Raw genomic sequence first — 61,019 nt, 5'->3', positions numbered from 1 at the left:
TTATTATGAACTAATTTTATTCTCTAGGGCTAAGATGTAGCACAATCTCTTAATTATGTATTGATCTTTGATTGTTAATGTTTATTAAGAATTCTTCCTAAGTTTTACTATTATTCCTAATAAAAGTAGTATATACAAAAACTTATACACAAGGGACAGTGGTGCCTTTCTCTCCGCTCCGTGACATCCATCCGACCGTTGCTTACCTATTTCCTGCAAAACATGGAAAAACAACGGGATGAGCACAAAAAGGCTCAGTAAGTAAATCTTCTACTACTTATCCCCGCAACTTATTCTTGGTTCTTTCCTTACTCAAATCTTACTCTTCTTCATTCTTTCTGTTCTTTTTTCTTTTCTTCCTCGGTTTCTAGTTCTCACTGTTCTTTTATTTCTTTCTAATTCTTTCTACTCTTTCTTGCTATTCTTTCTACTCTTACTCACCATGATGAACATCATGGTAATACGCATGAATGCACTGCACTCGCAATAATGCATAGAAATATGTATATTCTTTCTTTCTTTTCTATTCTTTTCTTTCTTGCTCAAGCTCTTCATTTCTTTTCTTTTCTTGTATGCTTGAGTTTTCTCATTCTTATTCTTATTCTTGCTTATTCTTATTCTCATTGGACTCGGTTGATGCATGGATTCAGAACTCTAGCCATGTGAGTGAGTATAGTCCTCATCTACATGCACTCTTACGGACTGTACAAATTCTTTCTTATTCTTGTGCCACTCAATTAAGGTGACGTGCATGTAGGACTTTCTTCTTGGTACAACCCTCATCCACATACACTCTTACGGGTCGTACAATTTCTTTCTTCTTCTTATGCCACTCAATTAAGGTGGCATGTATGTGGGACTTTCTTCTTATCACTCACGAGTTCCCCCATCACAACAACCTATTCTTTTCTTTTCTCTAGCACTTTCTTTCTTTAATTCTTTAGTGCTATTTCTTTCGTTCTCTTTATTCTTAGCATTCTTTACTCTTTCTTAAGCTCTCATGCATATGCATAGATATACATGTGGATGGTATATGCTTATGTTTCTTTCTTTAGTGAAATCATATAATGCAAATATGCAATGTTGCACAAAAATAAGTTCTTTACTCATGCATATGCTTCTCTCAAGCATTTCATCAAACAATAAGTATGCATAATTAAATTCTACTTTAACTATAGTTCTATTTCTTTCTTGTACCATCCATTTTGGAGTAAAACTCCTCCATAATAATTCTAAACTTGTCAAGGAAAGGCACTTCAAACTTCTCTACTCAAATTCTTCTCAAATTCAGCCAAACTTCCATTGGCCATCCCAACCTTGACTCTACTTCTCATGGCTCAAAAACCATTCATCAACCCATCAACTCAACAACAATTACAATCCTAGCAATCAATCTCACAATTATAAGTATATAAAAATACATATCAAATCATTTGATTGCTTAAATCTTACTTGGGTTGGATTTACTTACCTTTTTCCTTGAGTTCTTCCACAAAAGCTCTCTAACTTGTTGGACTTGCTTCTTCTCTTAATTCCTAAGCATAAACTTAATAAGAACTCAACACTTACTCAACTTAAATTTATACTAGAGCATGAATCCTTACCTCTTGATGTTTAGGAACAATTCTTTATCAAGATCCAAACAAAAGCCCTAAAAAATACTTGGAAGATTGAGTGAAGAGTTGAGAGGAAATGGAGAGTGGAAGAGGCGGTGGAATAAGGAAAATGAAGGGATTTAGAAGGCTAACCCTTAATATCTCATAAACTAAGCCTTCCTTCCCATTTTACCCTTACACTTTCTTGAAAATTTCATCCTTATCCTTTAATTCTTTACACATTCACCCCCATTCTAAAACATTCTCCATGAATTGTCCTTGCAATTCACTCCCCACTTTGCTTGCTAATTAGGGGTAGAATGGTCACTTTACCCTTATGGAAATTTTTCTTGAAACTTCACTAGAAAAATCTACCGGTTCTTCGCCCTGGCGAAGAAATCCAGGGCATACGTCGCCGTGACGAAGTCTTCACTTCCAAAACTCCGCAAGACTTCACCAAATTCAGGGCATCCAGACCATTCTAACAACTTAAATAACATGTCCATTAACTTAGGCCAATAAATAACATTTACAAGCAAATGAACATGAGTCAAAGATGTACCTCAAAGTGGATGTTACAAGGTTTTGGTAAACTGCATAGAGCGTAATGATCTCCAATTGCTTAAATCTGATTAGAGATAATTTGGGTTAGTAATTAGGGGTTAATTTGATAATTGTTCAAGAGAAAGTTATTGGAAATTTAGAGAGTTTGACCTGTAGGAAGAGCTTAATAAAATTAGTATAAGAGATCGATATATATGAATAAGAGTTGGTGTGAAGTCTATGCCCTAGGTCTAGTCATCTTGTTTTTACCCAAAGGTTTATTTTAATTGTTCTCTGTTCAGTTTTCCTTTTAATTTCAATTGTTAATTTTATTTAATTTAGATTCTTCTTTCATAAAATTTGGATTGATCAAATAGTAATAGGATAGTTTAATTGGTAATTGATAATAGTAATTCCCTTGGGTTCGATATCCGTATTTATACACTTTATTACTTGTACGATTTCGTACACTTACGAAAATCAACAACAATTGGGTTTTAGTCCCATAAAAGAATGAATGAACTTGGGTTTTGAAGCCTTATTGGGTTGTAAAAGGATAATGAGGCCCAGTTATTGTTTAGGGTTTGTATTGGTGGGCTGACTTATTGTTAATGATAAGGTCCAATATATTAATTTGTTGGGAATTGAATTTGTCTATGTTAGTGGGCTGGTTTATTAATAATGATGAGGCCAATTATATTATTTTGTTGGGTTTAGGCTTTGATGATAATTAGTGGGGAGGATATTATGGGAAAAGAAAATTTTGTGAGGCATTGTGTTCTCGGTTATGGGTGTGTAACTGTCAAGGTCGAAAGTCAGTTTGGGGTTTGACTGCAAAGATTAAAAGTTTTGGGATTTTAGTGAAATTGATGATAAATATAGGGTGTAAATAGAATTTTACATGCTTTTGTATTTTGTCATGCTGATCATTGCATTCATGATTACATGCCTTTTTATTGAAATTTTATATCATATTATACTTTATATATGCATAAGGCATGCATGATGCATATTTGGAATGAAATTGTGGATGCATGATTATTATTATGTTTGACTCCCGGATTGGAAATCGTACCCATCCCCCTCCAGACATCAGCTAGTATTTGATATTTATCCTCATGCGCGTATTGAGATGGTCCGTCATACCGAACGATTGGGATATCCTACTAGGACAAGACGGACGCCTGACGAGCTCTGGGCGGGATTACACCAGGCGGTTATTGGCCAATGTGGGATTTTGGACACCCCGAGGGTAGACCATGGGCGAGATTATATTTGATACCATATCATGATGCCCAGAGGGTAGACTGTGGGTCGAGCATGATTATCCAGTGATGTTCGTATCATCCCGAGGTTAGAATGCGGATGGTGCCACCCCGAGGGTAGATTGCGGGTGGTGCAGCTTCATGTCTGAGTTAGGGAGTAGTTCGGATAGTTATGATCCAGGTCCCTAAGTGCTAGTAGGGTGGTGATAATTGATTTATTTTATATGATAATGGTGTGTGATTTCATGGCATCCGAGAATAATATACATTGTTTGTTGCCTTATCATGTAAGTGCATTAGTGTTGTGTGGCATGCAACTGGATTATTCATGCATGTTTTCAAAGTTAAAGTTATTTTCGTATGAAATATATTATCCGCTTACTGGGCTTCCCAGCTTACTGTTTTATGTTTCCTCCCCCAGGATCGTAGATCAGGTTCGTGTGGAGCATACTATATGCTCTAGGTTGGCCTTAGCGCATGATGATCTGCATCTTTTACAAACTTTAGTGGACTCTATACTACGTTCTTTGTACTGGATTTCAATTCTCGCATTTAGAAAATTTTTTGTGTATTTCTGCCTTCTAAACCTTAAACATGCAAATGCACTACTTTTCACTTTCGTCTATAAACAGAATTATATTTATATATAATTATATATTATATAGGATATATATATATATAGAGAGAGAGAGAGAGAGAGAGAGAGAGAGAGAGAGAGTATTCACCTTTCTTTCGGGATCCTGAGTCTCCTGGAGAGCACGGATCCGGTGGGATAAAGATACTCGGGAGGGGGCATGACAACCAGACCTAATTTTTCATGTGCTATATCATTATTAAGTAGGTTTATGTCAAATCCAGGAATAGAACATTGGGTTGCATTGAAATGGCTACTTAGGTACATTAATAGTAAAATGCATATTGGATTAAATTTTTGCAAGAAAAGCACTACATTTGATCTTGTTGGGTATGTAGACTCTGATTTTGCAGGTGATCGAGACTTAAGGAAGTCCACTACAGCCTACTACTTCACCTTAGAAGGCAATTGCATCAATTGGAAATCACAATTGCAATCATTAGTTGTGATGTCCACAACAGAAGCTGAGTATGTGGCAATGGCTGATGCTGTTAAGGAGGCCATATGGTTTCAAGGGATCTTGAAAGAAGCAAGTTTGATGGATGGACTTGTGACTGTGCATTCTGACAGTCAAAGTGTCATTCACCTAAGCAAGAACCCCATTTACCATGAGAGAACAAAGCACGTGGACGTGAAGTATCATTTTGTGCGAGACCACATCTCAAAAAGGTAGTTGAACCTACTGAAAATACCAACTGAAGAAAATCCAACTGATATACGGACAAAAGTGGTGACTCCTGCAAAGTTCAAGCATTGCTTGAACTTATTGCACATCAACTGATCCAAGTAGAGCTGAGAAGGAGTATGTGAGAAGCTTGCTGCACTGATGGTTTGTTGTTTGAAGTAACGGCTTCAAGGTGGAGATTGTTAATGTGTGAAACTGTTAAAATTGTGTCGTATTGTGCTTTATTAATGTTTTGTCGTTTCAAGCTGTTTAAGTTCAGTCTTGGCCCTTGATCTCTGTCAAATCCAATGGCTAAAATCTTCTCTGGTGGTCAACATATAAAAGTAGAAAGTTTGCACAGTGGGATGCTGGGAAAATTCGCGATCAAATGCTCTTTGTTGTGGTTCTTAATCTCAATATATTCTCTTGTGTAAATTGGGTTGTAATCCATCCAAAAGTTGTGTTTCTTTTGTGAGTAGAGAATCAGGAATAGGCTTCTCTAGAGGATTGTAGATTTACGGTAACAATAGTTGAAAGGTTAAGGTTCTTGAAAGTGAGTGTTTGAGCTAGAGTTTGAGTGTGTTCTTGAGGTTTGTACTAAGTGATTCTATGATAATAATAGTGCAGCGAGCCTTCATATTCTGGAGCTCAACGTGGACATAGCTTGTTCAATCTTGAACAAGTGAACCACGGTAAAAGATCGTGAGTTGTTCTTTCTTGTTTTTTATCTTTGTTTGGTTGGTTAGAATCTTGATTTTTGGTTAGGTAGACTCGGTTTTATAATAGGGTGTATTACTCGAGAGGTCCTGAGTTCGAGTCTTGGTTCAGTTGCTAATAAGGGGTAGCCACTAAAACTCTTTTCAAGACCCTGAGGGGTTAGTTGAGGTACGCTTAAATTGCCTGAACACCACTGGTCATAAAAAAAAATGAAAGTATGTATATAAAATGAAAGCTTCTAATCTCCAAGCAGCTTCTGATTGAAGCTGGTGAAAGTAAAAAATGACTTGAATTACTTCCTCATCAAACAGCTTCTAATGAAAGCTTTTTCCGAAATTTCTCTAATATCAATCCATGCACTTAAAACATCCCACCAGCAAAGAAAGCAAAATACTCTTCAAACTCAGCTTTCAATTGTTCATATCGAGATCATTCAATATGTTTTTTCTATCAAAAGCATGCCTTTAACAACCTCAGTTCTCTCAGCATACACTGCCTTCACAGCATCAGCAATGCTGGTTCGTACTGTGATTAACGAAGTTCAGAATGTAACCAACCAGATATTACCCAAGCAACTCCAAGCTATGATGTTGTCCAAACTTGGAGGCCTTTCCGGAAATCCTTCTTCTCAAAGAGACTCTCATAATTGGTGAGTGTAATGGGTACTCAATCAACCAATTGTACGAATTAGCTTCTGTCTACTTGCGCACAAAAATCACTGCGTCCCTGGAGAGACTTAAGGTGTCCAAAACACCAAAAGATAAGAAGCTCTCAGTGACAATCAACAAAGGTGAAAAGATCATTGACATATTCGAAGGTAATCCACCTCGTGTGGGAAATGGCTTGTAAGGAAACAAAAGAGGCATCTCGAGATGGAAGGTTGGAAAAGCGAGTAGTGGAGCTCAGTTTTCATAAGTACATGGAGAAGGTATTGAGCATTTACTTGCCATATGTAATGGAGAGATCAAATAATATAAAAGAAGAAAACAAAGTGGTGAAGTTCTATCCATGAGGACATTTCGGTGGGGACAACGATGGAGGAGCATGGGATTCAACCAATCTTGACCATCCAGCCACTTCTGACAAGATTGCAATGGACCCACCACTCAAGAAGGAACTGGTAGATGACTTGGACAGATTTGTGAGAAGAAGAAACCTCTATAAAAGAGTCGGAAGGCATGGAAACGTGGATACTTATTGTATGGCCCTTCTGGTACTGGTAAGTCAAGTTTGACCACGGCCATAGCCAACTACTTAAAATTAAATATCTATATTTGGAGCTTGGAAGTATTTACAATAATTCGGAACTTATAAGATTTCTGCTGTCAACCTCAAACCGTTCAATACTAGTGATTGAAGATATTGATTGCAGCTTTGAGTTGCAAGATAGAGAAGCCGGAGAATGTGAAGAGATTGGCAGCCATAGTCCGGGTTGCTTAATTATTTCATTGACTGTGGTCAAGCTGCGGTGATGAGAGAATAATTATATTTACCAGCAACCACAAAGATAGACTAGACCATGCACTGATAAGGCCAGGCCGGTTGGCGTGCACATCAACATGCCCTACTGCAGTCCAAGTGGGTTCAGGATTTTAGTTTCGAACTACTTGGGCATCACTAGTCACAGTTCGTTTCCTGAAATTGATGAATTGATAACGGAAGTGGAACTGTGGAAGTAACACCGGCAGAGATTGCAGAAGACCTCATGAGAAGTGAAGATGTTGATGTTGCTCTTGAAGGAGTAGTCAAGTTTCTCCAAATGAAGAAGATACAAGTTGGTGCAAGAGGAAGCCAAGAGGGGAAGCTGAGATAAAGGTGAATATGTTCTTGATAATAATTGAAGGGCAAAAATGATGAGAAGGCGAAAAATAAGGCCGGCTGGTCGTGCAAGGGAGAACAAGTTGAAATTTAGCAAAGGATTTAAGTGCTTCAAACCATGAACCACCAGTGCAAAGTTATGCTAATGTCTATGCCTTGATTCTTGAAGTCCCATACCCAATAAATCATGTCATTACAAACAGTATGATTCTGAATAAAATTTCATTGATCATGCAATAATGTATTTACCTCCATACCGTGCGATTTAGTCCTCCTGTCTGATACCAAAATGGCAAAAAAAAAAAAGGCCATTTTTTTTGTGGAGAAAAAATTACGCCCACCGTGGGGCTCGAACCCACGACCACAAGGTTAAGAGCCTTGCGCTCTACCAACTGAGCTAGACGGGCGAATTGAACAATGTAAAATACAATTAATAATCAAGATTTTCAAAAGACAATCTCAAAGTTCCCTCTAACAACTGAGTTAGACGGGGAATTTTGAATTCAAAATACAGGTAAATAAATAACGTTTTACATTCTTGATCATATCCGAAAACAACTATAATTGTTATATAATATTAGCTTCTAAGACATTAATAAATTTCCATGAATTTTCACTTAGTAGAATCAACCAGCTTAGCGTGTATGAGATGTGAATCTAAAGGCTTCCGTTATGAAATACATGATACTATGTATTCCCCACCCAGAAGAGGAAGGCCAAGAAAAGAAACCAAAATCCATTGATTACGAAGGCTGTACATCTCCTCTACGAAACCAAAAGAAAAATTATGCCCCTTGGAAAGGGACAAAAAGAACTAGAAAAGAAGATACAAGAAAAATTTACAACAGGAGCACCTTAACATTGAGAAAGTGAGTAGCTCTTGCTCTTCCAGAAAAAGCTAAAGCCTCTCCCCATCTTTTTTCTTGAGACCGATTTACATAGTGGTTTTGATTCAGGAGAAGGATCAGGTGCGGCAGCAAGTGTTGGTGTGGTCTTTTCGCTATCATCAACCTGTTGTCTAATGTCAACAGGAGGATGATCTCGTTGCCGTTGCTCCCGGAACAGCATCAAAAGTTTTTGTGCTTTATCTCGCCCTCTTGTGGTCCCATTCACCGAAATTGACACCAGTGCAGGTATGACACCCTCTTGTAAGACCATTTGACAGCACTTCTCACTCCCATTACACAAAATGAAAAGGCATGCAACAGCTTGCTCCTGTTCAATGGCTTCTCCAGTGTCTAACACCGTTGCAAGTCCAGCAATTAGGCCAGGGGCTGAAAGCATCTCGTTTTTTCCTGCTTGACTTGAAGCCAAATTTAGCAAAACAGCCAAGGATTTTTCTGTCCACATGCGGTCACCAGCAATAGCTAGAGATTGGAGGCCACAAATAATACCAGCAGAAAGAAGGTTTGGAATATTGGAGGGGACAGTGGAAAGGTTGAAAAGGGCATGAAGGGCATCAAGCTTGCATTGTACTTCAGTTTTACCTTTACAAAGCTGAACTAAAAATTGGACAGCCTGACTAGAGCCAATTATGGACTTGGCATCTTCAAAGCAGGAGAGATTCAGATAGACAGCTGTTGCTGATCCATGAGAGTTGGGGTTGGAGATCATTTTCTCCAGCAATTGAATTATTCCTGTTGCTAACATCAATTCCTTGTTCCTGAAATCACATAATAAATAAATAAGCAAACAAGAAAAGAGTAGTGACATCAAATTATCTACATGGTTCATAAATAAATAAAGATATGGCTATGTTCTCTCCACTAACGATGTATTTGGTCTCTCCATACAAGGTAAAAAACATTGAATGACAGGCTATCATGACAGCAAAAAGCAAAGAACATTCTGTTACAATTCCAAGGAAGAGGACTCTGTAATATCTTCTTTATATTGAGTCTAACACTTCAAAAAAATAAAAATAGAGGTTTGCGTGAATCTAAAAATATATCTGAACTCTCATCATTCAAAACAAAGTTGACAATAAGAGAAGAGAAACAAGGCAAAAGACCAAAACTATCTAGAATGCCAGACAGGAGAACATAGAGTAAAACAGGATCAAGCTTATCACAGAAGTGAAGTGCAAGCAGCTTAGCTGAATAATAATTGCAAGAAACATCTAAAACACATCGTAATCTAGGGAATTTCTTCATTCTTCTGTACTGTTCTTTTATTCCTACATGTCTTATGTCAGCTACAGGCCACATTCATTACTACCAATTCGGCAACCAAGGCAGGTAATTAACGCTTTAAATCTAGGGAAACATTAGACAAGAGCACAAACCTGTTATTGTTGACAGCAAGGTTAAAAAGAGCCATTGCTCCAATTTCTTGAGCATAAGAATCTCTCTGATGCACAGCTGACTCTAGAAACCTCAACAGTGCTTCAACAAACCCATTTGCCCCCACGAAAATTCTGGCCTCTTCATCATCCTTCAGCAAGAGCCGTATTTGTTCTACAACATTGCATTTCTTTCTCAAGTCTTCTTCTCCATTCAAGACATTCAGGAAATCCTGATATCTTTCAAGCATATTAACTTCAGACTCTTCCTCCTGGACATATGCATTTTCAAGTTCACAGTATTCCGACTCCTCGATAGTTCCACTCTCCTCCACTGGGACAACCTTCACCTCCTTCAACTTATAAGAACGGGCACTTCCAATTGATCTCGAATTAGTGGAGTCAGACTCAGACAAAGCCAGTCTCCAATAGTTAAGATCAAGAGATTCAGGGGGCCCATCAGGAACAGAAACTCCATTCTGTTCACACCAGCTGGCAATCAGACCTTTAACACAGTAATTAGGGGTCAAACAAAGATGAGGCAGGTTCTGTCGAGTCTTTGGACAGGTGTTGTGCCCATCACTGAACCATTTTTCAATGCATATCCTTTCATACGTTTGTCCAGAAGCAATTATCACTGGATCATACATAAGCTGCAAAGATATTGGACACCTCAATTCTTCTGGCGCAAGAGGCATCTGCCCCGATTTTCTATTGTTTGACCTAAAATTGAAAGAACTAAGTTTTGACAGTTGACGGTCAAAGGCATGCCCTCCTTCCTCAAAAGAACTCTGCACAGTTGGCGAACAAGGTGTTGAACCTTGCGAATCATTGTCATCCATTACCTCACTTCTAAATAACTTAGAGTATTTCCTCATAAGGTGCAAAAGATATGCCACAATTGATTCTTTCCGCTTGTCTTCCTCCGAACGAGCTCTTTCAATAAGTTTCTTGAGAGCCCTTCTTTCTGTAAGAGATGCTCTGGAAGAAGTAATACCAAGTCTAGTAGCAGCTTGGTGAAACAATTCAAGTTCATTATTGTCATTAGAGTCGTTGAATTTTCTACCCTGCTGGAGTAATGCAATTATATCATCCCCAACTTGCTTCTCTGAAGCATCTAGAGAAAAAACAATGCCCTCAAGTTCATTCACAACTTCCAAAATCTGAAAGTGGTTTAATCAAAAATAGGGTTAGTGATACTTGTAAGCAAAGTAGACAAAAATAACATCTAATGAAAACCACTAAAGTCACAATCAAGAAAGGACATTATCCATGATAAACTACAATAATCTAAATGAAGGCAATACATTGCAAGAAAACACCTCTTTACAGGTCGTGTAAGAAGTACTTGAATTACTTATGAAATAATCCAACATGAAAGCAACAATTGTTATCTAAAGTAAACTTCTGAAAGCACTCCTTTTGTCCAACTTTCACATTTTCAGTCTTCATTTTAAATTTCCCTTCTCTGTTTTGCTACCCATTACATTCAAAGGAGAAGTTTTGTTCAATGAACTATAATAATATAGGACTGCAAGAAAATTACCTGAGACCCAATAGATTGTGGAACAATATCTTCAACACGCCTAAGACTCTCAACAAGAGCACCACGTGCCTTCTCAAATTTTAGAAGCACAGAATCCCCAGTTATAGCCTACATGATAAAAAAAGGTACCATTAGTACACTTGTTACAACAGAATTCCCTTCTCTTATTACAACATCAATATTTGAAAAATGGGGGTGAAATCCTAAACATTGACGTCCAAATAACTAAAAAAAACGATAATAATGCACTAAATGTTCATACCAAGTAAAGTTTACTACATTCCGAGCAGTGTTGAAGAATATTCTTGGCCTTCTCAAGTGCTATGTGCAATGAACATAAGGCCTGAATACCAGATTTGCTCCTAGGCCGTGAAGCTTCCAAAGAAGGAAAAATTGACAAGATTTTGCAGTAGATTGCTGACAGTTTCTTGCACATTTCCCCATGTAACTGCATCAGAAACCATTATCAGCAGCAGCAAGAAAAACTGTGAAACTCTAGAGAACTTTAGCCAACACTAATGATTTTGTATAAATAAGTCAAGGTTAACTGGATGTTTAAACGAGCGACTTGATTTATTTAACAATATATAGCACTATAGTTTCAATGTTCATTGACTTTAATCAATAATCGAACTTCCATTAAAAGCTTGAAAGTCTTTCTTGATTTGAGTTAAAATATCTCTTGATTTGGAATTATGAATTACATTTTCTTATTTAATAACCAATTAAGTTAACCAACCCCAAGTACATGGTATTAACCTTTCTCAAGTTGAATAATTTAAAAAAATAACAAAGTCAGTAAGCCCGCAATACAAACTTAATCAGTCTAAAGTTATCGCATTCATACCTTGGCATCACTAGCCGCAAACAGACTTTCTTCAACCTCAGCTATATCCATAATTCACTGTCACCGCCGAAAGCTAAAAAGCAAATTTATATAGTCTGAAATGGAAGGGAAGTAAAACAGAATTAGCACAAACAAAAAGTGTTGCTGATTTTTGTTGAATTACTTTCTTGCAATAACCAGAAAAGCAAATTAATAACTACACTCTCAATCATTTTCACCCGATAATCAACCATAAATTTCTATAAGCTTAGCTAAAACATCTTCTTCTGTTTTATCTTTCTTAGTTTTAAATTGGCCAGTTTCCCATTTTTCTTGGAAACCAAACAGGAAAATAAAACTAAAATGAAGTAAAGAACTTAAAATTACTATTTCATCAGAATAAATCTCAGAATTGCAATTGATCTAGACATGAGAGGAACATGAAAACAAACTAAAAACGCAAGATTTGATTTAGACATTTCATCAAATATCAAATTCCGAAAACATTTTTTCTCGAAAACAAACAGCCAAAAATGATTTAGACATCTCATCAAGCAGATAATACTCATTCCAAAAAAAAAAAATCCACCCAAAAAAATAATTAAAGGAATCGAATAAAATGATCTTTTTTATCGAAAATGACCTCCTAGGTTGAGATCTTAACCGAGAAACGACACAAAAATCACAATCAGCTGCTACCGATAGCCTCGAAAGAGAATAATAAATCCCTAGACTCGAAGTTATGGGAAACAATAAAAACAAATAAAGAACTGCCAACTAAACCGCAGTCAAATTCCCAACGCAATGCCATTTTACACATTAAACCCGAAAAACAAAGAGTAACTGAATATCTCCAGAAATTAGAAAATCAAAAGAGAAAACTGAAAAATGAAGCCGAATCGTACCGGAAAAATTGGAACGGACCAAGGAGGCTTCATAAAAGAGCATTTACGAAGAATTTGAGAAAAACGAATCGCGTGAATTAAGACTTAGATGATCTGTAATTTACAGTTGGGTTTTGGTTTCAAATTAGTTGTCGATAAAGGAGGAATTTCAAGCAAGAGTGAGAGAGGGTCACAAGGAGAATTGGCTTTTGCCTTTTGGTTTTCGGTTTCGGTTTGTTATTATTGAAAGATGGTGTAAATGTAGTGTAGAGGGGGATTATGGAAATACATTTAAAATTTGTGGGAAAATAAAATAACTGAGAGTGGGAGTGGGGACTGGGGAGTGTTATTTTGTTAATATTTTAATTAATTGTTTATTTAGAGAATAATTTAATGTTTTTGAATTTAGAGGGTTTGCAATTTTCGCCGCTCTTGTCACCCCGGTTCACCGGCCGACATTTGCCGACCTCCTCGTTTGTCGGTACACAGATCTGTCATGATCTTGTGCAACTACAGAATTGACCTTCTAGATTGATAGTGAAAACCTAAACTGCTTGAAACACTTGAACATATAATTGTAATTTTAAATTGGAGATATTTCATTGATACTTTTGTTCAACAATAATTTATTAATAAAAATTCAAGGATTATATTTCTATTTAAGATAATATAATTATATGTAAAATTATCAGTTTAAGTGCAACATTAAAACTCTTAAATATCATGTTTCCTACATTAATAGAACTTAAATTAGAATAATACTACACATACATCATTTTTATATAATATTTCTCATATAACATTACGTAGTAAGATATGATTGGATAAAAGTTTAATTTTAATTTTAAATTAACCAATCATATCTTGTTACATAATATTGTATGAAAAATATTATATAAAAATAATGTATATGTAGTATTATTTCTTAAATTATTGCGATATTGACTGTTGAATACAATATTCAATTAATTTTTAACTTTTTTCTTTTTAATATTAGTAAAAATAATAAAGTTAAAATAGTTTTCTTTGAAAGCTACTCTATAAAAAATAAAGAGGGCATTTTCGTCAGGGGAGCAAAAAGCTGATTTCAAAGGTTGCGGATGTCCCCATGCACAAGTACGAAGGCAGGAATTCCCGATTCTGTTTGATTATAAAAATGCGAGTTCGCCACCAATCCACGTGGTCATGCTTTTCACCACAAATTTTAACTGTCGACGATTCTCAAATAGTTACTGACCACTCAGATCCGTTATTCACGGAAATGTTCGTAGCTTTCCCCCCAATCAACGGCTTAAAACACATCCATCATGCAGACATAAATAAACAAAACAAAACACCACGCGCAATCAGCATAAAAGTACAGTACTGAAACCTAATCCATCGCATGATGTCACTTAACTTATACGAAGCGTCATTTAACGCGCTGAGTGATAGAGTGATTAAAAAACTTTTATCCTTTTCTTAACTTTTTGCCCGTCATGTAAACAGTAACTCTGCACTCTGTAGTACATACAGATACAGGCACGCATCAACATAAAAAATTAGCGTGATACACGTGGCGGAAATTTGCTGGGTTGTTCTGTTTGCTTGCTGTGTAGAAGATATTTATTTTTTAGGCGGTAAAGAGACCGTTTGGTTTCTATTTTCTAAATAGTGGAGGAGAGAATAGTACTTTGGGTTCATTGATTTTATCAAATAAATACAAAGTCATTGATTTGTGGGTACTAAAGGCATCTTGTCTTGTTCTTTGCCCAACTTTATGAAAGCCACTTACTAAAACTTAGAATATGGTGCCGGTGTTGACAAATTTAAGCTTTGTTATGATGATGAAATGCTAAATTCAGCAGGATTGGAATCTATCGAATTTATGGAAATAAAAGGATAGAATTTGACATTTGGTGTTTTTGTTGTTGGATTATTGTGGATATTTAGTCAAACATTTCATTCTATCCATTGAAATTGTTCGTTGAATATTATGTAACCAAATATTCATTCACAAACCCACATGTAAAAGGTTTTTCTTCTTTTTTTAATGACCAAAGATGTTCAAAATAATTTACACGCACCTTGATTAATTATCCAAGACTTTAAAAATTCATTTCAAGCATACCGTATAATTGATATATATAGAAATAAAACATTCTTAGAAATAATTACAATTTAAATGATTTAAATCCTGGAAATTAAGTAATAAATAAATATTGTGAGAGAAGTGATGGTGATGGCATGAATTAATTAGGGGAACCACTTACACGAATTGTATTAATAGACATCGAAATCATAAAAACGTTAGGATGAGTTCCCAATCAACTACTATCATCAAATCAAATGGTACACGTCACGTGGTCAAAATTTGTCTTCATAATTGGCCGTCCATCTTGTGTTCCAAGTCAAGTAATGTTTATCATTAAACAATAATTTCAAATAAATATTTATTTCTTATTCAAGATGCATGAATTTAAGCTTATATCGAGAAGAGGAACTCTTTTAATTTCATTTCTTCTACTACACCTCACCTCCTTTAAGAAATACTAGACGACCCATCAATGGTTCCCAAGTCTTATTATAATTTATAAAATAGTCATTAAGGATAGGATTTAAGTCTCCTCAAGATATTTTTTTGTTTCTCAAATAGAATTATATTATATTTTTTCATATAATATCTCAAATATCGTATCTTAATTCATACATTGTATTATGTGAGAAGTATACTATTACCCTTTTAAATATTGTAAAATTTGATAAGAATTCCAATCTCGAACTCGAATTTGTAAAAATAAAGTAATTTTTAGATTATTAAGGAAATTCATAAATTATTTTGATTTAATTCAACATTCAAATATGGATATTCAAACTTAATTGATATAAATAATTTATTTGTATGAATTTAATACATTTTAGAGTAAATGACTTTTTTCCACTCAAATAATGATTTAATTACACTTTACCGCCTTCAGACTTTTAAAATACCACTTTTCCACTAAGAGCGTCTCTAATTGTGCTCTTTATTTTAAAGAACATATTTCATATAAACAAATAGTATTTTTATTGATTTTTAAATATAAAGAACAAAATTTTTATTCACGTCCAATAGACTCTTTAAATTTTAGGAAAGAAAATATGTTTTTTTATGAAGAAAATTTAATAAGAGAAATAAATTATAAATAAAATACATAGAAACTTACAATTTATTATTTAAAATTATGATAGGGAGTGAAATTTGACTCTCTAAATGTGGAGAGTCAAACTCACTCTTTAATTTATATTTAAAGAATAAAGAGTCTGTTGGACTCTTATTTCTATGGATAAACTCTTTATAATAAAGAGTTTGGGTCATATAAAGAGTCATTTGGAGATGCTCTTAAAAAAAAACACATTTAATGAAAGTCTCTCGCCGACCCCACCAATCGCCAATCAATTTCGACATCGTTGCAACCTTACATTACCACCATTCTCTTCTTCGATAGCCACTCACCAAAACTCCTCAAACCTTACTCTCGCCGACCCATCAATCATGGGCAATCGAGCGATTAGGGTTTGAGCAACCATTCTTCCTAAGTCAAATTCCAACCATTAAAATCTAACCTTCCACCACCAAAAGATTCACCAGCCTCTCCTCTTTAAAGGCCTAAAAGAATAGACCGAGATTACTCTTTATTCGTCGCAAAATAAAAAAGTGTATTTTTTTTTTTTTTGTGGAAAAATTGTATTTTAAAAGTTTGTAGCATGAGTATTATTAAACCATTATTGAGGTAGGAAAAAGTCGTTAACTCTAATTTTTATTTAAATTATTTTGCTCATAACATAATAGAATGAAAGAGGAGAACAAACAATAAACAATGAATAAAGATGAAGATATTTGTTTCATTAATTAAGTTATCATTAATTTAAATTTTTTGGTTTTAATTTTTAAAACAAAAACTTTTGTTAGGTACACACAGGTAGTCCCGAGTAGTTACGAATCAAACCAAAAAGAATATGCTAACCTTTAAAAAATAAAATAAAAAATGTTACCAGGTTTTGTTATGGTTCGATGGTTGGTGACCATTTATTCAAATATGAAAGAGGAGATCAAATACAATCAAGATTCAAGAAGTTGCTTCGTAAAATGTTGTTGGCGAAAGCCATAAAGCACGTTCCCCACTCATTATTCGATAGTGCCCCTTCACTTTTTCTTAGTGTCCATTAGACCATTAATACTATTTTTTTATCTCTTTATTTTTATTATTTGAACACCACTTTCTATATCACACACTATATATTAAATGGCTGAATATACATTAATTTATTATTTAATATATAGTTTTTATGTCGTGACTACTATCTTTATACTGAAATGCAGAGATACCATATTGGTTTGGTAACGGTTTCTCTGATAAATTGCAAAGTGCTATTCTGAAAGTGGACTTATATATATAGAATAAATTATATTTTTGAAAAGCATATAACACAATTGAAGATTGCTTATAAAATTTACCAGTCTTTAAGAAATAAATTATATTGCTCAAGAATTTATTCAGTGCATTTTTTTTTTTTTTTTTGGTAACTGGAGTGTCCGAACCAATTTGTGCACAATTGAATTAGTCTTTGAGATCCATTAAACATCCTGAAACCCTAAAAAGATTAGATAAGTTACACTTTAACTAATTTCCGAGGTTTATTAAACATCTTATAAGCCTTGAGGACTAGGTAAGTCACAATGTGATAGATAGTCTTAAGGTTCGAATTCAAAAAATCAATAAAATGAGCAAACCTCTTTGACAATTAGACTAATCCCTTGGGGTTTACATTTTTTATTGTCTTAACTTAAATTTTTAGCATCACTTTATAATCAATCATCTAACTAAATCAAATGGTTAAGTATGAATTTTTTTTTTTAATCAAGATTCTTGAACCAGTTTACACGTACTTCAACTAATCTATGAAATAAACAAACACGAGAATTCTGGGTGTCGAGTAAGAATAATTATAAATTAGTAGTTTTGAAGTTAACTAAACAATTACATCATGGTTTTGATTGATTTAGATGAATGATTACGAAATATTAAATAATCAAGTTATAATATTTTTTATGGTTAAAATGAAAAACTAAAAAAAAAAAAATTTGGTTTTATATTGGAAGAAATTTAATTAAATATTAAAAAAAATGAGTACACATGGGTGATTGAAGAGATAGAAATGGGCGGTTGGATTGGACAAGAGAATCCAGCAGTTCAAAAAGTTGGGCCAAAATTCAAGAACATGATCGCCGGCTGAAATCGTGGTCTATATTAGAGGGAGCACAAGGAAACACAATTGTCACGTCTTCGAATCAAAATAAATCTTATTCAAATTAAAACTTTATAATTATATAGTTCTGCCACGATAAATATCCTTTGCCCTAAAGTCCTAAACAACTGAATTATTGTGTTGTGCTTGTGCCCCAAATTAAATTAATTATTATCACATGTGGCGATTACTTCTATTCTAACACGACACCACAGTTGTGCTGTTCATCATGCCCATTCATTTTAGACTTTTAAATTACATTTAAACTCGACTATATATTAAGATTAACTAATCTCATGTACTCATTAATTAGTGATATTATTACTGCAATAATTATATCCTTAATCGAATGTCAAAGATTCCTAATCGTTAACCAGTCAAAGATTATTTAGTTTAAAGTAATTAAAAAAAACTTCTATTGGGTGGCCTCATAAAGTCATAGTAAAAAAGTAAAAGAAAGTTTTATAAGCACATGAGTCTAACGGTTTTTTTTATTTTTATTTTTTTATTGAAGGTGTCTAAGCCAGTTTATGCGTATCTCAACTAATCCTCTGAGGTTCTGAAGTTAACAATCAGATAAATCATTTCAGTGGTCATCCCTATTAGGGTCTGTGGTGACTCGAACTCTATAACTCATATACCCAATAGTAGTTTAGTTCAAGTTTTCCCACGCGCTAATAGAAGTAACTCTTGAGACTCTTCCCCAACCAATAGTTTTATGCTTGAGGGATCAGTTGAGGTGTCAGCAAGCTGGCTCCGACATTCTGATGATAAAAAAAAATAAAAAGTAAATAAAAAAATTTAAATTCCGTTTACGATGGAGTTTATCATCCATATACTCTATATTTCTTTTGATCCGGGTGTAATTAATTGTGATAATAAATATACATAAATAAATAATATACATATAGTAATTTAGAATAGAGTAAGACAAATTCTTAAACTCTGGTAAATGAGTTAGATTATTTGGAATTATTAGTACTGAAAATAATTAAAGTGATCGGGAATGATATGAATGAATAGATACTGCACGAATGCTGTGTCAATGTCAAGTATTTATAGCTAAAACTAGTATCTAGTATACATATAAGTAATGGAATAAATATCAGACCAAAATTATTGGCTTTATTGACAAACGTATTAAATAAAAGTTTGAATATTTTTGAAATGCAGATGCCGACATCTTGTAGTACAACATTTTCATCAAAATTTCCGTCTGTATTTTTGTCATATACAGCCATGCTCCAGTCCATTTACAAGTTAAGAAAACGACAGTCAAACTGAAAACACGACCGTTTTGATTTTCAGCCACAAGTGAAATGAATATGATTTCACCATATTACCACGTCTTTAATAATAGTTATTATAATTAGAGTAAACGACTTTTTCCCACCTAAAGTTTGTTTTAACGACACTTTTCCACCTAAAAAATGGGAAAATGAAATGTATTTTGACTATTAATAGGAAGTAAATATTGAGTAAAAAAATAGTATTTTGAAACTTTACGGGTGAAAATATATCTTGAGAAAAAGTCGTTTACTCTTATAATTAATATAATACTAACCACTGCTTTATCATTTGATGGTAGGTCCCTCAGCTTATTATGATTTCGATTTTGGATTTAATTACCACGTTTACTAGTGTTTTGGAGGCAAGTAGCCGTTAATTTTTGAATGATTAATCATAATTACATGTCCCCGCCCCGGCACCAAATTTGACTTGTCCAAAAGCTAACAGTGAGAATGCCTTTGAAATGTCGAAGGGAAAATTAATAGTTTAGTTGAATATTCCTTGAAGCTTCTGTCATTCATAAAAGAGAAAAGTAAATTTTAGATAGGAGATGAATAAAAAAAAAGCACTTTCAGGGAAAGTGATTTGGATGACACGGGTCGGTAATTGTAAGGGAAGGCAGAGCAAGTAGGGTCAGGGAAATGGTGCTGTTACGGGGTGGGCTGGGCAAATGCCAATGGCAATTGGCAAAGCAATAATGTGGAGTCACTGATGGCATGTGATATTGAAAGGGTTGGTTGAGTCCACGTTTTTTGCATGAAAACTACTTGAGAGTTGAGACTTGAGAACTACAGGCTAGGGGTCGAGCCTTCATGCCAGCCCGTGATTTGACTCAAAACACCCCACACGGCCCTTAACCGTAGCCAGCTTGCTTTGCTTCTGGCCTAACCATGAACTATGATCTATAGTATACTCCCTAATTTTGTTTTATAGTCTTGTAATGTTGGCTGTTTGATTTATATTTTTAAATTTTTACCTTTGAAGTTGAGATTTGGGGGGGAAATATAGTAATATACAAAGAGTATAAATTTGTCTATTTATAAAATTAATAGCTTAATGAATGTCAGCTGGTTTGCCCGAGAGGTTAAGGGGGAAGACTTAAGATCTTCTGCACACAAGTGCGCATGGGTTCGAACCCCATAGCCAGCAAAACACCCACATTATCCATTTTTTTCCTTTTAATGAGTATTTCTACTTCATACACAACCTTATGATCACAATACTCAAATGCAACGAAAAATAATAGCACAAATCTCCACCGTTGATCATTTTTTATAATAACATTATCATAAAAAAGGATAGACTATTGTAACAATTTTTTACTAACTCTAACTTTGATTTTTTTAAGTCTATTAGATTGTAATGGAAAAAAATAATTCATATTGTTCCAATAATTATAGGATCACGCTATTTTATTAAAATAATTTTCAATTTTGAGATGATGTTAGTAAGATAAAATGTTGGGCCGGATTTTTTCTTTCCCACATTGGGTTTTAAAGCCCGGCCCATATTCATCTAAACTTGTATACAAATCAGACCTCAGCCTAGACACCCAAATTCTAACACATTTCCAAGCCCGGTCCATATTCATCAAAACTTGCCCGCGGCACAAGAAACTCTCTGCCTTTATTATTTATCAACCATTCTCTCCGTTCTGCTTTTCAGTCTCTATATCTGCTCTACATACAGTCTCAACTGAAGCGTCATTCTCATCTTCGTTAAAGGTACGATTACAATTTGTTGTCCGATTCAATTAATTTTGCATTTCATTGGAGATCTGTGAAGCTGGCCGCGATTTATATGTTAGGGTTTATGAGTGAAGCATTGTTGGTCGGATTATTTTCCGAGTTCAATTCGCTAACTTGAATTATGGATCCTTTTGCTGCTATTGAACCTAGAAACTCAGATAGGACAGCTAGTCAAAGTAGGTTTATTGTTGGAGTATGATATTTTCTATTTTAGTTAATGTTTGATTCGTCGATTTGATTGTTTTAGGATTTGTGTTTTACTCAGTTTCTTGGTCTATAGGGTTGTTACTTTGATCATTTTAATATGTTTTTATCATTATAAAAATGTTTTAAGTTTATTTCTGTGGGAATTAGGAAAAGTTATAGCTTCTTCACTAACTGATCCGAGTTAATATCCTGAAGCAAGCATAGAATAACTATAGTATATAATGTGTGGATTTCATTTAATTTGTATTGGTTTTGAGAGATTAATTTCCGTTTGTTGAAGGTTTATAAGCATGAAGCTTGACACTAGTGGTCTCGAATCAACTGCTCCGCATTTTGGGACAAGCTGTGAGCTGTTTTCTGGCTTTTCTGCTGCTCCATCTTTTGATCTTCCTGTTACTACTGATGTGAGTTCTAATGCATTGGTTTACAAGATGATGATGCTCGAGCAAAAATTTGGTTTTAAGTGAATATATTTACTGGTTTGTTTAATGGTTTTCTTCTCAGTTTGATGGGTTTCAAAAGGAATCCATACAAATGGTGAAGCCTGCAAAGGGGACAACTACACTTGCTTTTATTTTTAAGGAGGGTGTCATGGTTGCTGCTGATTCTCGAGCTAGCATGGGGGGCTATATCTGTACGGCTCTTTTTTCCTTTATTATTATTATTTTTTTTTTTTTATATTTTTTTGCTTTTGCTTACAATTAGTGAATTTAGTGTTCATAATTTTGGATTGATTTCTACAATTGTGGCAAACATGTGTTGAAGGTTTTCTTCTGCATTAGTTTAAGTGGATTGAGAAGACATTCATGTCCTATATTTACTGGCAATTTTAATGTTCCAATAATATTAACAAGACTGTATTTTCGCTCTGTATTTATATATTAATTAGCTAAGCACATTGCTATTTCCTTTCTGATTTTCAGCATCACAGTCAGTGAAAAAAATTATTGAAATCAACCCTTACATGCTGGGAACAATGGCTGGAGGAGCTGCTGACTGCCAGTTTTGGCACAGAAATCTGGGCATAAAGGTAACGTATTTATAAGATGTGAAGTTTATGCTTTCTGAATCTGCTGGATACAATGATTAGTTGATAGCCCAATGCATTTTTACTTGTTACTCAATCAGCCATGAAAAGTGGTTTGAGCAGTTGAGCATTTCTCGGCTTTTTTTCGGTGTTTAGCTGCTAATACGTGTATGACAACTATGAATCTTGTAAGATCCAATTTCCTGTGTTCTCCACATATGAATTGCTAATTGTCAAGTGTTATGCCATATTTAGTGCCGGCTGCATGAATTAGCAAACAAGCGCAGAATCTCAGTTACAGGTGCATCAAAGCTGCTGGCTAACATTCTCTACTCTTATCGTGGAATGGGACTGTCTGTTGGGACTATGATCGCCGGATGGGATGAAACTGTAAGTGATTTAATGTTTCTGTTTCTTTTTTTCTTTTCCCCATTTCTTACTAAAACTCTTTTTAAGCTGTCTTCTGTGGTTGTAGGGTCCTGGACTGTATTATGTAGATAGTGAAGGAGGTAGGCTGAAAGGAACACGGTTCTCTGTTGGATCTGGTTCACCATATGCTTATGGTGTATTAGATAGCGGGTAAGTCTCTATTCCCCATGTTTTCACTTTTTTTGTTCCTTTGATTTGTAGGCAATAGTTAGAGAGTATAGATTAAGTATAGTTTGGAATTTCTTTATGTTCTGGGGAGCAAAAATGTGTACATCTTATATTGTTTTGTTGATTGGTAAGCAACATCATATTGCTTCCATGTAACATTAAAAACATGTGTGAAGTAATAAAAAGTGTAGAAGATAAAGAATTGTAAATATGAAAAAGACATCCACTATAGTGCTTTGTATTTGTTTGTGGAGTATTTATTTCCTTATAAGACGCCCTACCCTTTTCTGGGCAACTACTACAGGAAAAGTTTTAAAGTTTGTTCTCATGGACGAGGGGAATGCTTCTTTTACAAGCCTTTCTGTCCATGCTACTCAAAAATGCCTTATTGTTGTGTAGGAAGAGTAGATTGTGGGCCTGCTATAATTCCATATAAATTCATGCTGTAGCTAAATAGTTTATTCATTTTTGGTTAAGATGGTGGAATTTGGTAATTATAGGATGTGTTTTATCTGGAATAAGGTCGTATTGACCAGGAGTGTCGTTATATGATGCAAATTTATCTAAGGAATTGCTGCCTTATTTATGTGTAAATGCTTCATGTTGGCATAGCTGAAGTTTCCCCTGCATTTCATGATTTCTATGTTTTTACAAAATTATAATTGGCTAATTTCATTATATTGTTTGATGATAATACTTTTGTGAGATATGTATTTTATAATGTATAGTTATCTTATTTCCTACAACACTTGTATTAGGTACAAATATGATTTGTCAGTTGAGGAAGCCGCAGAGCTGGCCAGAAGAGCTATTTATCATGCAACTTTCAGGGATGGGGCTAGTGGTGGTGTTGCTAGCGGTACTCTCTCTCTCTTTCTCTCACACACATACGATCTCTCTCTACGTTATTTTTTTTATGTGTCTGTTTTGATTGAAAGCTTTTCCTTAAATCAGTTTATCACGTTGGACCGAATGGATGGAAGAAGCTGTCTGGTGATGATGTTGGGGAGCTTTATTACCAGTACAATCCTGTCAGCACAAGCACAGTGGAGCAAGAAATGGCCGAGTCTAGCTCAACTTAGGGGTTGTTTCTTCTTTTTATCTTAAGTTTGAGCGTGAATGACATTTTTCTGTTTTTCGATAATTGACTTAACTGCTTCGAAGATGTTGTTATCTGAATAGAAAAAGTAGTAATCTTAAACTATTTCATGATATGATGGTAGGTCCCTCAGCTTATTATGATTTCGATTTTGGATTTAATTACCACGTTTACTAGTGTTTTGGAGGCAAGTAGCCGTTAATTTTTGAATGATTAATCATAATTACATGTCCCCGCCCCGGCACCAAATTTGACTTGTCCAAAAGCTAACAGTGAGAATGCCTTTGAAATGTCGAAGGGAAAATTAATAGTTTAGTTGAATATTCCTTGAAGCTTCTGTCATTCATAAAAGAGAAAAGTAAATTTTAGATAGGAGATGAATAAAAAAAAAGCACTTTCAGGGAAAGTGATTTGGATGACACGGGTCGGTAATTGTAAGGGAAGGCAGAGCAAGTAGGGTCAGGGAAATGGTGCTGTTACGGGGTGGGCTGGGCAAATGCCAATGGCAATTGGCAAAGCAATAATGTGGAGTCACTGATGGCATGTGATATTGAAAGGGTTGGTTGAGTCCACGTTTTTTGCATGAAAACTACTTGAGAGTTGAGACTTGAGAACTACAGGCTAGGGGTCGAGCCTTCATGCCAGCCCGTGATTTGACTCAAAACACCCCACACGGCCCTTAACCGTAGCCAGCTTGCTTTGCTTCTGGCCTAACCATGAACTATGATCTATAGTATACTCCCTAATTTTGTTTTATAGTCTTGTAATGTTGGCTGTTTGATTTATATTTTTAAATTTTTACCTTTGAAGTTGAGATTTGGGGGGGAAATATAGTAATATACAAAGAGTATAAATTTGTCTATTTATAAAATTAATAGCTTAATGAATGTCAGCTGGTTTGCCCGAGAGGTTAAGGGGGAAGACTTAAGATCTTCTGCACACAAGTGCGCATGGGTTCGAACCCCATAGCCAGCAAAACACCCACATTATCCATTTTTTTCCTTTTAATGAGTATTTCTACTTCATACACAACCTTATGATCACAATACTCAAATGCAACGAAAAATAATAGCACAAATCTCCACCGTTGATCATTTTTTATAATAACATTATCATAAAAAAGGATAGACTATTGTAACAATTTTTTACTAACTCTAACTTTGATTTTTTTAAGTCTATTAGATTGTAATGGAAAAAAATAATTCATATTGTTCCAATAATTATAGGATCACGCTATTTTATTAAAATAATTTTCAATTTTGAGATGATGTTAGTAAGATAAAATGTTGGGCCGGATTTTTTCTTTCCCACATTGGGTTTTAAAGCCCGGCCCATATTCATCTAAACTTGTATACAAATCAGACCTCAGCCTAGACACCCAAATTCTAACACATTTCCAAGCCCGGTCCATATTCATCAAAACTTGCCCGCGGCACAAGAAACTCTCTGCCTTTATTATTTATCAACCATTCTCTCCGTTCTGCTTTTCAGTCTCTATATCTGCTCTACATACAGTCTCAACTGAAGCGTCATTCTCATCTTCGTTAAAGGTACGATTACAATTTGTTGTCCGATTCAATTAATTTTGCATTTCATTGGAGATCTGTGAAGCTGGCCGCGATTTATATGTTAGGGTTTATGAGTGAAGCATTGTTGGTCGGATTATTTTCCGAGTTCAATTCGCTAACTTGAATTATGGATCCTTTTGCTGCTATTGAACCTAGAAACTCAGATAGGACAGCTAGTCAAAGTAGGTTTATTGTTGGAGTATGATATTTTCTATTTTAGTTAATGTTTGATTCGTCGATTTGATTGTTTTAGGATTTGTGTTTTACTCAGTTTCTTGGTCTATAGGGTTGTTACTTTGATCATTTTAATATGTTTTTATCATTATAAAAATGTTTTAAGTTTATTTCTGTGGGAATTAGGAAAAGTTATAGCTTCTTCACTAACTGATCCGAGTTAATATCCTGAAGCAAGCATAGAATAACTATAGTATATAATGTGTGGATTTCATTTAATTTGTATTGGTTTTGAGAGATTAATTTCCGTTTGTTGAAGGTTTATAAGCATGAAGCTTGACACTAGTGGTCTCGAATCAACTGCTCCGCATTTTGGGACAAGCTGTGAGCTGTTTTCTGGCTTTTCTGCTGCTCCATCTTTTGATCTTCCTGTTACTACTGATGTGAGTTCTAATGCATTGGTTTACAAGATGATGATGCTCGAGCAAAAATTTGGTTTTAAGTGAATATATTTACTGGTTTGTTTAATGGTTTTCTTCTCAGTTTGATGGGTTTCAAAAGGAATCCATACAAATGGTGAAGCCTGCAAAGGGGACAACTACACTTGCTTTTATTTTTAAGGAGGGTGTCATGGTTGCTGCTGATTCTCGAGCTAGCATGGGGGGCTATATCTGTACGGCTCTTTTTTCCTTTATTATTATTATTTTTTTTTTTTTATATTTTTTTGCTTTTGCTTACAATTAGTGAATTTAGTGTTCATAATTTTGGATTGATTTCTACAATTGTGGCAAACATGTGTTGAAGGTTTTCTTCTGCATTAGTTTAAGTGGATTGAGAAGACATTCATGTCCTATATTTACTGGCAATTTTAATGTTCCAATAATATTAACAAGACTGTATTTTCGCTCTGTATTTATATATTAATTAGCTAAGCACATTGCTATTTCCTTTCTGATTTTCAGCATCACAGTCAGTGAAAAAAATTATTGAAATCAACCCTTACATGCTGGGAACAATGGCTGGAGGAGCTGCTGACTGCCAGTTTTGGCACAGAAATCTGGGCATAAAGGTAACTTATTTATAAGATGTGAAGTTTATGCTTTCTGAATCTGCTGGATACAATGATTAGTTGATAGCCCAATGCATTTTTACTTGTTACTCAATCAGCCATGAAAAGTGGTTTGAGCAGTTGAGCATTTCTCGGCTTTTTTTCGGTGTTTAGCTGCTAATACGTGTATGACAACTATGAATCTTGTAAGATCCAATTTCCTGTGTTCTCCACATATGAATTGCTAATTGTCAAGTGTTATGCCATATTTAGTGCCGGCTGCATGAATTAGCAAACAAGCGCAGAATCTCAGTTACAGGTGCATCAAAGCTGCTGGCTAACATTCTCTACTCTTATCGTGGAATGGGACTGTCTGTTGGGACTATGATCGCCGGATGGGATGAAACTGTAAGTGATTTAATGTTTCTGTTTCTTTTTTTCTTTTCCCCATTTCTTACTAAAACTCTTTTTAAGCTGTCTTCTGTGGTTGTAGGGTCCTGGACTGTATTATGTAGATAGTGAAGGAGGTAGGCTGAAAGGAACACGGTTCTCTGTTGGATCTGGTTCACCATATGCTTATGGTGTATTAGATAGCGGGTAAGTCTCTATTCCCCATGTTTTCACTTTTTTTGTTCCTTTGATTTGTAGGCAATAGTTAGAGAGTATAGATTAAGTATAGTTTGGAATTTCTTTATGTTCTGGGGAGCAAAAATGTGTACATCTTATATTGTTTTGTTGATTGGTAAGCAACATCATATTGCTTCCATGTAACATTAAAAACATGTGTGAAGTAATAAAAAGTGTAGAAGATAAAGAATTGTAAATATGAAAAAGACATCCACTATAGTGCTTTGTATTTGTTTGTGGAGTATTTATTTCCTTATAAGACGCCCTACCCTTTTCTGGGCAACTACTACAGGAAAAGTTTTAAAGTTTGTTCTCATGGACGAGGGGAATGCTTCTTTTACAAGCCTTTCTGTCCATGCTACTCAAAAATGCCTTATTGTTGTGTAGGAAGAGTAGATTGTGGGCCTGCTATAATTCCATATAAATTCATGCTGTAGCTAAATAGTTTATTCATTTTTGGTTAAGATGGTGGAATTTGGTAATTATAGGATGTGTTTTATCTGGAATAAGGTCGTATTGACCAGGAGTGTCGTTATATGATGCAAATTTATCTAAGGAATTGCTGCCTTATTTATGTGTAAATGCTTCATGTTGGCATAGCTGAAGTTTCCCCTGCATTTCATGATTTCTATGTTTTTACAAAATTATAATTGGCTAATTTCATTATATTGTTTGATGATAATACTTTTGTGAGATATGTATTTTATAATGTATAGTTATCTTATTTCCTACAACACTTGTATTAGGTACAAATATGATTTGTCAGTTGAGGAAGCCGCAGAGCTGGCCAGAAGAGCTATTTATCATGCAACTTTCAGGGATGGGGCTAGTGGTGGTGTTGCTAGCGGTACTCTCTCTCTCTTTCTCTCACACACATACGATCTCTCTCTACGTTATTTTTTTTATGTGTCTGTTTTGATTGAAAGCTTTTCCTTAAATCAGTTTATCACGTTGGACCGAATGGATGGAAGAAGCTGTCTGGTGATGATGTTGGGGAGCTTTATTACCAGTACAATCCTGTCAGCACAAGCACAGTGGAGCAAGAAATGGCCGAGTCTAGCTCAACTTAGGGGTTGTTTCTTCTTTTTATCTTAAGTTTGAGCGTGAATGACATTTTTCTGTTTTTCGATAATTGACTTAACTGCTTCGAAGATGTTGTTATCTGAATAGAAAAAGTAGTAATCTTAAACTATTTCATGATATTTCCAGTGTTTCATAGATGATATATATGCTTGTGAACTAGAGATTTCTCTAGGTTGATCTTCATCCTCTAAAGCATTCATGGATGGACCTGTTTTAAGGTGATGCTGTATTATGGCAGGCTACTGGTTTTGAGAATCTTTTAATGCGGTGACCGAAAACTTTTTCCGGTTGCATTATGAATATATAACTTAGCAGATGTGAAAATGGGTAGTGTGGAGAAGGGGTCTCGTGTTATTGAAACTGAATAGTGGTAAATGGTAATGTCTCACCAAATAAGGACTGGGCAGCTACTTTAGGTACCCATAACTTCACCGTAGGGGAAGGTCACTGTTGACGTAATCTTAATCTAACAAAGTAACAAACTACTTGTATACCTTGAAAGAGAGCCGTCTTCTATAATTGACAGCAGTTTCCTCATCAATATATTTATGATTGATTCTAGAAATTAACAAAAAGAACAAAATATTGGGGAGTGGTCTTCAGGAGGAAGAAACCATTATTCAGTAAATTAGATTCATTTTTTTCAAAAATCGAGTCTGGATTTGTGGTGAACTGGGTCCACGTTTCTCAATTATCAAGTTGAATAAGTAGCCGATTATGGCTAAATTACAATTCACATGATCACATCATATACCCTTTTTTTCTTAGTTACAAAGCAAACTCTTCTCATTCTTTTGTCTTTTCTCTCTTAGAGAAAAACATTATAAATTTAAGTTTTTATGGATGACCTTTTTTATCTTCTTTTTTTTTTTTTTTTTTAAATAATGGATTAGCTTGTGCATATTTTAGTTAATTTATGAGGTTCATTCAATATCTTATATCCCCAATGGGTTAGATAAGTCGTAAATCCGGAGTCCATTAAACATTTTATAAACTCAATGTGTCACAAATGTGATAGGTGATTATTTGTTGAGACTTAAATACAAGACTTCTAAGTAACTCACCAAATAACTAAAGTCTTACCATCTAACATTTATCCAAATTTTTATGCGATCTATTGTTCCTTGTTCTAATTGAAAGCTTGACCATGTTTCATAAAATCACCATGTTACTCTTCCACTTTACAAATAAATAAATGAATAATTAGACGTGTATATTCCTAAATTTCTAAACAAGACAAAAGACATAAGTAATCAAACAATAGTACAGACTGGAATAATAAACATTAATTATAGTCTCTTTCTCTTAAACACACCCCCCTTTCTGGTTGCTTCTACGCATATTTTCATGATTGAGAGTGAGATAAAGTCATCATTAACGTTTCCACTAAAACAAATATATAATACAAGTTAGTTGGATTTCGGAATCAGGAAGAAGAGCTCACTGTCTCCCTCCCTCGTTGTAAAATAGCAAACTACTCAATCAATTTGTATAGTTTGACAGAGAGCTCCAGGCGAACTACTGTATCAACTACAATCCATTGCAGCAAACACAAGCAAAGCAAAGCATTGGACAACTGTATGTTGTACGAAATAATTGGTTGGAGTTGGACTGGATGGTTTAGGATGATTTTTGACTTGTAAATAGTTGGACCAAAGATTGAAAATGACATGTCAGTCCCCATCAATATAACGTTTGGTATGAGCATTTAAATAAAAGAGTAAGCCAGCAAACGACTTTTTCCCACCTAAGGTTTGTCTTAATGACACTTTCCCACCCAAAAAGTTTCTAAATACAATTTTCATATCCAAAGTTAAATATTCTGTTACTACTTAAAACCAAAACCGATTCCGTTAGCAAAAATTCTCTCCATCACCACCGTTTGAACTTCCGGTCTCCTCTCTACAAAACCTCTCTTACTCCGGTATCTGATTTCTTATCGATTGTCGGTCATTGTAAAACTAAGATTTCATGTTCTTAGATGATTTTCGACTAATTTCGATAGTAAATATTGAATCAGTTACCACCATTTGATCCACCGACTTTCACTCTACAAAAACCTGGCTCCTGGTAACTCGCTGAATATCGGTTGAGAAAGTGAAATGTATTTTGATGTTAACACTTAACAGTATATAAATGTTGGGTGGGAAAGTGATATTTTTAAACTTTTTGGGTGGAAAGTGTTAGTAAGGCAAACCTTGGGTGGGAAAATTGTTTACTCTTAAGTCTTGAGTAAAATTGTCACATACTCGACAAATGGGTAGTTAAATTTCTGTATTTAAGCTTTGAGATCAGGTAATACAAATACGCGCAGTAGTAATCTCTTCTGTGAGTAGTTGCTCAATGAATGATGTATGTATATTTCAGGCCGTAGGTCCCAAGGTAAAACCCATTTGATTGGTTGGTGATGAAGTTTCTGCCATATCAAATTTGACAGTATATGATCATATGAAATGAAAAAACAATCAAACCCATGAGTAGGGCCTTCTCTCTGTTCTGCATTTTTTGATATAAGGAGTTCCAATTTACACAACCAGTTCCCTTAATTTATTAATTTATATGGGGCTCATCCTTCACGCAAATATGTAATAGTTCTTTTAGCAAATCCCTCACATGACTGTTAATCCGACTCCTAAAACTTGAATCTGAAGAAAGAAAGAATCCCTGTTGAAAACAATAAAGAATACTTATTTTAACCTAATCAAATCAAAGATTAGTTGAAGAAAAAGGTAAAGGTGTTCCTTAAAAGACATCTTTACATAATAAAAACACCCTAGATTCCTAACAACAATGAAAGAAACTCATGGTGCTCTCTGTTCGCCCACCAAGCTGAAAGAGAAAGACAGAAGAAACAAACAACACAAAGCACATCAACATCACGCATGAAGCCAAGATAAAAGGCTTGAGTCGAGTTGAGTTGAGTTGAGTCCAGTCCTTTGCTTTTCTTCTACTCTCCCTTTCGTTAGGAAGAAAGTCATCTCTCTCTTTCTTTTGGCGGGAGTGGGCCTCCCTCTCCAATCAAAATCGTCTCTCTTAAGTCTCTTTCTAATAAATACCTCTCCACATCTAACTAACTTCCTTCCTATTCCTCTTCTTCTCACTTCTTTTATTCACTGTATATACTCCCTCCATTCTTCTCTCATTTTCATTTCATTTCAATCTTTTTTCTTCTTAACAGAACAGAACTCAAATGAAAAACCATTTCTGGGTTCTGTTGTTTCTTTGTTTTCTCTCCTTTCAATTATCTTTTTCTCTCTCGCCTGATGGAGTTACTCTGCTTTCTCTCAAATCAGCCATTGATCAATCATCAGCCGGCTCTGTTTTCTCCGACTGGAACGAGAACGACCCCACACCCTGTCACTGGTCTGGAATTTCCTGCACGAACATTTCCGGCTTCCCTGATCCACGTGTCGTCGGCATCGCAATTTCCGGGAAAAATCTACGTGGCTATATTCCCTCCGAGCTTGGTTCTTTAGCCTATCTCCGTAGATTCAACCTTCACAACAACAACTTGTACGGATCAATCCCTGTTCAGTTGTTCAACGCCACCGCACTTCACAGTCTCTTTCTCTACGGTAATAATCTCTCCGGTTCTCTCCCGCCTTCGATCTGTGACCTCCCCAGACTCCAAAACCTCGATCTCTCTAACAATTCTTTAACCGGTTCTCTTCCTGATGATTTAAAGAATTGTAAGCAATTACAAAGGCTTATACTTGCTAAAAACAAATTGTCTGGGAAGCTCCCAGCAGGTATTTGGCCAGTGTTAGAAAATTTAGTACAGCTTGATCTTTCTGCAAATGATTTTGAAGGCCCCATTCCCAACGATCTTGGCGAGTTACAGTCTTTATCAGGTACTCTTAATATATCTTTCAACCATTTATCCGGTAGAATCCCGAAATCGCTTGGGAATTTACCGGTTACCGTCAGTTTTGATCTGAGAAACAATAATTTAAGCGGCGAAATACCTCAAACGGGGTCGTTTGCTAACCAAGGACCAACTGCTTTTCTTAACAATCCTCGATTATGCGGGTTTCCTCTTCAAAAGTCTTGCAAAGGCTCTTCAGATAGCCAACAGGAAACCCAAAGTTCAGTGCCGGAATCCGATAAAAACAAAAGAAAAGGCCTGAGTCCCGGTTTGATTATATTAATATCAGTGGCTGATGCAGCTGCGGTTGCAATTATTGGTTTAGTGATCGTTTACATTTACTGGAGAAAGAAAGATTCAAATGGTGGATGTAGCTGCACTGGAAAAGGCAAATTCGGAGGAAATGAAAAGGGAAAGCTCTGTTCTTGTCTTTGCATTAATGGTTTTAGAAATGAAGATTCAGAAATTGAGGATCAAGAAAAATCAGAGAGGGCGAAATGTGAAGGAGAACTGGTGGCAATTGATAAAGGGTTTTCGTTTGAGCTTGATGAGTTGCTGAGAGCTTCGGCTTATGTACTGGGAAAGAGTGGGTTGGGGATTGTGTATAAGGTAGTTCTCGGAAATGGCGTGCCAGTGGCTGTGAGGAGACTTGGTGAAGGTGGAGAACAGAGATATAAAGAGTTCGTCACTGAAGTTCAGGCCATTGCTAAAGTCAAACATCCTAATATTGTTAAGTTGAGGGCTTATTATTGGGCACCAGATGAGAAGCTTCTTATCAGTGATTTCATTTCCAATGGAAACTTGGCTACTGCTCTTCGAGGTCAGTTCCTAATTTTGTTCATTTATTTATCTTGCTTTTGTCAGTTGTGTCTTTCCTGAAATGAAATTTCAATCTGTAGTTCTGTTACTTCTGTACAACTGAGGTTATGTTCTGGGTAAAGGGTGGGTGTGTGGACTTTTCTTTCTTGTATCCTGATTGGTCCACGTGGTGGGCAAATGATAATATTTGACAATACTGGTCTACACTAGTCATCATTTAAGGCATGAACCCATATGCCCCATTCAACTTCCCTTATTATTAAACCCTCGGAATGCCCACTCTTTAGGTAACTAGGCGTAGCAGCATCCATCAGTAATCTCATTTTTCACCATAAGATAGTAAAAGCATAAGGGAAGAAAAAGGATTAAAACTGGAAAAGACTTATATTGGTTGGCTAGTAATATTAAGGCCATGATATTGACTATTGATAGAGACATTCACATGTATAATTGCAAAGGACTTGCTGGTTTTCAATCTGGGTTAGGTTGGCTAGCTTTGTTTTTTAACTTTGTGAGTGAGAGATGTTCAGAGATGGTAGGTCCTTCGTTGGCTGTGTTGTACCTAGACAAGTGTTAAGTTTATGGAGTGGTAGTTTTGGTGGGGTCTTCAGCATTTTGAAGTTATCAATCACTGCTGCTATGGTGATAAGGTCAATGATCATTTTCTGGTTAACGCTTTCATTGCTTCAGCCCCACTGGGCATCGCAATAACTATCTATTATCTTTTATTTCTTATCTTTTTTGCATCGAATATATTGTAAAGCTTGCACGTCTTGGTTTTGAAGGTTCCATTTAAAGTGGCTTTTTCCCAGGTTCGTTGTGTTTTTTGTTCCCTTTTAAACTTTAATAAAAGAACAACTTTTAGAAACAAAAGTCAAGACTTTGTATTCCTTTTTCTGCAGTATATAGTTTTGCAAACAACTCTATGTTTTCTTTTCCTTTGAAGCACTCACTTTTTGAGCCTGGAATTACAAGTTTCTTTACAGTTAACAAGAATTTTAACTTTATAATAGATGGGAATTTGTTAAACCAAATACTGATTTTACAGGGAAAAATGGGCAGCCATCCTCAAGCGGTCTCTCATGGTCAACAAGGCTTAGAATTGTAAAGGGAACAGCTCGGGGCTTGGCCTATCTTCACGAATGCAGTCCAAGAAAATTTGTCCACGGAGACATCAAACCATCAAACATCCTTATTGACAATGACTTCCAACCTTACATTTCTGATTTTGGACTCAACAGACTCATAAACATTACAGGCAATAGCCCTTCTTCCTCTGGTGGGTTTATGGGGGGAGCCCTCCCTTACATGAAATCAGTCCAAACAGAACGAGCCAACAATTACAAAGCTCCAGAGGCTCGAGTCCCCGCAAACCGACCTACTCAGAAATGGGACGTCTATTCGTTTGGTGTTGTTCTACTGGAATTACTTACAGGAAAGTCTCCTGAACTTTCACCAACCACATCAACTTCCATCGAAGTTCCGGACCTGGTGAGGTGGGTACGAAAAGGCTTTGAAGAAGAGAACCCATTATCGGAAATGGTTGATCCGATATTGCTACAAGAAGTGCATGCCAAAAAGGAAGTGTTAGCAGTTTTTCATGTGGCACTTGCATGCACAGAGGCAGACCCTGAGGTCCGGCCAAGGATGAAAAATGTGTCAGAAAATCTTGAGAGGATTGGCTCGTAAAAGAGATTTTGGTTTAATTTCCTGCAACAACAAGGTCTCAAGTAAGAAGGCGAAGCTGAAATTTCTTGATTTTGCAAGGGGCGATTCATTTTTCCAACCATGGATTTGGCGAAGTTGTTGAGAAAATAAAGTTGAATCCCAACATCTTCCCAGCCATATGCCCAAAATTTTTTCCGGAAAATTTCGGCATTTTTTTTTCATAGCGTCATTGGAATATACATGTTATTTTTATATTGTGGCAAAAGTTTGTAGGTAGGTAATTTGTAATTTGTAATTTAAATTTCATTCTATTTTCCTCTAATTAGGATATGCTTGTAATAAAAAAAAAAAATGTTACTTTTGTGCTCTTCCTATAATTTGTTAGTTATATACTATTTAATATTTCTGATTTGACTACGATCCACCTTAACAAGTCAAATTTCAACTTTGATATTATTGTTTATTTTAGTGACACGTCAAATCAATCGCTAGAGGTATATCGATGCAATAAATTTGTAATATTAACCATCCTTAATGATAGGAACCACTCACAAATTGATACACGAATTAGTTAGATAATGGGCTTTTGATAGGAATTTGGTTAGGTAGTGGTCTTTTATGAACTTGAATATATCTCTTCTTGGAAAACCGGTTTGTCAAGAGAGGGTATCCAAACCCTTTATAACTCACATGTCTATCCTCTTCCTTTCTAATGTGAGATCCTAACATACTATCACGTTTCTGCATCCGATGTCCACGTTGATCTCTTTACTCCCGTTGACCTTTTTATCCCGTAGGTGATTACATGAATCCTCTTTCCCTTGGCCCTCCATGCCCTTTTTCGGAGTAGCAGCTTGGGCCCAAGGTCAGTCTGCCATGTAAGTGAAGTCCATGTGGGTGCATGATTATGCTCTGATACCAATTGATAGGAATCTAATACCAATTGATAGGAATCCACTCACAAATTGATATGAATTGGTTGGATAGTGGACCTGTAATAGGAATTGGGGTGGGTAGTGGTCATTTGTAGGTTTGGGTAGAACTCTTCTTGAAAAACTGGCTTGCCAAGGGAGGGTGCCTAAGTCCTTTATAACTCACATGCCCACCCTTTTCATTTCTAGTGAGATCCTAACACAGTTGAGTGGTCGAATAAGGACTTTTGGGTATATTATTTAAGAGGTCATGAATTTGATTTTCTTGAAAAATTAGTTGAAGTGTATACAAGTTGACCCTCTTTTGTAATGCCAAATTTTATTAAAATTGAATCTATTTTCGTGTTGAGATATAGTACAAGTTCAAAAGCCCAAAGGGTTAATTTTGTTGAATTCCCTTAAAATGTTCCTTAATACCAAACATTCCTGATACTTTGAAAATTATCTAAGTCTCCTATATGTATAGTTAACCTATATCTATGTAGACGTTAAAAATCTATAGTTACGGAACAAACTGATCTTGTGAGGTTAAGGCCATTGATGATTTGCAACCTGCACATACAAAGAAACAAGCGTGAAGCTCACGAGGAACACCGATGTGGTGTCTGGCGTAAATACTTTGATGCTCAAGTCAACGAGGCTAAAAGAGACTATATAGTGAGGGCTAAGGGGAGGAAAGATCACTAGAGGCGAATGTGTTAGTTCTTAGGAGCAAGAATTTTAGGAGCTAGTAGGTGGTATTGAATAATGGACCATCAGTGAGACGTTAAGCTTATGTTTATATAGTGAACATAGGATCTTCGAATCTTAGTAGAACTCTGAGTTCATAATGGCAAAGTTAGAGTAAATGGGAAAGTCTTTTTACTTGCCTTTGGAGGAGTAGGAATCCTAATTCATATAAGATCCAACATTTGAGGGGAATTAGGATTTAGATGAAATAAGAAGTAGATGAATTAGGGTGTGAATAGAACTCTGGACCCTTTGAAGTGATCTTAGGACAATGGGCTTGGGCCTAAAGAATAATGGTGAGGCCCAATTTGGGTGATTCAACTAATAAGAAGCTTAGTTGGTGTAATGGGCTAGCTCATGACATGGATCTTAGAATAGACCCAAAGGGAATTGAGCCGTAGCATTGGGCCATGTAGGAGATATTTTTCGTGTTTGAGCCTGATAAGACCCAAGACGTTTTTTGGCCTACACAATCAACATTAAGAATTTTTTTAATTTATGCAAACCACTCCACTGTTAATTATACGGATCTTGGCATAATTAAGCAAAATTATAAGAGAGGTCAACATATTTTTTATAAAGCAATACTACTCATCCCAAATGACGTGTTATTATTATATGTAGCATTAACGTATCATTCAATACGCTATCATTTTATTTTCACGTCAATGACACCTATGATGACACATTACTTGGGATTTGGGAAGTGTTTGTTCTTATAATAGAGGTTACTGATAAATTTTGAATTATAGAGGATATTTAATAATTATTTCAAAGTTTAAGGGGCGGTTAGCAAAATTAATCCAATTTGAAAACATGGGTATTCGGGTTAGGAGTCGGTGCAGGGTCCATTCCATATAAACGGGCCAAGATTTAGATTTTAGCGTACTAATACCCGGCATCGATCGAGCCAAGTCGGTGATAAATCGAAATTAAAACAAAAATTCAGCAGCCCTCACTTTGTGTTATACTTGAATTATTGTTATTGGGCGTAGCAAGTCTGCTTCTCAGTTCTTCCTCCGTAATTCTACCGAGACTTTACTTTGCACTTCAACAGGTATGCCACGAATTCTTTTCGCTTTATATTTCTTTTTCAGTTTTCGATTTCACTGAATGCATTGAATCACAAAACCTGGAATTAATTGGTTCTTTAATCAGGGTTTTTGGTCCATTCTTGTGACTTGTTAGGATTTTTTTTTTCTGATCAGGCATCCTAATTGTTATTCTTACTAACAATCTAGTTTGAAAATATTGACGGCATAGTTTTAATTGGATTATTGAATATATTGCCAGGCAAAGTCGCGGTGAAGTTTGAGTGTCTTTGGATTTTTAATTAATTTAGATGGAGGTTAGTACGAGAATTTGATTAAGTAAATTTGTAATTCTGTTTATCGTTTGCATTATTGGCACACTGTTAATATAATGTTTTGCGATTCCTTTAGAAACGAGAGGGGGTTGCTAAGCCTGTTGACCTGGACAAAACAACTGAACTGTTGGAACCCGAGGAGACGACTGGTGGGGGATTATTTGTACCAAATAAGGAACGGCCGATATATAGAGCCCCTGAGGCAAAATCTCAGTTAGGTATGATTTTTTTGGCTGTGGAATTTAATTTTTTATCAAGATATTGGTATTGTCTTATATTCGGCTGTTGCTGCTTTCTTTGCTTTCTTTGGTGAACATAAATACTAGTTTGCTCAAATAGAGGTTAAGAATATGTTTTTGTGACAAAGTGATGGATTGAGTCTACTTGAGAACAAAACTAATAAACCTTGAAGAAGGTGTAGTAGGTTCAGTTCTTTGTTGCCATGTTGCGGGTCTGTTTCATGATTGTTATTGTCTATTTTGTTTTTATCTATATCATATGTGTGCACTCCAACATCAGTTCTTGTCTGCTGTAGAATGATCTCAAAATGGAACTCAAGTTCAACTTGTGGTGTGATTACCCTTTTTTTTGTTTTTTTGAAAGTTATGCAATCCATTTTCTTGCCTTTGCTAATTAAAACTTACAATATAATAGGGCTACAGGCACGTGCTAATGGAAAATGGGGAGGTTCTAATAGTGATGGTGGGTTCAAGGTCCCAAGAGTTGCTTCCCTTGCAGCATCAGTTGACGAGGAGGAGAAGCTTGAATCGTCTGAAATAGATGAGGTAGGCAGTAACATCATAAATGGTGTCCGCAATCATGCTCGTAGGCGGTATCGTGAAACAGCTTCATCTGTGAGTGAGATAATTGATTCAGGTAACCATTTTTTGTCACCTTTTGTTTGCTTTTATATTGCTCTCTCTCTCTCTCTCTCTCTAGTGTGTGTGTGTGTATACATATATATATTTATAAGGGAAACAAAGGTTCTAATATCCCCATCCAATTATTAATTCTCTTATTGCAGAAAATACAAAGACTTCAGGGAGACGAAGTGGTGATTCAAGTGGGATTCATCGCTCAAATGAACATGCATCGTTAGATGTAAATTAATATTCCATTATTAATGTTTCTTTGCTGTTGTTTTATCATCAATTATTAGTGGTACTGATATGGCTTTTCAATTGAAGGTTTCATCTTCTACTGGGAGTTCCTTGAGTGCTTCTACAAGTTCTAGGTATGACAGGAACGGCAGTGGTAGTGAGAGAAGATATTACAAGGATGATTCTAGAAGTGAAAGCAGGGGGGTCAGCCGGAGAGACAGTTATGATAGCAAGGAGCGGTATCATGGAAGGGAAACACGTGGTCGATATGAATTGGATTCCAGTGGAGAATATGGGAGAAAACGAAGCAGATATGAAGGTTCAAGAAGGACACCTGGTATGTGATACTTCCTCACTTAGTTTGTGCTTCAAACTTCTTTCTCTCTATCAAATATAGAATTTGGCACACTTTATTACACATGATTTTGTTTTCTTTAATATTACTTTATCATATTCTTACATTTTGAGGAACATAGCTAATTTGTTACTTATTTTATATTTCCAAGCATTTAGAATCAATGTGCAATAATCTTTGTGTTCAGTATTCATGGCTATAGTTATATTATTAAATTCTTTGTATCGTTCTCATTATTTCCAGTTTTGAGAAGTGAAGTCTCAGAAATTTTAGAAATATTCTTGTGGAATACAAATTAGGGAATCCCAAATGTACGTACATACATCCAGTGGATATTTTCATATGTTAATGTTTGCATATATTCTTTCCTTTTTATTATATGGACTCAAACCACAACTTGTTTATGATATCTACAAAAGAATTTGAAATTTTTTGCTTTCTTATCAAGGAAGGAATTTTAAATTTGTGTGACTTTGTTAATTTTCTGGTAAAACAATATATCACTACCAATAATTGTTATAGAATAAAGATGTTGCTTTTAATTTTAACCTGTGGACTTGCAGGCAGGTCTGATTGGGATGATGGTAGATGGGAATGGGAAGAAACACCACGTCGGGAAAGTTACTCTAATTCCAGTAGGCGCCATCAACCTTCTCCTTCTCCAATGTTTGTTGGGGCCTCACCTGATGCTCGATTAGTTTCTCCCTTGTCAACACCTCGTTCGACTGGTATGATTTTTGCATATGTGAAATCTCTATTTAAATATTAAATTTGCATGTTTAGGTGACAAATACAACAATTATAGCTTTCTTTGTCTATTCTGGGCAAAATTATTGACTCTGAATTACTGTAGGTTATGCTGCCTCTCCATGGGACCATATTTCTCCCTCTCCAGTTCCAATACGTGCATCTGGATCCTCAGTTAGATCTTCAGCTTCTGGATACAGTAGGAAGTCCCATCCACTTTCATTTTCTACTGAAAATTCACAATCATTTGAGGTACTCTATTTGTTCTTGTGTCAATCTTTCTCTCCTCTTTTCCCTTTGGAATGGCAATGGTGGTTGTGTTTGTTTTTTTTTTTTTTCGCTTACTCTTGTCTGGAAAGAAGAGAGGACGGGGGGGTTGTTAATCTTTGTTATGTTTTTTGCATTTCAGAGCTGATCAATATTACAAGCTATCTTTCATTGCCAACCACATTATTCTTAATTTTATGCTTATTATTGTATTTGTAGGATGAAGAAGATAGAACTTATTCTTCTAAAGAAGACAATTATGAGATAACTGAAAGTATGCGTCTGGAGATGGAATACAATTCTGACAGAGCATGGTAATTTACTGATTATATTCATTTGAGAAATGCAATTTATTTATGTTTGTTGGTCTTGATAACTTGGTATTTATACAATGAAACCTTTAAGGATGACTGCTATATCATTTGAAAAAAAAAAAAGTCCTTAAATTAGTAGTCAAAAGCCACAGGGACCAAAATGTAATTAACCCTTGCAGTTTGATTGTTTACTTTAATTTGACTAAGTGTTGCTCTTCTAAGGAATGTTCTTTTTGTGGTCCTTGATCCTTTATCAATATGCTATCCTATTACAATTTTTCTTTCATGGTGTTTACATATACTACCTTATAGTGAACTAACAACGACTATGAATTTTGCTGCACAGGTATGACAGAGATGAAGGAAATACATTTGATGGGGATAGCTCCTCATTTTTTCTTGGGGATGACGCTTCTTTCCAAAAGAAAGAGGTGGAGTTGGCTAAAAGACTGGTACGTTCTAAATGCCTGTGAAGTGACAGCTATTTCTGGCACACATGCCCTTTATAATTGTATAATGGATATTCGTGATAATTTTATGTAATAAAACCAAGAAAAATAATTTCTGTCATAACCTTTCTGGCTATCTTTCTGAATGTGTGGAGGTCCATGTATGGTGCTTTAAGCATACCATCATATGTTGGTTTGCATGTTTAATGTACCCTGTACCTAGTTGCTCTCTGAAGTCATTTCTTTTCTTGTTGGTCCCAGCATTGGCTTCTATGGATATTCCTATTATTGGATTCCTCAACAAATTTATGAACTGTTTGACATGGTGATCTGAATTTTCTGGAAAGTATTATTCTATAAGCAACTTGTGGTTTATTGTGCAGGTTCGAAAAGACGGAACTAGGATGTCATTTGCTCAGAGCAAAAAGTTGTCTCAGATTACTGCTGATAATCATCAGTGGGAAGAGAGGCAGCTTTTGAGATCTGGAGCTGTAAGAGGTACTGAGTTGTCGACTGAGTTTGATGATGAGGAAGAACACAAGGTTATTCTTCTTGTACATGGTAAGAAAAAACTTCATGATAAGCATTTTCAATCCACTAATGCAGGTGTACCAGATTTACAGTACGGGCATAGATGACTGCTGTATCATTTAGCTGAAATTTTCTGTTTACTGTCCAGATACAAAACCTCCTTTCCTGGATGGCAGAATTGTTTTCACTAAACAAGCAGAGCCTATAATGCCCATAAAAGACCCCACATCAGACATGGCTATAATTTCGCGCAAAGGATCTGCTTTGGTTAGAGAAATGCGTGAGAAACAGAGCATGAATAAATCACGTCAACGATTTTGGGAACTTGCAGGCTCAAATTTGGGTAATTTATTGGGTGTGGAGAAAACAGCAGAACAGGTATGTACGGTTTAATAACTATGCAACTTTTTGAATCTCTCTGTCCAATAATATGTTTCATTTTCCTTAATCTCATTACATGTTTTATGCTAGATTGATGCAGATACGGCTGATGTAGGTGAACAAGGTGAAGTTGATTTCAAGGAAGATGCAAAATTTTCACAACACATGAAAAAGGAAGAGGCTGTGAGTGACTTTGCAAAATCCAAAACCATTGCAGAGCAGCGGCAGTATCTACCCATATATTCAGTTCGTGATGAACTATTGCAGGTGTGGTATTTTCTTTTCTTGATATTAGCTTACTTTCCACAGTATACGGTAGTTTAGTTAATGAGTTGCTGAATCACCATCCAATTAGTCTCTTCTAGTAGTGGTTCTTCAGAATTTGAAAGGTTTCTTGATAACTATTGTTTGGTCTTATTACTTGATATTTGAGCGCCAATATAGCATGGATTCTCAAAAGAACTAGGTTGGAGGACTTTTTATTATCTATTTCTATCGCCTGATCTTTTGAGTCACAAATGGGGGGAAAATTCTTATCATCTTTCTTTCTTTGTTTATTTTTGTCCTCTACTTTTGGCTGTTCCATGAATTTCGTTTGGCTTTGAATTTTGGCTGTTCCATGAATTTCGTTTGGCTTTGAATTTAACATTATAATGATAGTGTTCATTCTTAATCTTTCAAATGTCTATTGGATAGGTAATACGTGAAAATCAGGTGGTTGTTGTTGTTGGAGAAACTGGCTCTGGGAAGACAACTCAACTGACACAGGTATTTCCATGTTTGGAAGTTTTGTAATGGTTTAAGTTATGTGCCAAATAAACTGAATTTGACATGTGGATATTGTTTACAGTTCTTACATGAAGATGGATACACCACGAATGGTGTTGTGGGTTGTACCCAACCTAGGCGTGTGGCCGCTATGAGTGTGGCAAAGAGAGTCAGTGAAGAAATGGAAACTGAGTTAGGTGACAAGGTCGGTTATGCCATTCGTTTTGAGGACGTGACTGGGCCAAACACCATAATTAAGGTAAGTGGTTCTGTTAGTCTTCTACTTTTGATATCTGTTGTGGCACTGATGCTCAGCAAATGTGTTTTTTCAATATTTCGCTGATGCTTAATTGTCTCTGGCATAAAAGTTACCCATAGAACTATATATACCTTGATATGGCTTATTGAATTATAGGTCGTTGGGCACATTTCTCAAGTTTTTTCAATTGTTTCATTGTGGTTTGGTTATGATACTTCGCTAAAACTATGCATCTTTAATTTTGTAGTACATGACTGATGGAGTGCTTCTCCGTGAAACTTTGAAAGATTCAGATCTTGACAAGTATCGGTATGGGAACTGTGATTTTTATATCTTTTTCCATCCATATGTTTAACTCTGGTATCTGTGATCAAAACAAAATTATTTATTGTCATGATTGTAACTGTTGCAGTGTTATTGTGATGGATGAAGCACATGAGAGATCTCTAAGCACGGATGTCCTGTTTGGGATACTGAAAAAAGTGGTTGCCCGTCGTCGTGATTTCAAGCTCATCGTAACATCTGCAACTCTAAATGCGGAGAAGTTTTCAAATTTCTTTGGGAGGTATGTTTTTCATTAACATATTTTATTAGTATTTGGGTGTGTTGGCATCTCCTGCACCTAAATGACATATATTTTTGAATTTGTTTGCAGTGTACCAATTTTCCACATTCCTGGGAGAACATTTCCGGTCAATGTTTTGTACAGTAAAACTCCCTGTGAAGACTATGTGGAAGCAGCAGTGAAGCAGGCCATGACAATTCACATCACCAGCTCCCCAGGTGACATCCTAATCTTCATGACTGGCCAAGATGAGATTGAGGCAGCCTGTCATGCCCTTGCAGAGCGCATGGAACAGCTTGTCTCCACCACCAAGAGAGAGGTTTCTAAACTTGAGATACTCCCAATATACTCCCAGTTGCCGGCTGACTTGCAAGCCAAGATATTCCAGAAAGCTGAAGAGGGGGCTCGCAAATGCATTGTTGCCACCAACATTGCTGAGACATCGCTGACTGTAGATGGAATTTATTATGTCATTGACACAGGTTATGGTAAAATGAAAGTTTACAACCCTAAAATGGGTATGGATGCTCTTCAAGTTTTCCCTGTCAGCCGTGCTGCTGCTGACCAGCGAGCTGGACGTGCTGGTAGAACTGGGCCAGGTACATGTTATCGTCTGTATACAGAAAGTGCATACCTGAATGAATTGCTGCCAAGTCCTGTGCCAGAGATTCAGAGAACCAACCTTGGTAATGTGGTGTTGTTACTCAAGTCCCTTAAAGTTGATAACTTGCTGGATTTTGACTTCATGGACCCACCTCCGGCGGATAACATCTTGAATTCTATGTATCAGTTGTGGGTGTTAGGTGCACTTAACAATGTTGGGGGCTTAACTGATCTTGGCTGGAAAATGGTGGAATTCCCATTGGACCCCCCACTTGCTAAGATGCTCTTGATGGGTGAGCAACTAGGATGCCTTGATGAGGTTTTGACTATTGTATCAATGCTTTCAGTGCCATCAGTATTCTTCCGGCCTAAGGATAGGGCAGAGGAGAGTGATGCTGCAAGAGAGAAATTTTTTGTGCAAGAATCTGACCATTTAACTCTGCTTTATGTTTACCAGCAATGGAAGGAGCACCAGTATCGGGGAGACTGGTGTAGTGATCATTATTTGCATGTTAAATCCTTGCGAAAGGCTAGAGAGGTGAGATCTCAGCTGCTGGATATTCTCAAGACACTGAAAATCCCGCTAACATCTAGCGGACATGATTATGACATCGTCAGAAAAGCCATCTGTTCTGCATACTTCCACAATGCCGCAAGATTAAAGGGAGTTGGGGAGTATGTAAATTGCAGGAACGGAATGCCCTGCCATCTGCACCCAAGCAGTGCTATTTATGGTTTGGGATACACTCCAGAGTATCTGGTTTATCATGAATTGATTTTGACGACCAAGGAGTACATGCAATGTGCTACAGCTGTAGAGCCTCATTGGTTGGCTGAGCTAGGACCAATGTTTTTCACTGTGAAGGATTCCGATACATCGATGTTGGAGCATAAGAAAAAACAGAAGGAAGGGAAAACTGCTATGGAGGAGGAGATGGAAAATTTGAAGAAGGAACAAGCAGAGGAAGAAAGAAGAAACAAGGAGAGAGAGAAGAATAAGAGGGCAAAGGAGCAGCAACAAGTGTCGATGCCGGGTTTGCGCCAGGGTGGCTCTACCTACCTCAGACCAAAGAAGCTCGGTTTGTAAATGTAAATTATGCCGTGTAACTAACTGTCATTGATTACAGAGAGAAATAATTACGTTAAATATGATGAACAAAGTTGTTCTCATTTGTTACTGTTATCCTAAAAAGAATTTTAAAAAGCAAAAAAAAAAAAAAAAAAAAAAAGAGTTTGTTGATGTCAATATTACGTATTCAGGATGCATTTCCCCCTTATTTGCCAGAATATTATTCAATTAAAATTACGGTCAGTTTGTATGAATTTTAACTAATTTTTGTGGTTTTTAAGCATTTTACAAATTTAATGTTATAAGGTAAGTCACAAATATGATGTGTGATCCTAACGTTAAACTTAATGTTTATAGTTTGAATTTTGAAACACGTTCGGAGAGAAATATTTTACAGTTTACTTGGACAAATAAAAAGAAAATTTAAAACCAATAATGGAGTTATCAACCTGGCTTTAAGCAAAAGCATGTACAATTTTCGATCTCTAAAATTAATAATTATGTTGTAAAATTAACTTAATATTTATACATTCTGATTTTATACGTAACCTTTTGAAATTAGCTTAATATAGTATTTAATGGCTTTCTATCATCTCAATTATATATTATTGATATTGTATTACATATTTCGTGCTATAATTAATTATTAAGATTACGTGGCAAACCACGATTTGCTGACTGACGGCCTTGGCGCATTTTTATCTTCTCCTTCTTATATATCTAGGGCTCGAATAAAAGCAAGAAACTTGTTTCTGTTGGAATTCTGGACAATCTGGATTCAGTTTCACTAAATTCCCGCTTTCTTGTTACTCTTCGTCTTATAGTTCGTTTGATTAAGTAGTGTTTAATCTTCCATAAATTTTTCATCTGTAACTTTCATTTCTTCTTATTTTTGCATGTTTGTACATTAGTAGTGAGAAGCTCTGATCAGTTGAGAAGAAGCTAAAATGGTAAAGAACATGTTGTTTTTGAATTTGAAAAGTTTATAATTCACTGATTTAATGAGAAGTAAATTTTAACACCGGTGTCATTGGTTTTAACAGTCGGCACTATTCAATTTCCGTTCGTTTCTGACAGTTCAGATGTTGGGAATTTGTACGTGCCCTTTTTTAAAACTGCAATTTCCAGCACTTCTTGAACAGAGAACTGGCTATGTTCCTTGTGTCAATCTACTTTGTAGGTTTGTTTTTTTCCTTTTAATTTTGTGTATGTGTGTGTTTGAATAATAGGTTTCATGAATACTAGATTTGCAGGAGGCTTTGTATGAGAAACTTGAAATTTCAAGGTTTGAATTTTAATAAAATGAGACATATCTTTATCAATTTCGGTTGTGTTGGATGAATTTTTGGAAAGCATCTCTATTATAAGTCTCAGGTCATCTCCTGGTTGCCCAGAGTTCAATGCTTTCAGTGCCGAGTGGGGGGCTTTGGTGGCTAATTTACTACTGCTTGAGAGAATATATCAGGCGTTTCGCCCTTTAACAGGAGGAAACCCCTCCAATTGTTGAGCCATCATTTGGGCAGTGCAAACTGTCAGCTTCAACCATTGTAATCCTTTGTTGAATCCCACTATGTATAGTGATTAGAAGACATACATTTCTAAATAATGTTCCTCTTCTTACGCCCTTCTTCGCCCTGTGCCATTTGACTTGCTGCTGAAATTAATATTTAGACTACTTCAAGTTGTGAGAGGTGGGACCCATGTTTTAAGGTCATGTTTTGCTGCATCTTTTGAAATTTACTTATAAGTGGTCTATCGAAGATTTAATTTATTTTTATTTTTGTTTAACATGGATAGTTGTTGTATCATTTTTTTTTTTTTTTTTAACAGTACTTTGTGTATTCTTGGTCTCCTTTTTTATCTGAAGAAAGTGGTGACAGTGCTCACTAATATCTGTAAATTGCTTATCTGACAGGTATCGTGGTTTCTCCTGGAAAGCTGCCAGGATAGGTAGGCTTCCCTAGCTAGATCACCATTCTACTGTTGGACTACACTACAATGTGTTTTTCTTTTGCTTTTTTAACTTTTAGGTTTTATTATTCTTAATTGCCAAATGTTAAAAGAAGCTGAATAAAAAATTGATTTATTACTAATACCCTCTTGTTGATTATGCAATAATGCTTCAGATTTGATTTTCTTAATCTAGAATTGATTTATCTAAGCTAGAAATATTCATACAAATGATTCGTGTATATGTAAAGGTTGATGATGGACTCAGAAACTTTCAGATGACTATTGTATAATTACCAAGAGGAGTGCAGAACATGGAAGTAAAATAAACCATATAAATCTATAGTTTTCTTTTCTTAAGTATAGATTAGAAGGAAGTTAAAGACAAGGGGCCAAAGTCCATTGATTTTAGGTGGTAAAGGGTGCGGTTGGGAATCAGTGATGGAATCCTACCCAATAAATGCAAAAATAAATAAATATGTAATTTAAATGAAGCTGGGTAGGGTGTACCACATTAGAAGATTCCACTAGATGTAGAAACTTTACTTGAGAAGCTAGTCTAGATTTAGGGTATCATGAGGTACCATGTTGATGCACCTTCTATTATTGTTTGTCTTCCTATTTTGATTTTCTAAAAATGCATGATTTTAGCTCTGATTTGAATGCGAATGGATTAGGCTTGGGCTCGAGTATTTTAAGTTGTGGGATTGTCATGATTTGAACCCTTTCTAATAGCCAAGGCTCTCCTATTTCTAGGTCCTAATGGAGACTAGATTGTTTTTATTCAGCTCAAGTCTTAGTGTGAACAGTCAAACCTGTCATATTATTTATCTTGGCCCAGAAACACATTAGGGGTTTGCAGCTTGCTAGTGTGATTGGACTTGTTCTTTTTTGAGCCAACTTTTTGCTTATAATTGCATGCATTATGATTCAACAGGCTGATCCATCCTTGAGCGGTTGTTGATAAAGGTGAGCGCTTGAGCCCCTGGGTCGCTGTAGGGTGCTTCACGATGGGTGTGTCGATCATCTTTTTCTGATCAACAATTATTTTCTGTTTTCAGAAGTAAGGTCCATCTTTTTACGTGGGCATTCTTTTCCATGTGCGGAAATATTTTACTCTTCAAATTTTTGTTATCCAATTATTTGTGGGATAAAATGAGTTTATGTTGACACTCTTTTGAACTTACTATCTTGATTTTAAGGCCAGTATTCTCTGGCAATTTGTTAGTTGTCTTTCAAAAATTATTAATTTTTGTATATAAAAAATCATCCAGATGACTTATTATGGATAGATAAATATCATGTTAATATAATTCCTTTTATTTTACGTCCATCTTTGAGAAAACCAGAGCCTTTGAATAAAAAAGTCAAGGAAAAGAAGTAATTCGGTTATCTAGTAAGTTCATTTTACAAAATTTTATAATTTTTAATCAAAAGCCTGTAAGTTTTTGGGAGGTTGGGGTGGTGGGTTAGACTTGATTTGGATGTAACCTATGTCAACCTATATTTATACAAAGAAGTGAGTCAACGCTCATTATTTACATAAAGATGGTGTGTTGTTGATACAAGCAGTCAAATATAGCTGAAGAAAAGGAAGAAAGCATAGATCAAGCAGAAATTAGGGCAGTAGGGGACTTGAGTCTCACAGGGACACATGCAATGATGTAAATTGTGAACTTGTGCTTGAATCTCCTGAGGACCAAAACCTTCCCTCCTCCCCAGTGGAACACAGATAGGATTATATCCTTAAGGGGTGTCTTCTTGATAGGTTTCTTTTCAGTGCTCTCGTGAGTGACCTTCGATGTTTCTTCATTGTTTTCTTCGCTCTTGCTTCCCCATTGAAGAGGATAGCTCCGCAGGAAGACCCTTCGGTTATTATAGTCTTCATGGCGAAAGCTTCTTGTTCTCATCTTGTTTTCCTCCATGTCTTTGAAATTCATAGCTTGATATTCTGTTTTACTTGTGGAATTACTCTAGCTTTTATATAGAGAAAAGAGAGACGGAGAGAGCTGGCAATTCATTAAAAAACAGTAGGACAACAAAAGAAAGGACAAGAGAGTGAGAACAATTTTTCCACCATTGATTACGGATTAAACACTGTATGAAAACAACAATAACAATAATAAACTAACAATGGTAAGCTCTTGTTTTGGCTTTTCCTTTGTTCCAACAAGAATATATTTATATGCATATTATTTTAAAAGTATACTGCGGATCAGATGCTTTACTAGGACTATTGCTTTCTGTACTCTTGTATTCTGTTGGTGGCAAATTTTCAATTTATGAGGAGCTCAGGAACTGAGGACTGCTATAGGCTCTTATGGTTTGTTGTGTGTCGAGTGTAGCAGCTATATTACATGCATGTAAAACATTTTCTAAGTTATTTAATTCCCTTTCTGTAATTGTATTATTTCCTTTGTTGAATATGCTCCTTTTATTCTCCTCACAACAGCTGACATAGAATCATTATCGTTCTGATTTAGGAAAAAAAATATTGGTAGAACATGAGATACCTGTAGCATCTCATGTCTGGAGATTGATTGATGTTATTTGTTGGAGGATCAGGATATTTAACGAATTTTAGGGCTCAACATAATTATGTATAGCTTACAGTTGGTGATACATTGATTTGAATCAGCTCTCGTTTTCAAATTAGCACATAATATCTGGTCAAAATTAATAATTATGTTGTAAAATTAACTTAATATTTATACATTCTGATTTTATACGTAAACTTTTGAAATTAGCTTAATATAGTATTTAATGGCTTTCTATTATCTCAATTATGTATTATTGATATTGTATTACATATTTCGTGCTATAATTAATTATTAAGATTACGTGGCAAACCACGATTTGCTGACTGACGGCCTTGGCGCCTTTTTTTCTTCTCCTTCTTATATATCTAGGGCTCGATTAAAAGCAGGAAACTTGTTTCTGTTGGAATTCTGGATAATCTGGATTCAGTTTCACTAAATTCCCGCTTTCTCGTTACTCTTCTTCTTATAGTTCGTTTGATTAAGTAGTGTTTAATCTTCCGTAAATTTTTCATCTGTAACTTTCATTTCTTCTTATTTTTGCATGTTTGTAGATTAGTAGTGAGAAGCTGTGATCAGTTGAGAAGAAGCTAAACTGATAAAGAACATGTTGTTTTTGAATTTGAAAAGTTTATAATTCACTGATTTAATGAGAAGTGAATTTTAACACCGGTGTCATTGGTTTTAACAGTCGGCACTATTCAATTTCCGTTCGTTTCTGACAGTTCAGATGTTGGGAATTTGTACGTGCCCTTTTTTAAAACTGCAATTTCCAGCACTCCTTGAACAGAGAACTGGGTATGTTCCTTGTGTCAATCTACTTTGTAGGTTTGTTTTTTTCCTTTTAATTTTGTGTATGTGTGTGTTTGAATAATAGGTTTCATGAATACTAGATTTGCAGGAGGCTTTGTATGAGAAACTTGAAATTTCAAGGTTTGAATTTTAATAAAATGAGACATATCTTTATCAATTTCGGTTGTGTTGGATGAATTTTTGGAAAGCATCTCTATTGTAAGTCTCAGGTCATCTCCTGGTTGCCCAGAGTTCAATGCTTTCAGTGCCGAGTGGGGGGCTTTGGTGGCTAGTTTACTACTGCTTGAGAGAATATATCAGGCGTTTCGCCCTTTAACAGGAGGAAACCCCTCCAATTGTTGAGCCATCATTTGGGCAGTGCAAACTGTCAGCCTCAACCATTGTAATCCTTTGTTGAATCCCACTATGTATAGTGATTAGAAGACATACATTTCTAAATAATGTTCCTCTTCTTACGCCCTTCTTCGCCCCGTGCCATTTAACTTGCTGCTGAAATTAATATTTAGACTACTTCAAGTTGTGAGAGGTGGGACCCATGTTTTAAGGTCATGTTTTGCTGCATCTTTTTGAAATTTACTTATAAGTGGTCTATCGAAGATTTAATTTATTTTTGTTTAACATGGATAGTTGTTATAACATTTTTTTTTTTTTTTTTAACAGTACTTTGTGTATTCTTGGTCTCCTTTTTTATCTGAAGAAAGTGGTGACAGTGCTCACTAATATCTGTAAATTGCTTATCTGACAGGTATCGTGGTTTCTCCTGGAAAGCTGCCAGGATAGGTAGGCTTCCCTAGCTAGATCACCATTCTACTGTTGGACTACACTACAATGTGTTTTTCTTTTGCTTTTTTAACTTTTAGGTTTTATTATTCTTAATTGCCAAATGTTAAAAGAAGTTGAACAAAAAATTGATTTATTACTAATACCCTCTTGTTGATTATGCAATAATGCTTCAGATTTGATTTTCTTAATCGAGAATTGATTTATCTAAGCTAGAAATATTCATACAAATGATTCGTGTATATGTAAAGGTTGATGATGGACTCAGAAACTTTCAGATGACTATTGTATAATTACCAAGAGGAGTGCAGAACATGGAAGTAAAATAAACCATATAAATCTATAGTTTTCTTTTCTTAAGTATAGATTAGAAGGAAGTTAAAGACAAGGGGCCAAAGTCCATTGGTTTTAGGTGGTAAAGGGTGCGGTTGGGAATCAAGGATGGAATCCTACCCAATAAATGCAAAAATAAATAAATATGTAATTTAAATGAAGCTGGGTCGGGTGTACCACATTAGAAGATTCCACTAGATGCAGAAACTTTACTTGAGAAGCTAGTCTAGATTTAGGGTATCATGAGGTACCATGTTGATGCACCTTCTATTATTGTTTGTCTTCCTATTTTGATTTTCTAAAAATGCATGATTTTAGCTCTGATTTGAATGCGAATGGATTAGGCTTGGGCTCGAGTATTTTAAGTTGTGGGATTGTCATGATTTGAACCCTTTTTAATAGCCAAGGCTCTCCTATTTCTAGGTCCTAATGGAGACTAGATTGTTTTTATTCAGCTCAAGTCTTAGAGTGAACAGTCAAACCTGTCATATTATTTATCTTGGCCCAGAAACACATTAGGGGTTTGCAGCTTGCTAGCGTGATTGGACTTGTTCTTTTTTGAGCCAACTTTTTGCTTATAATTGCATGCATTATGATTCAACAGGCTGATCCATCCTTGAGCGGTTGTTGATAAAGGTGAGCACTTGAGCCCCTGGGTCGCTGTAGGGTGCTTCACGATGGGTGTGTCGATCATCTTTTTCTGATCAACAATTATTTTCTGTTTTCAGAAGTCAGCTCCATCTTTTTTTTTTACGTGGGCATTCTTTTCCATGTGCGGAAATATTTTACTCTTCAAATTTTTGTTATCCAATTATTTGTGGGATAAAATGAGTTTATGTTGACACTCTTTTGAACTTACTATCTTGATTTTAAGGCCAGTATTCTCTGGCAATTTGTTAGTTGTCTTTCAAAAATTATTAATTTTTGTATATAAAAAATCATCCAGATGACTTATTATGGATAGATAAATATCATGTTAATATAATTCCTTTTATTTTACGTCCATCTTTGAGAAAACCAGAGCCTTTGAATAAAAAAGTCAAGGAAAAGAAGTAATTCGGTTATCTAGTAAGTTCATTTTACAAAATTTTATAATTTTTAATCAAAAGCCTGTAAGTTTTTGGGAGGTTGGGGTGGTGGGTTAGACTTGATTTGGATGTAACCTATGTCAACCTATATTTATACAAAGAAGTGAGTCAACGCTCATTATTTACATAAAGATGGTGTGTTGTTGATACAAGCAGTCAAATATAGCTGAAGAAAAGGAAGAAAGCATAGATCAAGCAGAAATTAGGGCAGTAGGGGACTTGAGTCTCACAGGGACACATGCAATGATGTAAATTGTGAACTTGTGCTTGAATCTCCTGAGGACCAAAACCTTCCCTCCTCCCCAGTGGAACACAGATAGGATTATATCCTTAAGGGGTGTCTTCTTGATAGGTTTCTTTTCAGTGCTCTCGTGAGTGACCTTCGATGTTTCTTCATTGTTTTCTTCGCTCTTGCTTCCCCATTGAAGAGGATAGCTCCGCAGGAAGACCCTTCGGTTATTATAGTCTTCATGGCGAAAGCTTCTTGTTCTCATCTTGTTTTCCTCCATGTCTTTGAAATTCATAGCTTGATATTCTGTTTTACTTGTGGAATTACTCTAGCTTTTATATAGAGAAAAGAGAGACGGAGAGAGCTGGCAATTCATTAAAAAACAGTAGCACAACAAAAGAAAGGACAAGAGAGTGAGAACAATTTTTCCACCATTGATTACGGATTAAACACTGTATGAAAACAACAATAACAATAATAAACTAACAATGGTAAGCTCTTGTTTTGGCTTTTCCTTTGTTCCAACAAGAATATATTTATATGCATATTATTTTAAAAGTATACTGCGGATCAGATGCTTTACTAGGACTATTGCTTTCTGTACTCTTGTATTCTGTTGGTGGCAAATTTTCAATTTATGAGGAGCTCAGGAACTGAGGACTGCTATAGGCTCTTATGGTTTGTTGTGTGTCGAGTGTAGCAGCTATATTACATGCATGTAAAACATTTTCTAAGTTATTTAATTCCCTTTCTGTAATTGTATTATTTCCTTTGTTGAATATGCTCCTTTTATTCTCCTCACAACAGCTGACATAGAATCATTATCGTTCTGATTTAGGAAAAAAAATATTGGTAGAACATGAGATACCTGTAGCATCTCATGTCTGGAGATTGATTGATGTTATTTGTTGGAGGATCAGGATATTTAACGAATTTTAGGGCTCAACATAATTATGTATAGCTTACAGTTGGTGATACATTGATTTGAATCAGCTCTCGTTTTCAAATTAGCACATAATATCTGGCAATTCAATGACCTTGGATGAAGATTTCGTATATGAACCAACCATATAGAGACACCTAAAGTGAAAAGAAAGTGGCCGAAGCCACAATTTCAATGTTGGTGGATATTGTCATGTTTAGAAACGCTTTGCCGTTGAGGGAATTTATAATTTATACCTATAGCATCATCCATCAGGATCAGGAATCCCTAGAAAAACACACTACCCAGTACCCACCACAGCCAAGGCACGTCGAAAACGATAGCCATGAAGCAAGATGACAAAAGGGATTAGCTTGTTAGGTAATTTGATTGACTTGTAGTTAGAGACTTACTTCAAAATGATCCTTCCTTTACACAATTGAATTTGCTTTAAGATGCAAGGATATCATTGTTGATGGTTATTTCATATCCTATAAGATTGAGCCATGGAAGAATGAATTCTACATAGGAGCAAACAAAATATAAAAGGAAATGAAAAAAGGGATATGATATGCTTTTGCTTCCTACACTTTTGTTGCACTCACCAGCAAATTTCAGTGATGACATGATTGCTTTTTTTGCTTCATCTTAAATTCGATAACTACCAAGCTACTTGTTTGTCATTACTTCTAAGTTATTTTACATCATATTTATGGGAAAAACAACCCACAAAAAGTGGTCCAAAATGGCTGAACCCTTTTCCCCCAAAAGATTACAAGAAAACCCAACCTCAGAAAGAATATTATTATTACTATAATTATCTGTGGTTCAGGAGGAGATTAAGAGCCTCTAAAAATCTTGTTTGAATTCGTCTATGCTATTCTTAGAGCCACATGTGCGTAGTTATCCTTGCCCCTTGGTCATTTCTTAAATTGACGATGATTACAATGAGTAAAGAAGAGTTATTAATACAATGTCCCACCACTGTGAATTGAAATTTAACCACCAGATAGAGACATAAAAATCTACAGTTGGATAATTGCTCAACGTGTAAGACAGTTCAAGATGTGGACCTGTTGTATTTGTATCAACTTTGTAATAGTCAGTAAAGTCTGAACTAACTCGTTTACCTTCTTTCAGTAAAATGATTTATAGAAATTGAGTTGGTTTACAATGTTTTCAACTTTCTTCAGATGGGTTTCTTTCTTTTTTTTAAAGATTTGATGAGGACATGACGATGAGATGGAAAAAAAATTTGGTCCATTGCCATCTGATATTTTGTTCAACAGTAGCAGTTGAACACTGTACAAGCACTAACCATGGTACTATTATTGCCTCACTATAGATGACTTTCTCAGGCAAATAATGAAAGTGGAACCAACCAAAAAGCTACTTTTCGTTATTGTCTTGTTGCAGGCTTACAGTGGAAAAATTTAATGGAGTTAAAATGAAAACTAAATATAAATATAAATATAAAAGTAAAGAAAGGGTCCCATTTCTGCCAATGCCATTACTTCGCTTTCAAGACCAATCGACTTCCTCTCCAGATTTTAGTTGACAACTTTTATCTCCTCCAAGCATAGAGCCAAAGAATAGTGTTCCTCTTCATTTCTCTCTCTCTCTCTCTGTCTCTCTGTCTCTCTTTCTGGTAGTTAGAAATACCGAGTTTGAAGTTATTGATGTGAATGAATAGACTCTCGACAATAAAATCCAGTTTAAGAGATGGGTAATTGTGTTACAGTTCAAAAGAACTCACTGAACTCTGAAATGAAACTTGCTGTCCAAATTCAATCACCCACTAAGCAGAAAACTACCAAAATCGATCAAAACACCGTTGGCCACCGTTTCTTGCCTCAAACGACAGAAATGGGACATGAGGCTAGTTTTCAAGACTTGAGTTTGAGTATGATTCTAACTTGGTTTACTAATTTCATATATATCTTCTTTTTTGCCATTTTTTTTTTTACATGTCTTGGTTGTTTAATTATTGATTATCTGTTTATGATGTTTGATTGTGGTTCATTTTTCTCTCTATAAAAATTTTGTTTCCCCTGCTTATTATATGGTGACTTTACATAATTCTATTTTTAAAGTGTAAGTCTATATAATCAAAATAGACATTGTAGTGAGATGCATAGAGATAGTAGTTATTGAATTAGCATGTACAATCATTATGCTCTTAGGAAATTTTTGTTTCAGCCAAATTATGGAGGTTTACTGAACTCTTTGTACGCATTGTTCATATGGTTCAATTTAAAGGTTTTCCGTTCACGTTTTGTATTTTTGTTTGTTTGTGACTTCGATTTATAATTTAATGTAGTGTTTAACTGTCTGTGGCTATGTGCTTCTAATCCTTCTTGGCATGGAATGTGCACATTTTGTGTGCAGGTAGTAAAGAGGAAATGTTTTTCGATTCTCAAGCCTGGTTAGAATCTGATTGTGAAGATTACTTCAGTGTCAATGGTGGTAAGATTCAGTTTGTTGTAGGAAAAAAGTTATTTTACTGTTTTCGAATATCTGCATTTTACTTTACTGCAATTTCTAGATAACTAAAGCTGAAGAGGCTGCAATTCCATCTTGGATCTTTGATTAGATTGTATATGTAACAGATCTTACCCCATCTTCTGGCAACTCTCCGATCCACCATAAGAGCGCCATAGATACTCCTCATCTGGATAAGATTGTTTATACGGACAGCACACCGATGCCAAATTCCTTACCTGAACCATCTCCTACGGATATGAAAAAACAACTGATTGAGCTCTTCCGTGAGAGTTTCAGTGATGGTTGTAGTGATGGAGATCAAAATTTACATGGTCAGCAGGAAGCCAAGCCAACTGTTTTTGACCTCCCTCCAAAATCTACAAGTCCATATGAATTAGTTCCAAATTCTGTTTGCAATAGTGAAAGAACTCCTTATAGAGAAATCTATTCCAGGAAAGGGAAATCATCTCAATACTCTCAGTGCTGCATTCCAAGTTTGATGCGCAGCCTGAGCTTTACTGAGAGGAAAAAAGGGCTGAGTTCCGCCAGTGCTTGAGGATGGTAAGTGAAGCTCTTCACTTCTTTCAGAAGTTGTACTTCTAAACTAGTGTACCTGTAAGAAGCTAAAACCTGACATCCTTTTCAGTTGTCTTTGTGAACAGAAAATAGAGTTGATCTATGGACTAAGTTTTTTTTGTATCATTTATAGTGCAAGTTTGGGGTTCTCTCTCTCTCTCTTCTCTTTTTCCTGTGTTTCTATGATTCATGTTTGTATTTAGTTTCAGAGTTCTGAAATCAGCTGCTTACATCATATATGCAAAACATACTAGAATTACTTGATTCATTCTGTGGAGAAAAGTGTTTGAATCTGACTATCAATTTACCTTGTCTGGAAAAGGGATACAACTCAATATCATATTCTTAAGTACTGAAGTAGGAAACACAATTTTACAGGATAGATGCAGTACCTTGAAAGTTGGATCAAGGTTCATCACGCTGCCAACCTGCTACGCTAATTACTAACCAATGACCTGAGATGCTAAGATAAAGGAGAAGATAAAAAAAGGAGAAATAAGAATAAAGCACATGACAATGGCCAACGGAAATATTTCATCTTCCTGTTGTATCTTTAAACTCTGCTTGCTGATGTTCACTGTCCTTTTCAGTCCACTTATGTTCATTGTCTTTCTGCGGTAAGAATAAATGATGTAAGAGCTAGAATGAAAAAGCACTACTAGAGATTATGGATTATGAATAGAGGTCGATGATTGTTTTGTTTTGAACATACAAATAGCTGGAACTACACTTAAATTTTCAGAATACACATGACAAGCTATTACAGTTTTTAAACATATACATGGTTCACCCCTTGATTGTAAAAATCTTCATCATCTCCTTTTAGCATGCTTTATTAACTGCAACGACCTGGCTGACACATGACGAAGGATAAAGGAAAAACGAACCAGGAAAAAAAGAATATAGTAACAATCGAAGATTATTTTTACCTCTCCAATGGCTACTTCTTTATCTTTTAGGTGTCTTCCCCGTAAACGAGCCTTGTAAACTTCAATGATCAACGAGAGCCTACCTTCATTCATCAATGAATCTAAAATAGCATGTCTCCAAGACTTCTTAATCACCAAAGCACCGAAACAACACTCCAAAATCCTACGGCAAATCCCAGTCCCATCGACGTAAAAACCATATTTTCGGACCCTCTTCATCTCCATCTTTTTCTTCTGTACCCTCATAAATGGACAGACTCTTGAAAGTCTGAACTGGTTGGTTGATGGAATCGTCCTGAAAAGTTATTGTATGAAAGTTCAAATGGGACAAAGGTCATGAGGACATCGTTGGAGGAATTGGACCTGAAAGACGGTTACATGACAGGTCAAGAGACTCCAACTTTTGCAAACTTCCGATATTCTCCGTATCTTTCCCTGCATTGGTTCCTGACAGATTTAAGGTAAATAAAGCTGAGAGATTTGTTATCTCTTCAGGTATCTCTCCCACTAAATTGTTTCCCGCGAGATCAATGACCCTTAGAGTGAAATTATCTTCGTATAGTCATTTTGTCTTCCCTTGCAACCAACTCCACATGCTCAGAGAACTCATGTGTAGGTTGAGAGTTCAGATCCAAAGTAAAGCCCGGAAGTTTGAATGCTTTCAGATTGCCGATAAATCTAGGATGGATTCTGATAAGTTATTATGTGCAAGGTCCAAGGGTGAGATAGGAAATTGCATAGTTGTTAGGATATTTCCAGTTAAAAGGTTGGATCTGAGCCCTAAATATTACAAAAAGAGATTCTGTTATTGGAAGGGTCCCAAAAAATCTATTTTCCCAAGACAAGAGCATATATTCGGCAATTTTGCAAGCGATAGAGAGGTCTCCAGAAAGTTTGTACCCTCTAGTTTCAACCAGCCAAAAAAGGTAGCGAACAGAGAGAGCTAGGAAATCCGTCTGATAGCCTGTTTTTTGACAGGTCTAAAACTCAGTTGTTCTAACCTCCCAGTTTGGGAATTTCCTCGTTCAAGTGATTATTAGATAGTCTAGAAAAGACAAATCCCTGATTTTATTTATGGATGGTGGATGCTACCAGTCAGATGGTTTTGCGAAAGAGCCGACTTCTAAGTATTGGCAATTCCTGACCGAAGTTTATTGGAATTGCGTAAGTAAATTATTTCTCAATGAGAGTCTTGTGACGTTTGACCAAGCGGTGATGAAGAACCCTCCAACCTGTTGAATCCCAAATCAATCAAGGCACCAGTCTGATTAACATGTATTGACTTAGTAGCTCCCCTCTTAATTGATTCTGAAAGATCTAACCACCCACACGCCATGGTGAAACTCCAAAGCCAATCAGGTATAGTGTCGAATTTCAGCGTTTGAGAGTGCTATTCAGAATTTTTCTTCTTGAGTTAAGCCAAGAAGGAAATGCGGACCCAAATGGCAATCACTGATTGCCATGGTATATATACTGAAGGAGGAATCCAATCGTGTCTCACATTAACCAGTATGTTGCTTGTACATGAGAAGGATAGATAGTTTTTGCCTTGTGAGATTTTTGAAATTATTTTCAGTGATGACACCATTCCGAATTCCCATAGAGACGCAATGCGTTTAACTCTGTAAGCTGTCCTATACCTTCCAAATCATCCTCAAATCTTTTAAAGATAGATCCTTGTTTCCAAAGGGACAAATTTTCCTATAGACGATGGAAGTGGGCCTAAGAACAAGTTTTGGGATAGATCAAGATGTTCCAAATCTTAGACTGCCCCAAAGAATCAGGTAGATCACTGAGTTTATTTGAACCAAATCCAAGTCATCAAGGTTCTGTTATTGCATCAAGACAAAGCCTCCATAAACTTTGTATTCACCACTAATGCCATTATTAGAAAGATCTAAAGTATGCAAGTTGCACAGTTCCCCTGGAACCTTGGGGATGGAACCTGAAGTTTATGTTAGATCACCCTACGCAAGGTTATAATTGAAAGGCAAGAGTAGATAGGCTATTCACTGAGTGTACGTGACATTGAATTGGAGAGTGGTGAGTTTATTATGAGTATGGAGTTTTGTTATAGAAAGTACACGTGGCTGATAGCGTTAATACAGAATACAATATTAGTATATAAAGAGGATGGAGGAGGCAGATCATTATCGAGTAACATCTTCATAGAAATTGGGAGCCCTCAGCTCCTCGAACTGCTAGGAACCTGCTTGTTGAATGAATTGCTCTTTCAGGGATATTTCAATCCTAATTAACACTATTTCAGTTTTTTCAGATGTTGCAGTTGTTTGCTATTGTGCTTGTGTTTGCGGTGGTTGTTTGGATTTGTTTTACAGGGGATTCCATCAGTTCACAACCAACAAGTTTGATATTCACGCCTGTACTTATGTTGAACAACCAGTGCGGCAATGGAGAGCTGAAGTTGTTATAAGATAATCGAGGATGAAAGTGAGTAAAGATAACAAATGGAAAGAATAAGGGAATTGTTGAGTTCACAGCCAGCTCCAAGAGTGAAGGAAGCATAACTTGTTGCTTACAAAGATTCATAGTTCTAAACTAAGGTATTGCAAGGATGAAAGACCACAAAGCCAGTTTAAATCTGAGACCCGTGAGCTTTTCGGATATGAAAGTGTAGGCATACTGAGATCAAGGTACTGCAAGTTTGAGAGGTTTCCAAGACTTCATTCCAGTGAATGATGCCTGGGAGAGGTGAGCGTAAAGAGAGAGTGTACCATCAGGATCACCTGTATTTTTATGTGAATGACATGTATTTATTTTTGAAAAATATATGAATTGGCTATATAGTTTCAAGGTGAGCATAAAGAGAGCGTGTACTCGGGAACTTATCGCCCTCACATTTATCTTGGAACTTGCGCCAGTAGCTCTTCTCGCTAAGAATTTCACGATTTGCGGTGTTTAAACGATGTCGTTGTAATTACTAAATTTTTACTTACATTGGAGGGACTCCGTTATCATGTGGATTGGTGTAAAGGATGGAAGATATCATATGTGCTATGTGTGTCAAGACTCTGATGAGCTGAGCAAATATGGCTAGACTCATCATATAGTTCGTGAGTTT

The 61,019-nt window shown here is 35.7% G+C and overlaps 8 protein-coding genes, 3 non-coding genes and 1 pseudogene across 12 annotated transcripts; 10 read left to right on the top strand and 2 right to left on the bottom strand.

The window, feature by feature from the left end:
• Positions 1-5,735: 5,735 nt before the first annotated feature.
• LOC116126465 lies at positions 5,736-7,231 on the top strand (annotated as a pseudogene).
• A 339-nt stretch (positions 7,232-7,570) lies between these two features.
• On the bottom strand, positions 7,571-7,643 carry TRNAK-CUU. The gene has a single exon. It is a non-coding gene; the product is annotated as a tRNA-Lys (tRNA).
• A 126-nt stretch (positions 7,644-7,769) lies between these two features.
• LOC116126446 (U-box domain-containing protein 6-like) lies at positions 7,770-13,070 on the bottom strand. Its single transcript, XM_031412138.1, has 6 exons — positions 12,795-13,070; positions 11,911-12,005; positions 11,326-11,511; positions 11,064-11,171; positions 9,521-10,680; positions 7,770-8,899 (listed from the first exon to the last, which is right to left on the bottom strand). Exons 2-6 carry the CDS (start codon positions 11,959-11,961, stop codon positions 8,092-8,094), a joined length of 2,313 nt encoding a protein of 770 aa, XP_031267998.1. The 5' UTR covers positions 11,962-12,005; positions 12,795-13,070; the 3' UTR covers positions 7,770-8,091.
• Positions 13,071-20,397: 7,327 nt separating this feature from the next.
• On the top strand, positions 20,398-20,480 carry TRNAL-UAA. The gene has a single exon. It is a non-coding gene; the product is annotated as a tRNA-Leu (tRNA).
• A 422-nt stretch (positions 20,481-20,902) lies between these two features.
• Positions 20,903-24,124, top strand: LOC116126427 (proteasome subunit beta type-5). The gene is made up of 8 exons (XM_031412118.1): positions 20,903-21,055; positions 21,567-21,690; positions 21,791-21,920; positions 22,210-22,316; positions 22,569-22,703; positions 22,789-22,892; positions 23,669-23,769; positions 23,865-24,124. Exons 2-8 carry the CDS (start codon positions 21,577-21,579, stop codon positions 23,990-23,992), a joined length of 819 nt encoding a protein of 272 aa, XP_031267978.1. The 5' UTR covers positions 20,903-21,055; positions 21,567-21,576; the 3' UTR covers positions 23,993-24,124.
• Positions 24,125-24,901: 777 nt separating this feature from the next.
• TRNAL-UAA lies at positions 24,902-24,984 on the top strand. Its single transcript has one exon. It is a non-coding gene; the product is annotated as a tRNA-Leu (tRNA).
• Positions 24,985-25,406: 422 nt separating this feature from the next.
• On the top strand, positions 25,407-28,628 carry LOC116126428 (proteasome subunit beta type-5). The gene is made up of 8 exons (XM_031412119.1): positions 25,407-25,559; positions 26,071-26,194; positions 26,295-26,424; positions 26,714-26,820; positions 27,073-27,207; positions 27,293-27,396; positions 28,173-28,273; positions 28,369-28,628. The coding sequence occupies exons 2-8, from the start codon at positions 26,081-26,083 to the stop codon at positions 28,494-28,496; spliced, it is 819 nt and encodes a 272-aa protein (XP_031267979.1). The 5' UTR covers positions 25,407-25,559; positions 26,071-26,080; the 3' UTR covers positions 28,497-28,628.
• Positions 28,629-31,589: 2,961 nt separating this feature from the next.
• LOC116126426 (receptor protein kinase-like protein ZAR1) lies at positions 31,590-35,133 on the top strand. The gene is made up of 2 exons (XM_031412117.1): positions 31,590-33,194; positions 34,242-35,133. Exons 1-2 carry the CDS (start codon positions 31,700-31,702, stop codon positions 34,880-34,882), a joined length of 2,136 nt encoding a protein of 711 aa, XP_031267977.1. The 5' UTR covers positions 31,590-31,699; the 3' UTR covers positions 34,883-35,133.
• A 2,298-nt stretch (positions 35,134-37,431) lies between these two features.
• LOC116126434 (pre-mRNA-splicing factor ATP-dependent RNA helicase DEAH7) lies at positions 37,432-45,387 on the top strand. 2 transcript variants are annotated; one of them, XM_031412125.1, is made up of 19 exons: positions 37,432-37,579; positions 37,816-37,870; positions 37,965-38,106; positions 38,543-38,764; positions 38,913-38,989; positions 39,076-39,325; positions 39,907-40,071; positions 40,197-40,342; positions 40,577-40,671; positions 41,018-41,123; positions 41,504-41,681; positions 41,800-42,029; positions 42,123-42,299; positions 42,729-42,800; positions 42,883-43,059; positions 43,307-43,368; positions 43,472-43,624; positions 43,715-44,520; positions 44,685-44,871. In XM_031412125.1, exons 2-19 carry the CDS (start codon positions 37,865-37,867, stop codon positions 44,720-44,722), a joined length of 3,102 nt encoding a protein of 1,033 aa, XP_031267985.1. In that variant the 5' UTR covers positions 37,432-37,579; positions 37,816-37,864; the 3' UTR covers positions 44,723-44,871. The 2 variants fall into 2 exon arrangements, with proteins under 2 accessions (XP_031267985.1, XP_031267984.1); XM_031412124.1 differs by having other exon boundaries at positions 43,715-45,387.
• Positions 45,388-45,466: 79 nt separating this feature from the next.
• Positions 45,467-48,283, top strand: LOC116126463 (protein kish-like). Its single transcript, XM_031412152.1, has 4 exons — positions 45,467-45,535; positions 46,340-46,445; positions 47,211-47,246; positions 48,216-48,283. The coding sequence occupies exons 1-4, from the start codon at positions 45,467-45,469 to the stop codon at positions 48,281-48,283; spliced, it is 279 nt and encodes a 92-aa protein (XP_031268012.1).
• A 1,561-nt stretch (positions 48,284-49,844) lies between these two features.
• On the top strand, positions 49,845-52,413 carry LOC116126462 (protein kish-like). Its single transcript, XM_031412151.1, has 4 exons — positions 49,845-49,862; positions 50,475-50,581; positions 51,342-51,376; positions 52,346-52,413. The coding sequence occupies exons 1-4, from the start codon at positions 49,845-49,847 to the stop codon at positions 52,411-52,413; spliced, it is 228 nt and encodes a 75-aa protein (XP_031268011.1).
• Positions 52,414-55,476: 3,063 nt separating this feature from the next.
• Positions 55,477-57,134, top strand: LOC116126452 (uncharacterized protein At3g27210-like). The gene is made up of 3 exons (XM_031412145.1): positions 55,477-55,851; positions 56,337-56,414; positions 56,558-57,134. The coding sequence occupies exons 1-3, from the start codon at positions 55,671-55,673 to the stop codon at positions 56,986-56,988; spliced, it is 690 nt and encodes a 229-aa protein (XP_031268005.1). The 5' UTR covers positions 55,477-55,670; the 3' UTR covers positions 56,989-57,134.
• The last annotated feature ends 3,885 nt before the right edge of the window (positions 57,135-61,019 follow it).

Source organism: Pistacia vera, unplaced genomic scaffold (genome assembly GCF_008641045.1).
Source record: "Pistacia vera cultivar Batoury unplaced genomic scaffold, PisVer_v2 Contig18, whole genome shotgun sequence".
NCBI lineage: Eukaryota > Viridiplantae > Streptophyta > Magnoliopsida > Sapindales > Anacardiaceae > Pistacia > Pistacia vera.
This window is presented reverse-complemented; position numbering and strand designations above follow the sequence as displayed.

Coding starts and splice junctions, on each gene's coding strand:
- LOC116126446 (XM_031412138.1), bottom strand. CDS start 11,961: ATGGATATAGCTGAGGTTGAAGAAAGTCTGTTTGCGGCTAGTGATGCC. Junction 11,172..11,325: donor AATGTAGTAAACTTTACTTG/GTATGAACATTT, acceptor TTTATCATGTAG/GCTATAACTGGGGATTCTGT. Junction 10,681..11,063: donor CACAATCTATTGGGTCTCAG/GTAATTTTCTTG, acceptor AACCACTTTCAG/ATTTTGGAAGTTGTGAATGA.
- LOC116126427 (XM_031412118.1), top strand. CDS start 21,577: ATGAAGCTTGACACTAGTGGTCTCGAATCAACTGCTCCGCATTTTGGG. Junction 22,704..22,788: donor TCGCCGGATGGGATGAAACT/GTAAGTGATTTA, acceptor CTGTGGTTGTAG/GGTCCTGGACTGTATTATGT. Junction 22,893..23,668: donor TATGGTGTATTAGATAGCGG/GTAAGTCTCTAT, acceptor CACTTGTATTAG/GTACAAATATGATTTGTCAG.
- LOC116126428 (XM_031412119.1), top strand. CDS start 26,081: ATGAAGCTTGACACTAGTGGTCTCGAATCAACTGCTCCGCATTTTGGG. Junction 26,821..27,072: donor ACAGAAATCTGGGCATAAAG/GTAACTTATTTA, acceptor TGCCATATTTAG/TGCCGGCTGCATGAATTAGC. Junction 27,397..28,172: donor TATGGTGTATTAGATAGCGG/GTAAGTCTCTAT, acceptor CACTTGTATTAG/GTACAAATATGATTTGTCAG.
- LOC116126426 (XM_031412117.1), top strand. CDS start 31,700: ATGAAAAACCATTTCTGGGTTCTGTTGTTTCTTTGTTTTCTCTCCTTT. Junction 33,195..34,241: donor CTTGGCTACTGCTCTTCGAG/GTCAGTTCCTAA, acceptor CTGATTTTACAG/GGAAAAATGGGCAGCCATCC.
- LOC116126434 (XM_031412124.1), top strand. Junction 38,765..38,912: donor GAGTGAGATAATTGATTCAG/GTAACCATTTTT, acceptor CTCTTATTGCAG/AAAATACAAAGACTTCAGGG. Junction 42,030..42,122: donor TGGAGAAAACAGCAGAACAG/GTATGTACGGTT, acceptor GTTTTATGCTAG/ATTGATGCAGATACGGCTGA.
- LOC116126463 (XM_031412152.1), top strand. CDS start 45,467: ATGTCAATATTACGTATTCAGGATGCATTTCCCCCTTATTTGCCAGAA. Junction 46,446..47,210: donor ACTTCTTGAACAGAGAACTG/GCTATGTTCCTT, acceptor GCTTATCTGACA/GGTATCGTGGTTTCTCCTGG. Junction 47,247..48,215: donor CTGGAAAGCTGCCAGGATAG/GTAGGCTTCCCT, acceptor TTGTTGATAAAG/GTGAGCGCTTGAGCCCCTGG.
- LOC116126462 (XM_031412151.1), top strand. Junction 50,582..51,341: donor CTCCTTGAACAGAGAACTGG/GTATGTTCCTTG, acceptor CTTATCTGACAG/GTATCGTGGTTTCTCCTGGA. Junction 51,377..52,345: donor CTGGAAAGCTGCCAGGATAG/GTAGGCTTCCCT, acceptor TTGTTGATAAAG/GTGAGCACTTGAGCCCCTGG.
- LOC116126452 (XM_031412145.1), top strand. CDS start 55,671: ATGGGTAATTGTGTTACAGTTCAAAAGAACTCACTGAACTCTGAAATG. Junction 55,852..56,336: donor TTTTCAAGACTTGAGTTTGA/GTATGATTCTAA, acceptor TTTTGTGTGCAG/GTAGTAAAGAGGAAATGTTT. Junction 56,415..56,557: donor TTACTTCAGTGTCAATGGTG/GTAAGATTCAGT, acceptor TATATGTAACAG/ATCTTACCCCATCTTCTGGC.